We start from the raw sequence: 72,089 nt of genomic DNA on the forward strand, positions 1-72,089 counted from the left end.
CAAAACCATCTAAATCTCAGAACCTTGTGAACAGGCTAATTTGAATTTTTGCATTTCTCTTTAAATAACGAAAATCCAATACTATGCCCCCCCTCCTCCAAATGTTTGTTTGTAGCCGCCCCAGTTTCGATTTGGGATTTATAGGCGTGTAAATACAATTATATTTGGCTTTTTTTTTCCAACGGACGAATTTTACAATTTCGAGAGAGCTTCCATTGAAGTTACGGGCTTATATTGCCTTCGAAGAAATTAAGCCAGTAGTTGTTTTGCGTAATTTTTACAAAACCAATGCTAAAACGATTGGACTCCAAGTGCATATAAATAGATCAGATATATTTACATATGGATACTGTGATATCAATAAATATTTTTGTGCAATTCCAGAAAATTTAATTTCAGTTGCTGGTGCCTAGAATTAACCTGTTAGGGATATTCAAATTTAATTAAAAAAATATACGAATATATCTTTGTTATGGAAAATAGTCCCAAAATAATTTAGTTGTGTTCATGGTATGGTAATGGGCCAATTGCGCAGTTTCCATTAGCGCAGTTCCCATTTCCGCAAATGCAATTTCGCGGTTTTCCATTTGCGCAGTTTTCATTTGCGCAGTATCCCATTTCCGCAGTTTTCTATTAGCGCGTTTTTCATTTGCGCTTTTTCCGTAAGCGCAGTTTTCCACTTGCGCAGATATTTTCCATTTGCGCGGTTTATCATTTGCGCAGGTTTTTCATTTGCGCAGGTTTTTCATATAGAGGTAGTTATATCAAGGCTAGCGCGCGAAGCGCGCAACGGTTAGGTTAGCCGGGCGCGCCGCAGGCGCGTAGGCACCGTTTTCATATAGGTGTTCTACTACAGAGGACGTATATTGTCCTACGACAGAAGCCATTTTAAATCCGGACATAAAACAAACACTAGCAGCGCAGCTGGATGGTAAACAAGGTAATGGTAAAATTTACCTGCCAGAAATAACCCTTTTTCTAGGAAAAAGGATTAATAGTGAATATTTAAGTCATAAAAATCCCCGCAAATGGGAAAACCGTTCAAATAACAAATCTGCGCAATAGGAAAATCGCGCAAACGGGAAACTGCGCAAACGAGAAAAAGCGCGCAAATGGTAAATTGCGCAAATAGCAATTCCGCAAATGGGAAACGCGCAATTGGGAACGTGCGCAAACGAAAACTGCGGAAGTGGGAAGTGCGCAAATGGAAACTGCGCAAGTGGACCCAAACCGTAGAGAAAGGAATTACCGTTCCGCAAATGAGATAATGAATCTGATATCTTATCTCATTTGCGGAACGGTAATCGCCAAGATTTTATTTCTGCTTCCTTCCCCCTTTTTTCTCTCCCCATTTGCGGAACGGTAATCGCCAAGATTTTCTCTCTGCGTCCTTCCCCCTTTTTTCTCTCCCCATTTGCGGAACGGTAATCGCCAAGATTTTATTTCTGCTTCCTTCCCCCTTTTTTCTCTCCCCATTTGCGGAACGGTAATCGCCAAGATTTTCTCTCTGCTTCCTTCCCCCTTTTTTCTCTCCCCATTTGCGGAACGGTAATCGCCAAGATTTTATTTCTGCTTCCTTCCCCCTTTTTTCTCTCCCCATTTGCGGAACGGTAATCGCCAAGATTTTCTCTCTGCTTCCTTCCCCCTTTTTCCTCTCCCCATTCGCTGAACGGTAATCGCCAAGATTTTCTCTCTGCTTCCTTCCCCCTTTTTCCTCTCCCCATTCGCTGAACGGTAATCGCCAAGATTCTCTCTGCTTCCTCTCCCCATTCGCCGAAATATAATCGCCAAGATTTTTCCTCGCGCAGATTTCTGGATGATGGAATTTACCCCTCTCTACATATCTCATTTTCGGAACGGTAACAGCCAAGATTTTCTCTCTGCTTCCTTCCCCTTTTTTCCTCTCCCCATTCGCTGAACGGTAATCGCCAAGATTCTCTCTGCTTTTCCCCATTCCCCATTCTCCAGAATTTGTTTTAATCGCGCAGATTTCCGGAGGATGGAATTTACCCCTCTCTACTCTTACTCCTTCCCCTCCCTCCTTAACCATAATTTCCACTATAACTTCCGAACCCCTTAATTTCTAATCTCTAGGCAATAAGCAATAAAAACAAGTTATTTACATTTAATTATTTTATTTTATTTTAGAGCTTTGTTTACATGATTACGTAAAATTGGTTCTATGACTAATCCGATATTATATGTAATCCGTTTAAATCGTAATTTATCTATATAATTGTAATTAATTCGATCTTCGTAAGGGATATATACAATTTCATTTAAAGGGTTGAAACGAACTACCTTCTGCAAGTGCAGTTTGTATAAATAATTTAATTAAAAGTTCTACCTCACCACGTCTGACCGGAATAGATATGAAATCGTCCTCCTCCAGTGCCGCTGACTTTGGTGGTGCCGGGATCTCCCATTCTTGCGAGATGTACTTTTTTACCGATGCTGAATTATCCCTCGACGGACAGTGTGGAAAGAATCTGGCGTGTTCCCATTCTGGTACGTCTCCTGATTCCCAGTCTCCTAAGATTCCATGGCATTTGTAAATCGTACTTCATCGCCCCATTGAATATAGTAGAATCCGGCCTCCGCTAATTTCTCCTTATAGTGACGTGCGGATTTTTCCAGTGACGAAACGTTTCAAGTCGATACGCTTCGATGTCCATAACTGATCTAGACCAAATACTTTTCTATAGTTTCAAATGATACATTCTCTAAGCCTACATTTATCCCAAATCTACTAAACCTAATTTTATCAATATGGTTAAATTTCTACGCTAAAATTCTCAATATAAACGCTTTTTTCAATATGCAAATTGTTTTAAATATGTCTAAAAACTATAGTCTATTACAAAAAAAAATAGTTACTTACTTTACGGGTAGAAATCCTTTGTCGAGCTGTAAAAAAGTCGGAGCGATCCGTCAGCAGTCTTTACTCGTCAATGCGCCGAAGAGAAATGACGCGAGGGAGATTAATCAGTTCCTATCTTGTTGAGAATAATTCATCACGTGATCTAAACTTCAAATAACCCTCAAATTCTATTGGTTGTCTCTCTCTGAGAGTTTAAACTGCAGCCGGATTCTGCTGGTCCCTGGTTAACCACGGTTAAGCTTAACCGGCGGTTAAGAGTTATCATAGGGTGAGTGGCGATGACGTATGCCTGTTGTAATTGGCTCCTGAAATTTGAAAGGGGAAAGAGTCCCCCCGGCAATTTGGTGTTATCTCTGACTCTTTTCCGGGGGGAAAGAACTTTTAGCTTTGAGGCGCCTTCTGTCTTTCAGCGCGAAAACTAAAATCATAAAAATTCGAACGGAAGTGAGATTGTCAAAAGGTCACGGTCAACCGGAAAGAGTGCTAAAGGTCACTTCAAATTTCAAAATGGCGTGTGAAGCTGTGAAAAATGTCCCTCGAACAAGTATGCTAGTGTGGTGTATTAATTTGCAAAAATGTCGAGAAAAATTATATGTAAACCGTAATTTATACATTCTGGAAGTTGAAAAATGAGGTACGGAGTGCATATTTTTACGAAGAAAGTATATTTGAAGGTTTTAGGTTTCTGGAAGTCGTGCAGTAGTGTAGGCCTGTAACCCTTGCCTTATTGTAAACATGAAGATCTTCGTTTTCAAGCCGAGGACGTTTCATCTGCAAAAGTAAGATAAGTACACTTGTTATAAGGTATAATTCTTAGACTAATTAAGTACTTATAGATCTCGTTCATGTCAATGTCCTACGAGTAGACTCCAAACATTGGCACTATTTCCTTTAAATTAGGGGTGTGCGAGTCCTGTTTTTTGGGTTTCGAGTCGAGTCCCAAGTCTTGTAAAATTGGACTTGCGAGTCTTCGAGGCAAATACTAAAAAGCCAACTAGCCAACTTGGCCAACTTGGCCCACTAAATAGCTAAGGTATGTGGGAACTTGGCCAACTTTGGAAACTTTGTTTATACATGATTTTTACGCGACAATTAAATGTTTTTCATTAAAAATGAAATTTTATTTTAATTTCTTTTGAATTATCCATATTTCAATAAGTTTTTATCGTTTGAAAAACATTTTTGTAACTTTTGGGGGAAAGACTACCTTCCAGTTGGCCTTTTAGTAGAGAAATGGCCCACCCGATGTTTACGTCCCTTTCGGACGTTTTAGGAAAAAGCCAACCGCGCAATACCGAATTAATATCGCGAAAATAAGGTAATTAATTTATTACTAATTATATTTTATGCGGGTCGAATACGTTTCTAGTCCTTTTTCGACAATTGAACATATGGCCAACGCGGTGTTAACGAGTCTTTCCGACGTATTACGAAAAAGCCAACGACGTCCATTCGCCGAAATGGTTTACAACAGAGATATATCTGGCATACGGTAGAACTCGCGACGGAGGAAATAAATAAGTTTAAAGTGTTGGACAAGTCTATCCAATATTAAATAGTTATAAATTGCAATAACTTCACCATGAAAACGTATTTGACACAATGTTTTAGTAAAATTATATATTTAAATTATTATTAATATTGTAAATATTGTTGATTAACATTTAATTTTATATTATAAATGTTATTTATGAATATTGTTTTAGCCAACCGCGTTTTGACATTTCAAGAATTGGCCAACCCGGTGTTTACGTCCCTTTCGAACGCTTTCGGAAAAAGCCATCCGCGCCATACCGAGTTAATATCGCGAAATTAAGGTAATGTTTTATTACTAATTATATTTCGCGCCGGTCAAATACGTTTTTAATCCTTTTTGGACGTCTCAAGAAATGGCCAACCTGGTGTTAACGTCTCTTTCCGACGTTTTAGGAAAAAGCCAACCGCGCTATAACCGAGTTAATATTACTTGAAACACGTCTTAAGTTGTTTTTTTGACGTTTGAAGAAATGGCCAACCCGGTGTTTACGTCTCTTTCAGACGTTTTAGGAAAAAGCCAACCGCGCTATACCCAGTTAATAACTTCAAAAACTTGTTAAGTTGTTTTTTTGACGTTTGAATAAATGGCCAACCCGGTGTTTACGTCTCTTCCGGACGTTTTAGGAAAAAGCCAACCGCGCTATACCCAGTTAATAACTTCAAAAACTTGTTAAGTTGTTTTTTGACGTTTGAATAAATGGCCAACCCGGTGTTTACGTCTCTTCCGGACGTTTTAGGAAAAAGCCAACCGCGCTATACCCAGTTAATAACTTCAAAAACTTGTTAAGTTGTTTTTTGACGTTTGAATAAATGGCCAACCCGGTGTTTACGTCTCTTCCGGACGTTTTAGGAAAAAGCCAACCGCGCTATACCCAGTTAATAACTTCAAAAACTTGTTAAGTTGTTTTTTGACGTTTGAATAAATGGCCAACCCGGTGTTTACGTCTCTTCCGGACGTTTTAGGAAAAAGCCAACCGCGCTATACCCAGTTAATAACTTCAAAAACTTGTTAAGTTGTTTTTTGACGTTTGAATAAATGGCCAACCCGGTGTTTACGTCTCTTCCGGACGTTTTAGGAAAAAGCCAACCGCGCTATACCCAGTTAATAACTTCAAAAACTTGTTGTTTTTTTGACGTTTGAATAAATGGCCAACCCGGTGTTTACGTCTCTTCCGGACGTTTTAGGAAAAAGCCAACCGCGCTATACCCAGTTAATAACTTCAAAAACTTGTTAAGTTGTTTTTTGACGTTTGAATAAATGGCCAACCCGGTGTTTACGTCTCTTCCGGACGTTTTAGGAAAAAGCCAACCGCGCTATACCCAGTTAATAACTTCAAAAACTTGTTAAGTTGTTTTTTGACGTTTGAATAAATGGCCAACCCGGTGTTTACGTCTCTTTCGGACGTTTTTGGAAAAAGCCAACTACGCCATACCGAGTTAATGTTACTTGAAACACGTCTTAAGTTGGTTTTGGACGTTTGAAGAAATGGCCAACCCGGTGTTTACGTCCTTCTTGGACGTTTTAGAGATAAATTAGGTAAATGCACGTATTTACGTATTTCCGGGGCCCTTCGCTCTTAAATTACGCCGCTTGCAAGGGATCAGCTGGGTTTCCGATGTTTGAAACTGGGTAGAATCCATTTCTGGATCCGTGAGCATTTTTTAAAAGGTTTTGAGGTATTTAGAGTAATGGCAAACTGAAAAGATCCGCTTTTAAAAAAAAAATATTTCGGGCCCCGAAAACATTTGCACTTGATTTAAAAATGTTCATGGCGCTATTTATATGAGTACACCGATGTTTATAGAGGTACAAGGCGAAGCTAGGGGTTAGCTGGGTTTCCGAAATAGTTGTATACTAGGTCTAAAACATTCTACACAGTTTCCTATAGGAGTACTCGGAAGGTTTATGTTAAATTGCCTACTGGGTTTCTTATTGTGGGATACAGACTACGGCAGTGGCGTAGCCAGAAATTCGCATGGGCGTGATCTTAGTATGAATGTTAAGAGGGGGTCGAGAAGGGGGTAAAATTTAGTACAGTCAAAGGTAAGCCCACTGGACTACGTTCATTTTTATAGGGATGCAATGGGTTTTAATAGGTGTACGAGGTTTTACGAATTTTACGATCAATGCATCGAGCTGGGGCCCGGCCGAAGACCGTGCTTCCCAGCTAGTTATCGGAAAGTTGGACTTGAGTTTAGCACATCGATGTGGAACTAATATTACGGCCCTGGCCGCCTTGTTTGATGAACTTTTTAACATTTTTCGGGTTTTTTAAAAACTATTAAGTGCTATTTAAAACACAATCTGTTAGAGCTAAAACCATGTAAATCATTACTTAGAGCTAAAACCACGTAAATCATTACTTGGTGGTAAAACCATGGGGTTACTCACTGGTTTATATTTTGTACACCTGCTTATTGATTACTAAACATTTGCATTTATTATCTTTGATTTCTACTGATTCCAAAATGATTACTGTGGTTTCGGTGATTACGATTATTTCGACTTGAATACCAGTGAATTCCAATGATTACTTTCATTTCTTGTGATTTCTCTTGAATAGCGGTGAATACCACTGATTACCTTTGATTTCCTGATTTTTTTTTAATACCAGTGAATACCTTTGCTTCCCTGATTATTTTTGAATACCGGTGAACACCTGTGAAATCTCATGAATACCGTTTATTACTATTGTGTACCGTTGATTAGCATCGAATACCGTTGAATACCCGTGAATACCGTTAATTATCTGTGCCACAAAACAAAAAAAACATTTAAATATAATGGCGACTATTTAGCAGGGTTCGAATTAAAAAAAAACAAGCCCAAAAAAACCCATGGCTTTTTTTGGGTATTACCCACTTAAAAAAACCCACTTAAGAAACCCCATTCAAAGTTTTGAATTTTAAAAAACACGAGTGGAAAATTTTTAGATATTTATTATTTTAGAAATTTAAAAATATTCTTACAACTAGTTATTATTACTTTTATTCATTATCCAAACAACCTTATATCTAAATCTTTATAGAGTAATGGCACTTTGACGTCCTAGTACGTCACCCATGCTCTTTCCTATACACTCTTTTTAGAAACGGTTACTGGGCGCCGCCATTATCGTACAGACAACCAACGAGCAAGCCCTCTACCGAAGAAATTTCATCCCCCCAAAACCTTTTTTTTATCACCCTCCCCGTAGACTGTAAGGTAATGGCGGTCGATTGGGAAGGCGCGTTTAAGAGTCTATAGATAAAACATTTGCGACCAAAATGGCTACCATGGCCAAAGCTACAGAGTGTTACTACTCTATTAGACTATTAGCCTATTACCAGTGTTTTGGTTCAGCGCGGAAATATCTATAGACTTTCACAAGTTTCATTGCCTTTTCACATGTAAAATTGTAAAATTAAATTGTTATTATATTTAATAAACATAACATATTTAATAAACATAATATATTTAATAAACATAATATATTTAATAAACATAATATATTTAATAAACAATAATAATTTAATAAACATAATATATTTAATATTTTTAAAATAAAAACCCAATAAAACCCATAAATACCCAATAAAACCCGGAAAAACCCACTGGGCTGGGTATTTAAAAAAACCCGGAAGTTGAAAAATATTTAGTATGTTGTGGTTCTGAAAGAGTGGGGTGGTGTGTGCTAGTAGTGGTAGATTTTCGATTATACGCATGGCCCTTTTTTGTAGCAGGTGTAATCTAATTAAATTATTCTTAAAGGTGTTTCCCCATACTGTAGAACAAAACGTTAAGTGGGAGTGCACGAATGCGTAATATAATTGTTTACAATTTTTTTTACTAAATATGTGTCGATTGCGTCCGATTAGGTATACTCCATGTGCAATTTTTTTTGCAATTTTTTCTATATGGTTGGACCATTTGAGGTGAGGATCGTAGTGTAAACCTAGATATTTATATACCGAAACTTCTTTTAGTCGTGTGTTATTCATACTTATTAGACTTTCATGATTACGCTTTTTGTTTATGTTGGAGAAGATCATGTATTCCGTTTTTTCCTCGTTTAATTTTAGGAAGTTGTCTCGAAGCCACCTATCGATTTTATCCAGACTAACGTTAGTTTCGCCTATAAGATTTTCTAAATTAGGACCACCCTGTAGGTTTAGTGTATCGTCAGCGTATAATGTGAGTGCGTCTATGTCGTCTACAGCCGTAATATCGTTAATAAAATGGTTAAAAAATAATGGCGATAATATTGAGCCTTGAGGGACTCCTTACGCTATTAATTTTTCTGTTGACAAATTACCGTGTATTCTAGTTTGACAAATTCGATTTGTGAGATAAGACTTGATCCATTCGTACGGGACTCCTCTTACGCCCTTTATATGCAGTTTTGCTAAGAGTCTCTTGTGGTTTATCGTATCAAAAGCCTTTCTCAAGTCGAGAACCACTCCCAGAGCATAGTTATTGGTGTCGAGGTGGTCTATTATTTTCTTGTACACATTAATTTGGGCCAACTCAACATTAGAATTTTCTCTTAAACCGAACTGTTTAGCTGATATTAACTCGAATTTTTTTGGAAAATCTAAAAGACGGAGATAAAAGCATTTATCAAAAATTTTCGTAAATATCGAGAAAAGAGTAATCGGTCTATAGTTGTTCGGCGAATTTTTGTCGAGATTTTTAAAAATAGGTATAATTATTCCTCTTTTCAGGATATCAGGGTAGACTCCCGTATAAAAAGATAGGTTTATTAAAAACAGGAGAGGTCTTATGAGTTGAACTTCCGTTATTTTTATGATTTTGGGAGATATACCGTCAAAACCGGGGGAAGAATCGGGATCTAAATTTTTTATGACTGTTTTTAATTCGGATTGATCTATTTCTAATAATGCCATAGAATTTGGGTTTTTCTCTATCTTATCTAAATTTTTATCGTAGTCTGCACTGAAAAGTATATTTGTTGGGGTGGGATTAAAAAAATCATTAAAGGCGTTCGGGCTAATGTTTACTGAAGAGCTAATTTCGTTTTTTTTACTGTGGTTAAGAAGTTCGTTGATGAGCTTCCAAGATTTTTTGAACTTAGGTTATTAAGCTCCAGCGCTTCTTTATAATACGTAGTCCTTGCGTTTCGTATTAAATTATTAATATAGTTACTCTTAAACCATGTTTCTACTATTGCATATATTTGAATTTCGTCTTTAATTAAAGTTTCACAGGAACAGAGAAGATTAGCAAAATTGGCTTTAGCGCTCCGTACATTGCTGTAGATTAAATTTAACATATATAAAAATTAACGAACACACTTTAAATATGGATAGTATTAGGTTGAAGACCAAGTTATTTTAACAATTTTTTCGGTTGCATAATCGAATCTATAGATGTCTGGGCCTATGGAAATGGAGTTAATGTTCACCCATTTATATTTGAGTGGTAAATGAGTTTTGGAAAATTGTCTTAATTTGTATCTGGCTTGCTGCTGGTTCATTGTATAGTCGTGGTCAAGATAGATACGCGAACCTTTAAACATTGTATTTTTCGATAAGATGGCCATTTTTGCGTCGTAACTTTCAGCTCGATAAATTATATTTCTAGTCGAATTAGCTTTAAATGGACCCATGCGATATGTTTGACTTGGGGCTATGGTAGTTTCTATGTTCAATTTATCTTTAAATACGTTTTGGATATTTTTAGCGAGTTCTTGTCTATCTTCGGTTTCCTTATCTATAAAGCCCCTGATTACTAGATTGGTTCGCTTTATTGTAACCTCAATATTTTCAATGCGCATTCGGTTAGCTTCCGATCTGTTAATGGCATTTATGTCTACTGTTTTTAAGTCTGATTCGACATTCAATAATCTGACGTTCATATCTCCGATGTCTCTTATCGCTACCTGTAAGTCTTGTAGTGTGCTTTCCATAACAGTCTGCCTAGCCTCTATTGTCGTGACGACGTCTTTAGTATCATTTACGCTGACGGTTAATTCACTTAGCTTGCTGTTGATAGATTTAAGTTCTTTTAATAATTCCTGGTTGGCTTAATTCCGGGTCTTCCGAGTCATTCGATTTAGAGATGGTAAACAAGTACCTACAATTAATGCACTAGAAAGTATAAATAAACAACTGAAAGACGCCAGGGGGGATTACAAGTTGAAGGAAGATCAACTAGTCCTGGTTTTCGTAATATATCAAATATACCATTTAAATGAATTTAACAGGGGTTACCGAAATTTGGGTAATTACTAACAAGGAGACTACCCGAGGTGTTACACACCGATTTTGTTCAAACTCGGGGGATTGGTAGACCTTCATGTAACTTGAAAAATCTTAAAGGGATTTTATTCAATGGGCAACGGGTTTGCCATGGCAACGAAAAATGTTTTTGACAACGAAGCTCTCAATAAAGATCTATCATATTTTTAGGCCGTCTAGTGGCTCGGAGACGAGCAACAATACAAGGCGAGAAGGCATAGGAATCATTCCAAAAAGGCAAACTCGGTGGATAAAGGTATTAAGGTCCCAGGTTTCAAAAACGTTTTCTGGAAACTTTTTGGGTTATATGTCGCTTTTCAAGATAGTGAATTAAAACTTTCTTGTAATAACTTTAATTCGTTAGGCAACGGTATACTAGCCAATTTAAAAAACAACCGAAAATAACTTCAATAATGAATTTAAAGGTAAAGGCCTACCACTAGATATTAAATTATTTATGCTACCAAGGTAAGCCGGGTTGGATTTCTCGCAATACGTCCAAAGGCCTATACATTCGTAAACATGGCCATATCTTGAATCGTCGAAAAAGGACATGGAAGTAATATTAACTCGGTATGGCGCGGTTGGCTTTTTCCTAAAACGTCCGAAAGAGACGTAAACACCGGGTTGGCCATTTCTTCAAACGTCCAAAACCAACTTAAGACGTGTTTCAAGTAATATTAACCGGGTATAGCGCGGTTGGCTTTTTCCTAAAACGTCGGAAAGAAACGTTAACACCGGGTTGGCCATTTCTTGAGACGTCCAATAATGATTAAAAACGTATTTGACCGGCGCGAAATATAATTAGTAATAAAACATTACCTTAATTTCGCGATATTAACTCGGTATGGCGCGGATGACTTTTTCCGAAAGCGTTCGAAAGGGACGGTAACACCGGGTTGGCCATTTCTTGAAATGTCAAAACACGGTTGGCTAAAACAATATTCATAAATAACATTTATAATATAAAATTAAATGTTAATCAACAATATTTACAATATTAATAATAATTTAAATATATAATTTTACTAAAACATTGTGTCAAATACGTTTTCATGGTGAAGTTATTGCAATTTATAACTATTTAATATTGGATAGATTTGTCCAACACTTTAAACTTATTTATTTCCTCCGTCGCGAGTTCTACCGTATGCCAGATATATCTCTGTTGTAAACCATTTCGGCGAATGGACGTCGTTGGCTTTTTCGTAATACGTCGGAAAGACTCGTTAACACCGCGTTGGCCATATCTTCAATTGTTGAAAAAGGACTAGAAACGTATTCGACCCGCATAAAATATAATTAGTAATAAATTAATTACCTTATTTACGCGATATTAATTCGGTATTGCGCGGTTGGCTTTTTCCTAAAACGTCCGAAAGGGACGTAAACATCGGGTGGGCCATTTCTCTACTAAAAGGCCAACTGGAAGGTAGTCTTTCCCCCAAAAGGTACAAAAATGTTTTTCAAACGATAAAAACTTATTGAAATTATAATAAAATTTCATTTATAATGAAAAACATTTAATTGTCGCGTAAAAATCATGTATAAACAAAGTTTCCAAAGTTGGCCAAGTTCCCACATACCTTAGCTATTTAGTGGGCCAAGTTGGCTAGTTGGCTTTTTAGTATTTGCCGTCTTCGAGTCCAATTTTTCAATACTCGTTCGAGCCTTCGAGTCCATAAGAAGTTGATTTTAATTCTTTCGAGTCCAATGCGAGTCCAAATTTTCTGAGCGAGTCCAATTCGAGCCCTAAAATTTATACTAACCATTTGAAATCAGAAAAAAAATATTTTTTAAATGATTATTGTTTATGTCCTTCTCCTTCTGGTGGTAAAATTTCCTCTTGAAATGGCTTTTGTTTTTTAATTTTACTCATTTTTTGGAAATTATTTTTATTAAATAACCGAAAAAACTAATGACTAAAGTTAAAACTTTAAAGTAACTTAAATCTAAAATTAACCAATGGCCACCCCGCCTCAACTCTACTCTAGAAAATACTAAAAACTTTGAAAGTAAAAGTAAAACTAATCGGGTGGGATTTGACAACCAAACAATGAGTCAAGAATATTAAGGGAAACCACGGCCAACTACGATCGTGCGTAACTTTGATTGCGCATCGAAGTTGGCCGTGTGGAAGAAAACTATTGCCACGCCGTTTGCGTAATATTTGGAAGCAAAGCAAGCTACTAGAAATGAGGCTCGCCTTCATAGAAAAAGACTCGACGGGAAATAGAGGACTCGCCGGGTATTTATTAATATTCTCGAGTCCACTCGAGTAATTTTTGAGCTTTGGCGAAGGACTCGGGTACCCGATCGAGTACTGGAAATATGATTTTCGAGTCCCGAGTCCGAGTACCCGACTATTAGCTTTTAATCAATGAATAGCTAAACAGTCTTAAGTTCATTTATAAATGTATAAAAAATATGTATTTTTTAACTTGTAACCGATATAATATTGCTTTATCCTCGTGATCGGATAAATTGGGATATATTTATCACTCATTTATGCATGTAAATTTTCATAATATTTTTCACAGCTATAGGCTATTAACTTCATCACCTTTTCATAAATATGCTTTTATCTTCGGTGACACCTCTTATTCATATGCGAACAATTTACAAGATCTATGCTAAAAATACTTTTTCAATAATAATATACTTATGGTATTATGCAATTTGGAAAAAAGTTAGTTTAGTAAGCCTAATTGCAAAAAAACGTAAGAGGCTTTTGAAAAAGTTAGCAGATCAAAAAGTTCTAGCCCAACAGAAACAAATAATACCAACATCCATGTAAATTAGTTTAACAAAAATACCATAAAATATTTCGCCGCAACGTAGTATTAAATATGGTATACATTTAATTACCAACAATAATAATGTAGGCTGATAGCGTAATTTAACTTATGCTGAACAATATATAGCGAGTTTAGCGATATTAAGTCTAGTGGCGCCATCTGTCTAGTTTTTAGACGTTAAACGATTATCGGCAAAATTACGATATCGGTAACCGATACCGAAATTATATCGTTTAACGCCAATCACTAATAGAAAGGAAACACTTTTTTAATAAGTAATTACATGTAAAGTGTTAGAAGAATAAATCCATGTATCCCTTTTCCCTCATGCAGTTCGTGTCTAACATAAACTTCTTTTCAAATGTTTAAAAAATCTTACAATCATGGATCATAACGATTTTAGTGATTATGCAAGTAAATTATCTACTCTATACCCATCAAAATTATTTTTTTAGCCCATCTTTGCACAGATATTGCTAATTAAACGTATCTTCCACGCACTTCAATTTCTTAGTTTTTGAGAGTAATAACATATCTTTGGCTAAAATGCATACTTAGTGAATCTCAGCTTTAGAAGCTTGAGAAAGCCCATTACCGGTGATACAACTTTTGTAAAACAGTTGCTCTTGTAAAATATTTTTACATTAAATACTAATATCAAATATAACATTGTCAGATCACAGATATTCAACCTCAGCTGCTATAGTTTATTCATGGCCCCATTACTTTCGTCCAATACTGGGATCACTAAACTGAAACGAATATTATATTTTAATTATTTTTATTTAACTGTAAATAATAATTAAATAGTAAATTACTCATTTATAATGCAAACTTTACATAAAGAATGTAATATTTTGATTAATTACTTCGCACCACATCCCTTCAGAATTAATATCCTGATTTATCAGTATCCTTCGACATAAATATATGTGATAAAAGTAAACCTAATGCACCAAATAAATGAGTAGTGTTTCCAGCCTGTCAACTCCTAACGTTATAAACAATTGATTATTATTAATAATCTTACACTAAAGATCAAAAGTAAGCTTTTGTACCATTTTCACCCAAAGAAAAGGCTGATACCAATTGAATGATTATGAAATAGTCGCCTCTCTTATCCGTATTTGTTATTTCTTACTGCGGAGGAGTTAATAATGAAAAAGTCAATAGCTTCAGTTATTGTCTGTCAGTTTGTAACTCTGCAAGAAAAAAGTATGAACATTTTTAATTATTATTATTATTAGAAGATGAGCTTTTTTACCATTACTTCTAAAAAATCTTCCTCTTCCATAGAGAATGAGAGAAGGCCATTGTATGAAACCAAAACCATCAAGCTACCTTCTAAATTTTGGTACCATTATTACAAATGTTAAAATAAAATTACTTCTCAACATTAAAATGTTCATACCAATTCTTTGTTTATTGAGTAATTTCCATTCTTATCCATACCATCATTTTGTTTGCGCTTTGGAGGTTTCATCGCGCCGTATTTAAAGGAAATAGTGCCAATGTTTGGAGTCTAATCGTAGGACATTGACATGAACGAGATCTATAAGTACTTAATTAGTCTAAGAATTATACCTTATAACAAGTGTACTTATCTTACTTTTGCAGATGAAACGTCCTCGGCTTGAAAACGAAGATCTTCATGTTTACAATAAGGCAAGGGTTACAGGCCTACACTACTGCACGACTTCCAGAAACCTAAAACCTTCAAATATACTTTCTTCGTAAAAATATGCACTCCGCAAATCATTTTTCAACTTCCAGAATGTATAAATTACGGTTTACATATAATTTTTCTCGACATTTTTGCAAATTAATAACCCAAAATTGCATACTTGTTCGAGGGACATTTTTCCACAGCTTCACACGCCATTTTGAAATTTGAAGTGACCTTTAGCACTCTTTCCGGTTGACCGTGACCTTTTGACAATCTCACTTCCGTTCGAATTTTTATGATTTTAGTTTTCGCGCTGAAAGACAGAAGGCGCATCAAAGCTAAAAGTTCTTTCCCCCCGGAAAAGAGTCAGAGATAACACCAAATTGCCGGGGGGACTCTTTCCCCTTTCAAATTTCAGGAGCCAATTACAACAGGCATACGTCATCGCCACTTCAGCCTATGATAACTCTTAACCACCGGTTAAGCTTAACCGTGGTTAACCGGGGACCAGCAGAATCTAGCCCCTGCCTCTAATGATTGACGTCACATATTAACTCACTTGAGTATTTGGAAAAAACCCTTTGCTACTCGAACGAGAGTTTTGGAAATACCACGTTGACGATATCAAAATCGAGCTCTCACTTGAAAATGTTTACGGAAAACAATCCTCTTGGAAAATTGAGCGACGTAGAAGATTGCTAAAAAATGGGTAAGTGATATGTCTTTTTCAATAATGAGTCTTTTTTTTTTACATTTTAAAGTATTTATTAAGAGTGAAAAAAGTTACATAGGAAAAATTGTTTACAATTGTTTTTTCGCGTACATGAGTTTATATTATTAAATAAAATGGCCGAGTCTAATTTCAATCTTTTTTTATCATTACAAGGCCCAAAGCTAACTAAATCTCAGTTAAATTATCTAAGGCAATGTTTTTTCACCAATCTTATTTTGCGTGTACTAAAGATATTTTGTTAATGACGGGTAGAAAACATCTTTCAATGGTTCAAGACGGTAACAGATTTCAATGACTTTTAGAAAGAACTTTAAATAGAACGTGCGGGAATAATGCAATAATATATTTCTACGAATGTTTTGTCTTCATGCTAGATTGCGTAAGCCACCCCGTTGTTCTAACTATTATACCAATACTTTCTGATTCTATTTTAATTTTTTTTTGATGGTTTATTTTATTTGAAAGTAAATGGTTTGGCGCTCGTAGAAGCGCTCGCATGTTATTGAGAGAGGCCGGGTCATATCTCTAAAAGATACCAGATGGCGTGGGAATATATTGTTTTATCCTCTAGAACTGGATTTTTCCCAGTCAGTCACCATACCTCTCTCTCTAGCTAATGGATTCGCCAAATTCGATGTGATGATTTTTCTAGCATGAATTGCGAAAGATAAAAATATCTTGCGGTCGTTTTTTTCCCAATTTTTGGAAAACTTTTGGTAGTACGTTTTTGTACTCTGTCCTTCAGTTCTATTCAAAATATACATTACGCAATATTCACCGCAAACGTTACTAGTTAGTCCTTACAAACGTCTTTTACTAAATGTCCACGTCTTACACATTGAATTTAAATATTTTCTGATTGGTGGTTAAAACGGGGGAAGCCCCATTGAATCAAAGTAGAATCCTCGTTTTCGGCCATCGACGTAGACGCAAATCCAATGAGAACCTGTTTCGCCCCTTTTATCAAAATTAATGATAAGCGATTGTGGATATTTCGCGACGGGTTTTAAATTATCGGAAGAAAAAACGCCTAAAAAGTTCGGTGTTTTATACAGTGCCTGAGATAAGTCAAAGTTTGTCGTAGTCATTTTAATAGTCTCGAATAATGTTCCTATTTTTGTCTATCTGTAAACAAGATTGAAATTCGGCGTACACGATAACGACCGTAGAATCTTTTAAAGGGGTACCAAATCCTGAATCTAAACGTAGTTGCCCTCTCTTTACGGGGTTCCAAAACGTGACGTCACTGGCCGAATTGTCAGGGGTTAAATCAAAAGCATATAAAGCAAAGCCTAGAGGAAAGTGAGCCAACGCGATGTGGTTTCCCTCGTCTTTGTAGTGTATCCCAGTTCCCGAGAATAGCGAATGATAGGCTAGCGTAAATTGTTTACTATTAAAATTAGGGGTCAACGCTTTCGAAGGGATTTGTTCGTTATCGACGTATAGAGCCAAATAATTTAGGTCGAAATTTTCCAAATTATAAGGATTAGACTTAACAGAACCCTTATACGCTTTGTTGGTGGCTAAACCGATAATGACTCTGTTGGGCATTGGACCTAAGAATATATTGTCAAAACTATCGTTCTGAATCGAACTAGCCAATGTTTTAGCTTTAATTTCGGTACGTAAAGTTCAATTTCTTTCGAATCCGCGGCTAGGGCTTGACGCTTGGTGAATCCGACATTCGTCAGGAGGTCCATACTTCCGGCCGTGTCATTGTACCATCCAGATGTCGCTAGGTGAGTGTTTTTTGCATCGTTCCAAAAGTTGAGCAAGGTTTCGATATATGCCCGATAAGGGTAATTCGCGGCCGATGGTGAAACCGTCGTATCATTGAGTTTCACTTCGCATTGTTTGAATAGCGAATGCAGAGAATTGTTCACGAGCGAAACGTTAGACCCCGCATCCAAGTTGTCACCGTTGGTCTTCACGATTTTGACTTTACAATATATCATTGTCATGGCCAAATCTGTGTAAGAGTCTCCCGTACCAGGTACCACGAATTCGACGATAGAACTGCTGTCGATAGATGAAATTGGCTTACACCATACCGTTTGACCTTCACTTTATATATTAAAACGCTTCCATAAAAAATCAAAAGAAGTAGAAAGAAAAACTATTTTTTTTGCGGTCGCTCAATTGTGAATATTGCGTCGGTCGATTAGAAAAATACAAAACCCGCCTTTGGACTAATTTCATAAAAAACATTGGCGGAATTCGGTCGAATGGGATTCGGCGCAATGGGAAGTTACAAAAGTTACTGGACTTTATTGCAGTGCTTCAACATGCGGGGAATTTTTCCCTTTTCCGGGATTTTTCAACCTTCCAAAACGCTAAAAGGGAATAATGCAATTTAAGAGGGAAAACGGCCTTTCGCGGGTTGAAATGAGGGAAAAGGGTTCTTTGCACGGGAAAATAGAGAATTTTAAGCTTTTCTGATAACATTGCCTGTTATGAGTCACAGATGTAAAAAATATTTAATTACGTTCCTAAAATGCTGGTAATTTTGATAGTAATGAATGTCATGATCTAAAATCCATTTGCGACTTATATATTTGGGCAAAATTATTCAAATGTAAGTAATTTTGTTATAAATAAAACCTTGTATTTGGAATTATTTTCAGAATTAAACTGATTATTTATATAAATTAGTATTAAAATCTCCAAAATATAGCGAGGGATAAAAAGTTGGAATTTCCAAGTCAAAAAAGGGGGAAAAGGTATTTTTCGTTTAATTTAATTATCACAAACGGGAAATTTTAGATATCAAATGTGGAAGCCCTGTTTTATTGAGACTTAAGAGAAGGAGAATACTAGCCAACTGACCTTGAGGTGGATTCGAAGATACTAATTCTTCCTAATTATAAGCGTAAGTAACATAATAAACATAAATATGACAAGTTCTATTGTACCAACGTTTAATTACAGTCTGTTACGATAGGGTCAACATAAATCATCATAACTTGCTTAAGGACTGACAACTCTTCACGAATTGTTACTAGCCTTTCCAACTGCCAAAGACGATTGGAAATTGAAAGGTTAAAATAAAAAATAATCACTACTTTCGCAAGGCAGTTATTTTCCAATTTTATTTATATTTATTTCCTTCAAACAATAAAAGTAGGGAGCGTAAATTTTCCTCTTCCCAAAACTTCCAATTACGAAATTTCTTACGAAAATTTGTCCAGACTCTAAAACGGTGGTTCAAATGCCTGAAATGTGGTTTCAAATGTCCGAAAACTATTTATTTTTTAAACTTTTTTGTGAAAATTAGCATAACTATATTGAAACGTAAGCTAACCAAATCTAGCAGAGCATAGCCTAACTTAATCTAACTGAACCTAACTTAATCTGACCTAACCTAGCATAGCATAGCCTAACTTAACCTAACTTAATCTAACCTCACCTAGCCTAACCTATCCGAACTTAAAATAGCCCAATCTAACTTATTCTAACCAGACCTAGGCTAACCTAACCTAACCTGAGTTGAGTTGGTAGTTCGTTGAAAATATTTAATTCACTTTTAAGTAATTCCATTTTTAGAGAGCAAAAATATCGCGAACCGTACGCGTAAACTTGCGGCGTTTAACTGAACTCTTTTTCTTAGCGCTGGGCTTCTTCAATGCTTTCTTAGTAGTTTTTCTTCTCTTGCGACGACCCGAACCTTCTTGCGCAGCCATTTCGTCCACAGTTTCTGTCATTCGTTTATTGGCTGACCTTGAAAGACGTCTCCGAGTACTATCTTTCCTGTAGAAAGAGCCCTTTTTCCCACGTATTTGGCAGATTGTTTTAGGAATGGGAATACAAACCTAGCTAGCCCTGAAAAAAAGCTACCAATTCCGTGTCCTTTTTGTCCCGCAAACCCAGAGAAATAGGTAAATCTACTCCACCCCCCGCCTGCTTAAAATAATATTGCATGTAGGGACAATTTCTATCAACGTACTGATAAGCCATTCTTTTTTTTTTACTGAGCTCGTCGTAAATGTACTTTACACGTGACTGAACCAAACTGAAATGGCACGAATTCACCTAAACTAGTTCTTATATTAATGTCGATACAGTCAAAATAATTTCTACTCAGTTTAAGGTAATGCGGAGAATCGAAAGTTTTTGAAACGGTTGATCCATGGGGCGCGTTTTGGTCTATAACAATTGTTCGCAAAAGGGGGGCTAATGTATCCCCTACCATTTCATTTCCAACCAAATCGGAATACACGAACATAAGATCGGGGACGAATAAGTTTAATTGCATAGGGGTATCTGATCTGATTGCTTGCTTAGGTGAAATATTAGTAAAATTATCTCTAAATCCTAAAATTTTCCTCAACTCCGACGTTAACTCGAGTTTGCAATAATGTTTACTATAGTAAGTGTATTGTACACTCTGTTTGAAAAGTCTTCGACAGCTGACATTTTTGCCCTCTTTTTAATTCTGCTAGAAAACTATAATAGATAGCTCGATGAAACCAATTGCAACTTTTATTTATTTTTCAATATCTTTCGTTATTTATCGGTTTCGTCCGCCAAAAATTAATAGTTTGGCGGGAACCGTCAAAACTCATTTTTGACAACTTTTTAAATATTGGTTCTACGGCACTGACTCACGCGTTTTTGAATTCACAGTGGTCGGTTCATATTTAGAAAGTGGAAACATTATCCCTCTACAACCAACGGTTGAGAAGTTATCGCGTTTCCAAATTTTCGTCGAAGTTGCGTTATTTATGATAAAATACGCGAAAAAGTAGATAAGTCCATAATTAAAAGGGATAATATAGCTAAATCCTAAACAAATTTGAAGAACTTTAAAAACTTACTAATAACTCGTACCGATAGGTCTTCGAGCAACGCGAAACTCGGATCAAATATTTATAATCGCTTGATGCATTTTAGGTGTTTCCTAGTTTCGACGAAAGTTTGGAAACGCGATAACTTCTCAACCGTTGATTGTAGAGGGATAATGTTTCCACTTTCTAAATATGAACCGACCACTGTGAATTCAAAAACGCGCGAGTCAGTGCCGTAGAACCAATATTTAAAAAGGTGTCAAAAATGAGTTTTGACGGTTCCCGCCAAACTATTAATTTTTGGCGGACGAAACCGATAAATAACGAAAGATATTGAAAAATAAATAAAAGTTGCAATTGGTTTCATCGAGCTATTTATTATAGTTTTCTAGCAGAATTAAAAAGAGGGCAAAACTTTCAGCTGTCGAAGACTTTTCAAACAGTGTACGTGTCCACTTTCTAAACTATATTCAAATTTTCCTAATGAATCATTATCGAACCCTGAATTAGCGCTTTCCTTAAAATCAAGGTTCAAATTTTTAATACTTTCATTAAGTACAGCCAAAAGTTCATGAGGATTTTTGTAGTAGCCCTGAGGTATCTCGCGGAAGTCGTACGTATATTTGTAATCTACTATGTGGGTTGGAGGGTTCGATAGTAATTCCTTAATTTCTATTCCGCAGCCCATTGGTTCGCTTACGTTATAAAAAGATAAAGGATAAATAATTTCTACCAGGGCAATTTCCCTATCTCCGCGTAAACTAATGGGTTTGGCCAACGTTGTAGAATACGAGGCTAGAGTATTTTCTGGGTGGTTTTTAATCGTATCTCTAGTATTACTAGGAAGAGTTATGTAAATCCCAGACGTCATCTTGATTAACCCAACTATTAAACGATGGAGGATATCCTAGCCAACTAACGTACAATTGTTTTACTCCGTTTTTCATCCGCTGCCGTAAAACCTTGTTTAACTTGTATGAACGAGGCGCGCTGACCTTTTGAAGCTCTCGAAAATAGAACGTACCCTTTATATCGGTTCCCGCGAGATCTTTTATTTTATAAACGGGATGGATGTCTTTTAACTAAAGCTACGACTTTAAATATTTCTTCGGTATAATTAGCTTCGAATCCCTTTTGAAATATCATTTTAGTTGTATTTATTCTAACCAAATCCCCTACTTGGAATTGCGGTTTCATTTTCAGTTTCTCGGCAAAATATTTAGAGTAAATATTATTGTACACACGTAATACGTTATTTTCCGAAACGTCATTAGGGGCCATTTTAATTGAGCTATGGTAAGAGGAATTGTACGCTTCGACCAAGTCCTGTAAGACTTCCAAATATCTATTTGTGGAGTGATGGGTAAAATATCTATACATTTTTGTTTTTAACGTTCTATTAAACCTTTCTACGATAAAGGCTTTTATCTCGTCATTTTCGGTACTAAAAAATTTAAGTTTATTCTTTTTTAAATATCTTTGTACTTCTTTATTCCTAAATTCCGTGCCCTTATCCGATTGGAATTTATCCGGAATTCCGTCTTTAAAAACCATTTTTATATTTTCCAAAACCTCTTTCCTCGATTTAGTTTTAAGGGGTAACCCCCACGCTTTTCTACTAAAACAGTCTATAATTGTTAAAATATATTTTTATCCGTCATTATCAGCCTCTAACGGACGCATATCGTTAATATCCGCCTGGTATTGTTCCCTTATATTACTAATAACTATTTTATTTCGTTTAAACTTTTTATATTTCGGCCTATGCATCGTAAAAGCGTCGATTCCTCTTAACCATTTTTCTACAGTTTCCCTACTTAGACCGTGAGACTTTACAGACTGGAATAACCTTTCAGCGCCTCCGAAAGACGCCGGATGCTTCGAAACAAAATATATTATTTTTAAAATATCTTCTCCCTTACTTTCAACTTTCGAGCGCGACTCCTTGTTTGTTTATACGAGTGATGAGAAGAATCCCCGTCAGACCCGGAGTGACCTCGGTCGAGGCTACGAGTGAAGCGGGGCTTATCTGTCCTACGAGCGCGCCCTCTTTGAGGAACCGGATACTCGCGCTTCAAATTTGGCTTAACGGGAAAACGTCGTTGTGGTGCGCTCGGAGCTAGCGGGCCAGGAAAGCCGGGGATCGCCGGTGAAGAGTTAAATTGGGTTAAATTGGAAATAAACGCGAAATATCCGATAGGTTTTGGGTAGGTTTTAGGATTTAAATACGCTTTGGCAATTTCGCTAATATTGGAACCTTTAATTGGTCGATCGTTTATTACGAGCTCCCCGTTTTCATCCCACCGTATTCTATCGGGTACAGTTTACAACTGATCCACCATGTTTTGCGCTTTATGGTAATATATCAAAAGCAAATCGTCTATCCAGTCCCTACTTAACGAGTCGAGCGCGGGAGCAATTTCGATTTCTTTAGGAGCCAAGGCCTGTTTACGTAGATTTCCGTGTCTCATTAAAGCTTGTTCGTATAAAATCCATTTCGAGGCGTCGTCTAAATCTTTCATATTTAATATTTGGTCCATCTTAGCGTCTAATTCGGAGACGGTCAGAGCGAGGGGGTGCGGGAACGGGTCGGGCTTTAAAACGTCGCTAGGGACGAGAATCATTTTTCTGGCGTGTTTCATTGTTTACTTCCAAATATAGAACCAAGAAGGGCTGAAACGACGGGTAGAAGAAACGAGAAAAATCCGCCCCCAGACTGAACTAACAATTTCTTTTTACTTTTCCAAGCTACACGTTTACTGGCTAGATTTCTAAGGGTATTTTTATGACGAGCTAGCTTACTTTTCTGGGTTTTTGAGAGTTTTACGTTACCAATTAAAGTGTTATGAATACATTCACTGATGGCTTCTATTAGGGATTTGTCGGCTTTAGCTAAAATGGCTTTTCGTTGAACGGGTTTGCAACGACCGAGATATCGGAGAGCGTCTCTCTCGACACGTACTCTACGAGACATGATTCATAACTGATTGAAATTACGAAATGTTAGTTCTGTTTATTTGGGGAGATAGGCGTAGCACGTTTCTCCCGGTAAAATATTAGTTAAGATTCTTTGATCTTCGGGACAAGTTTGAGTTAAATTCAATACTAGATAACTGTGAGGTCTGGAAGTCGCGTCTTCGTAAGCGTCTACTACAAAACGCCATTTATCCGGGAACATTTGTCTAGCGAGATAAGCCACTTGTTGACGGTCTCGGGGACTTTTCAATAAAATAATATAATGCGAATTCAAGGAAACTGTTCTGCTATCTTTTGATTGATGGAATAAGTTATGTGTAATAAAAATAACGCTTAGAGAACGGTGATGCGTCCCTTTTACGAATAAATCGCCAATTTGACCTTTACTCTCACTCATCTGGTCGTCGATAACTAATAATATAGGGTCTTTTCCGTCATAGTCCGATAAAACAGGCAATCCTTCTTTAAAAACTACCCTATGCTTCATTTTATCGTATAGAGCTTGCCATTCTCCGTAATACCAATGTATTTCTTTGAAACCCGGAACACACATTTCCTCTTCGTGATTAATTATAGATTCAATTAAATAGCTTTTGCCACTCTGACTCGGGCCTGCCGTTACGCAATTAAACGGATGAATAAATTGCATGGTTATCTCCCTTGGAGTACTAGCGTACAAATGAAAATGTAAATTAAAATTCGGTTAAATTTATGGGACTCTTCAGCGGAGGAAAAATATAATCGAATAACCTATTTCGTCCCTTACCCCGTATAGGTTTTATATTCACTTTAGAGTCGTAAGACTGAAATCTATATTCACTTTAGAGTGGTGAGACTAGAAGCTTAATTTTTAGCGATTGGCAGCCGCTACGTCCTCTTCCTCAGGACCAATTAGATTCGCTTTATAGCCGTAGGGTACCGTAGTGAAGTCGTCCAGTAATCGTACCTTGTCTACGACGGGGTCTATAGATTTTAGTACGGTCGACGGAAACGACCGTATTGTTAGGTAGACGCAAAATCTGCCGTGGCTGGGGCACGATTACTGGCTCGTTCGTTTCTCCGTCGACGCCTATCAATCTTTTAAGCGTGTCCATATTAACCAAATCTTTAATGCCTTGATTTATACGGAACCCTTCGACCTTCATCTCGTAGGAGACTTTACCGGTCGTAGGCTTCAGTACTTTAAAGGCGTAATTTTTTGCTCCCCCAGTAGCGAATTCCTGGATGTACGAGCCTTTTCCGAACTTTTCCAACTCATCTGTCATTTCTCCGAGATAGTTGGCCGTCTCAATCTCTATCCCATTACGTAATTTAAGATAAATGCAGCTGTCCGTATCATAATAATACGAAAGCGGGCCTAATCTCCTTAAATAAGAGTATAACTTGATCCTAGCCATTGCCGTAGTATAGGCGGCAATTACTACGTTCGTGTGTGGGTAAACAAGATCGATATCTTTCAAAAACGCCCACTTGACCACGCAATGCGTTTGATTTAAGGGAATAACCGATTTAACTTCTATGTCGGGGTCTAAGAATAAATCGAAAAACTTTTTGGGTTCGCTAATAATAGCCGATTGGTCTTTGCGCGGTTTAAGACCGAACCGTCCCCAAAAAGAGTTAAGACAAAGCTTCGCGATGGTACGAAGTCCCCGGTTCTTTTTAATATTGGTAGGATCAAGTTTTACTCCTTCCTTATCGTAATATTCGTCAACGTATTTCTTAATCTCTTCATCGGTCTCTATTCCCGTGGGTAAGCCGCTGGATTCCTGTTTGAGTTTAAGAAAGGCGTTGACGTATTCCGAGAAAAGACCGCCCTCTTTCGATATCGGATCGTATTTTACTACCTCGTATTACCAAATTTCGTGAATAGAAATGACCTTGTAACCCATTTCGATTGCCAACTGTACCTCGTCAGAGACCCAAGTACCATTTATTTCTCGTTCAGAGTCATCGTGGGGACAATCCTGTTGGTTTCGAGACTCGCTACATTTTTGACAGTTGGCAAACACTAGTTTCCATCCTATTCTTTGAGGTAAAACGGGATGGTAGAGACATTGAGGCGGTAACATTGTGGCTTTTATTAAACCGTTTACGGTAGAAATGTCGGGGAAAGGAGCTTTAACGTGTATTTTAGGGTGTCCCACGGGTAACTTGCAATACTTGTTACACCACGGATAGAGTGAACAAATATCAATGTATTTGATTTCCTCCCCCTCTTTACACTTTTGATGTAATTTCAAGGCTGACGTACGTCCTCCGAAAAAGGCTTCGCGGGGGTGGATTGGCTCTTTTAATTTTTAATTTTTAATTTTGAGTAGAAAGATAGGCGTCGATGGCAGAGTTAGTACACCTTTCGGCTTTGAAGGTACATTCAAATTTTTCATGGACAGTGTATCCCAATTGTTTCAAGCGCTTTGTGGTAGCAACGGTTGACGCGTATCGTGAATTATGGGTCTGTGTGTGGTCGCCGTATAACGCTAAGTTTCTATTGATAGGAAAACACTTTTTACAGCCGTGATAATAACAGCCGTGATATTGAAACACTTCGTTAGCGAGAAGTCCGTCCACGTTAATGTTAAGAATTCTAGGTTCAAATCCATTAAAAGCGGACTGTATTTCCTTCCATCGTAAGTGAGACTCCCATTCAAGCCATTCGATTGCGCCAAAACTCTGGTTACAGTTCATACGATAGCCGAAAGGGGGTACTACACCAATCGTATCGGTCTTTAAAAAGTGTTTCCTAAAGATAAAACTGCATACTCCCGCAATCGTTATCGCAGTTAAGAAAGGGTCTATTTCGAATTTATCCATGAAAATAGAACGATAAGATAAACAGCCTTGCGAAAGAATGTTTACGTCCTGGCGGCAGTACCTGATTAAATCTCTTTTATAATCAAAATAATTAAAGTTGGGATCCGAATTACTGCAAGCTTCTGACAGGGAATCGTTATACCACTGGATAAATTCATCGTAGGCCTTACCGCTTAAACGATTAGGGTCGTACGCTTCCATCGGAGGCATGTCATTATGTAGTACGTAATTGGTTTCGTTCGACCGGGCTGGATCAAATTCATGGTCTACTGTATTAAACAATAAATGCGGGAAATGTCCCTTATTTAAATTATTATCTAAACCGAATGTGGAAACGAATTGAGAAAGTGCAAAGGGCATAAAATTTAGCGAATCTAAGAATTTTAATTTTTTATACTGTACAGAATCTTTGCGGTCAGTCTTTTCTTTTATAGGTTGCATATAACATAAATGACGTGCGGGGTTAAATTCACTACACGAAAGGCAATAGGTCTCTCTGCAAACGTGTACTGTCTCACGCTTAAACATATTGACATATTTCCCACAAAGATTACAAACGTAAATTTTATTACATAAGGACTCGGGTCCTGATAAATGGTAATCGTAACAATTTTGATTAGGGAATACTCTTAAACATGTTTGGCATGTTATTTTTTCTCCGACCACGCAGTCTTGCTGTCTATGACAACTACGACAGAAAAGAACGCATTTATGGTCAGTGAGATTATTATATCCTATCAAACATTTTTCGCAAAATCTATTAAACGCGAAAAGGGGCTTGGGATTAGTAATTACGTTGAAATGTGTGTCAATATTTAAAAGATAAAGACGTTTGCGGGGAGGCCCTTCTAGTTCCCTCTCTTCGTCTACGTCACCGAAAACAATTACGGGAGTCGGAAAACGATAATACTGTATTCGGGCAAGATTTCTTGGAACCGAGTTAACGCGTCAGGCCCTGCGCATTCGTTATCTGATAACGCTGCGTAAGCTAAAAGTTCCCTAGCCTTCTTGGTCTGTAACTGATTTTCAACATTTTTTCCTTTACATTGTCGTATAGTGTTATATTTTCTTTTTAGTTCAGAGTCGTTCTTATTATTTATATACTCTCGGTGAGCTATAGCGACTACAAGAGCGCGTGCTAAACAGATTTTATCTTGGTTATTGATTGTAATGGTACAATGTTTATAAAAAGAAAACGCTTTATCGAGGGAAATACCTAACCCCTCACGTCTAGTTCCTCCTTGGGGCAATCTGACTCGGTTAAAAGTAACCGTAACTATTCCTTCAAAAAAACTGCCGTTGTTCTCGGATCTGTAGCTTTTTTCATCAATATACGTCATCAACCACTGCAAATCTAATTGGTCTCTACGCCGGAAACTGACGTTAATTTGAAAACCGGGTTTAGGGACGTTGGCGAATGAAACCGACACCATATCGGAAGGCAAACAGTCTTCCAATAGGGTTTCCATCAATGTATAAATACCATTTTCGATATTATTTGCTAGTCTGACATTTAAAGTCCGTCCCAATTGTCCAAAATTTGGGAAATTTTGGACGTTATTATTTAATATTTTAACAGATCCTGGTAAATAAACCACCTCCGACTTGAGGAGGAGACGAAGCGGGGTCTGCCAAATTCGAGTTCTCGGGGTTCGCGTTTTTCTCCGCGTTACTAATTTCAGCGGCCTGAGACAAGGGCGGTGAATACTGAGGAGCTCGTGAGGGGTCTGCGACAGTTATAGGGTCATTATTACGCGGCGGGGTAATATTACGAGGAGGCCTACTACTACTAGCCGTACGGGCAGCTAACAACGCTCTAGCTTCCTCGAACATTTCGGATGCCCTAGCGGCTGCGGCGGCAAGTTCCTCCGCGTCCCGTCGGGTAACTTGTACGTTCTCAGCTAAGCGCTGAAGGCTGTCCGTACTGGGCGAGGACATGATGCTCCAATCGTCTACGAAAGAGTTAGGCAATTCTAGTAAGGGTGAGGGAGCATCCATAGGCGTATACGAGGGCGAATTACGTACTTCGTCGGGTGGGATTGAACTAGGTCTTAAAAGGGGTGAAGGTAAATTAACGATAGGGGCATGCTCGTTTGACGGGTCAGTTGATAATCAGATAAATAATCCATTGCCAATTCCATATATATTAACCGTTCAACCTGTGAATCTGTTACTACAGACTCCGGTGAGGGGGGTACCGACTCTGTTAAATCTATTACTTCCATTTCTGGAGAATCGGGTAAAGTAATTATGGGTACTTCCGGGGTCTCGTTATCAGTTATATCGATCAATTCAGGAGAGTCGATTAAAATCAATTCCGCAGTGTCAACTAAAATAATTTCAGGGTATTGTACACCTTTCATTTTAATGCCAATTTACTTAATCCTTATTCCAAAAATTATGAAAAAATATATAAAAAATAAACTTACGTAGAGAGAGCGTTTCAAAAATCCTGGTACTAGACGCACAAAGAACAACAATAGAGTAACGTTCCCCGGTTCTGACACCCCCTTATATAGGGCCGAGGGGAAGATAGTAAGCATATCTCTTATTCCCAAAGAACTTGTTCAGTTCTCGAGAATATATTAGGGTTAGGCTAAAATTTATACTTATTTACGCAAAATATTCCATTTAACTTAATTTCCGATATGGACACTGAAGTACAAACATCGGCCTAAACGCCGTCCTGAAACAACCTTCTAAAATTATAGCCGTAGTGATTATTTTAATTACAATTTTCTTATTTGAGTTCATTTTGTGGTATTTTGAAAACGTTTCTACCGTAAAATTGTATTGTTTTCTAGGATATGATTGCATCACACGCTCTCGAGAGGAATCTACAATGGGGTTTTTTCAAGTGGGTAAAATTATGACCTCAAACCATGGGAATCATTAGTTGCAGATCACGAGACAGCTTAATTAAGTACGTAGAGCTGTTATCTCAGAGAGAGAGAGAGAGAGAGAGAGAGAGAGAGAGAGAGAGAGAGAGCCAATAGAATTTGAGGGTTATTTGAAGTTTAGATCACGTGAAGAATTAATCTCAACAAGATAGGAACTGATTAATCTCCCACGCGTCATTTCTCTCCGAGACGCTGAACTGAAAAGAAGTGCATCCGCTTTTCTCCCTTCGTCTACCGTAACATGGAAAAACGTTCTATTGGTAAGCATTATTTTATTAATACTATTACTATTTCAATAGACAAAGGCTTAACATTTTCATTTTCTATAGCCGAGACGCATACCGTATCCAAACGCAGGGCCCAAGAAAGACGTATCAACATAAAAATCACGTTAGGGGGATCAGTCTACATTTCTTTTGGTTTCGACGGATCAAAATTACAAGTGCTTTTCTTCAAAAAATCGAACGAAAATATTCTGTTCCTGACTTCCGAAGCTTTCAACAATCTACTCTCTCTTTGGGGATAACTTTTCGCTGCTACGCAAACCGGAGCATCGTCGCTTACCCACAACATCATCGACTACCACGGCAACAACAACGTATCCGTCTTCGCCACGACCAACAACATCAAATTGAACTCAGCCTACGGCCATGTTCTGGATCTGGGAGCTCGCGAAATCGGAGAGTTCCAAAAAAAAATTAATTTTATTCGTTTTCAAATAGATCTTTTAAACGAGCATAAAAATGTTATCGAATGCATGTACTTAGCTATTGTTAAAAACCTTAAACAAATTCACGAATTATTATATGGTAAACCTTTCGTGGGTTTATTTTTGTACCCCGATCACCATCGGAAGTACTACAAGATTTTACTAATTTACTCGTAGATAATCAATTAACCTGTAAACTTAGCTACTTTAATTTGTATTCATTGTGTAATGTACAAGATAACCATCTAATGGAATATCTGATAGTACCTACTAACATGTAAACAAAGTTCTAAAATAAAAAAAAATAATTTAAAATAACTTGTTTTTATTGCCTAGAGATTAGAAATTAAGGGGTTCGGAAGCGATAGTGGAAATTATGGTTAACGAGGTGGGGGTAAGAGTAGAGAGGGGTAAATTCCATCCTCCAGAAATCTGCACGAGGAAAACTAATTCTGGAGAATGGGGAATGGGGAAAAGCAGAGAGAATCTTGGCGATTACCGTTCAGCGAATGGGGAGAGAAAAAGAGGGAAGGAAGCAGAGATAAAATCTTGGCGATTATATTCCGGCGACTGGGGAGGGGGAAAAAGGCCGAAAAATCTTGGCGATTATATTCCAGCGAATCGGTTGAGGAAAAGCAGAAAAATCTTGGCGATTATATTTCGGCGAATGGAGAGAGGAAGCAGAGAGAATCTTGGCGATTACCGTTCAGCGAATGAGATAAGATATCAGATTCATTATCTCAATTGCGGAACGGTAATTCCTTTCTCTAACCGTAAGATATAGTAAGTAAATAGTATAGTATATAGTAAGTAACTAGTATAGTATATAGTAAGTAACTAGTATAGTATATAGTAAGTAAATAGAATAGTATATAGTAAGTAAATAGAATAGTATATAGTAAGTAAATAGTATAGTATATAGTAAGTAAATAGTATAGTATATAGTAAGTAAATAGTATAGTATATAGTAAGTAAATAGTATAGTATATAGTAAGTAAATAGTATAGTATATAGTAAGTAAATAGTATAGTATATAGTAAGTAAATAGTATAGTATATAGTAAGTAAATAGTATAGTATATAGTAAGTAAATAGTATAGTATATAGTAAGTAAATAGTATAGTATATAGTAAGTAAATAGTATAGTATATAGTAAGTAAATAGTATAGTATATAGTAAGTAAATAGTATAGTATATAGTAAGTAAATAGTATAGTATATAGTAAGTAAATAGTATAGTATATAGTAAGTAAATAGTATAGTATATAGTAAGTAAATAGTATAGTATATAGTAAGTAAATAGTATAGTATATAGTAAGTAAATAGTATAGTATATAGTAAGTAAATAGTATAGTATATAGTAAGTAAATAGTATAGTATATAGTAAGTAAATAGTATAGTATATAGTAAGTAAATAGTATAGTATATAGTAAGTAAATAGTATAGTATATAGTAAGTAAATAGTATAGTATATAGTAAGTAAATAGTATAGTATATAGTAAGTAAATAGTATAGTATATAGTAAGTAAATAGTATAGTATATAGTAAGTAAATAGTATAGTATATAGTAAGTAAATAGTATAGTATATAGTAAGTAAATAGTATAGTATATAGTAAGTAAATAGTATAGTATATAGTAAGTAAATAGTATAGTATATAGTAAGTAAATAGTATAGTATATAGTAAGTAAATAGTATAGTATATAGTAAGTAAATAGTATAGTATATAGTAAGTAAATAGTATAGTATATAGTAAGTAAATAGTATAGTATACAGTAAGTAAATAGTATAGTATACAGTAAGTAAATAGTATAGTATACAGTAAGTAAATAGTATAGTATATAGTAAGTAAATAGTATAGTATATAGTAAGTAAATAGTATAGTATATAGTAAGTAAATAGTATAGTATATAGTAAGTAAATAGTATAGTATATAGTAAGTAAATAGTATAGTATATAGTAAGTAAATAGTATAGTATATAGTAAGTATAGTTTATTAACAGTAGTATAGTGAATATAAAATTAACAGTAGTATAGTGAATATAAAATTAACAGTAGTATAGTAAATATAAAATTAACAGTAGTATAGTAAATATAAAATTAACAGTAGTATAGTAAATATAAAATTAACAGAAGTATAGTAAGGTCATAAGGTAGAGACGAGCGGGTAGAGAATATAGAAAGTAGAATGGTCTACTTTTATTACAAGGGGTGGTAATGTACGCAACGGAATGAAACGGGCTTCCGTCGTTGTTTAAAGCTGATTTAGCGATTTTCAATGTTATTTTAAGCGTGATATCTGGCTTTTGGTAGCGATTTCGAGATTTTGCTATTAAAATTTCGATATTTTCAACGTGTTTTCGTGATTTTATGTTGATTTTCCCGAACATAAAATCATTTAGAAAAATTTTGAGATTTTGAAGATGATGTTGTCATTTTGAAGTTGATTTCAAAATTTATAAAATTAACTTCGTGAACCTTAACAATGACTTTTTTGATTGTGTGTTATAATAGTTTTGAAACGACATTTAAAATGATGTAAAGTTTTTCGCTATGACATGTTTTTTTATAAATAGGAATATATATATATATATATATATATATATATATATATATATATATATATAGAGGGGTACGTTTTTTTATTTAATAGCTAGGCAAGGATTTTTTCACGCCGCTGCACTAACAAAGCCATGTGGCCAAAAATGAAACTAAATGAGAATCAACCACGAGGGTCGAGAATCAACCACGAGGGTCGAGAATCAACCACGAGGGTTGAGAATCAACCACGAGGGTCGAGAATCAACCACGAGGGTCGAGAATCAACCACGAGGGTCGAGAACCAACCACGAGGGTCGAGAACCAACCACGAGGGTCGAGAACCAACCACGAGGGTCGAGAACCAACCACGAGGGTCGAGAACCAACCACGAGGGTCGAGAACCAACCACGAGGGTCGAGAACCAACCACGAGGGTCGAGAATCAACCACGAGGGTCGAGAATCAACCACGAGGGTCGAGAATCAACCACGAGGGTCGAGAACCAACCACGAGGGTCGAGAATCAACCACGAGGGTCGAGAACCAACCACGAGGGTCGAGAACCAACCACGAGGGTCGAGAACCAACCACGAGGGTCGAGAACCAACCACGAGGGTCGAGAACCAACCACGAGGGTCGAGAACCAACCACGAGGGTCGAGAACCAACCACGAGGGTCGAGAACCAACCACGAGGGTCGAGAATCAACCACGAGGGTCGAGAATCAACCACGAGGGTCGAGCATCAACCACGAGGGTCGAGAATCAACCACGAGGGTCGAGCATCAACCACGAGGGTCGAGCATCAACCACGAGGGTCGAGAACCAACCACGAGGGTCGAGAACCAACCACGAGGGTCGAGAACCAACCACGAGGGTCGAGAATCAACCACGAGGGTCGAGAATCAACCACGAGGGTCGAGAATCAACCACGAGGGTCGAGAATCAACCTCGAGGTTCGAGAATCAACCACGAGGGTCGAGAATCAACCACGAGGGTCGAGAATCAACCACGAGGGTCGAGAACCAACCACGAGGGTCGAGAATCAACCACGAGGGTCGAGAACCAACCACGAGGGTCGAGAACCAACCACGAGGGTCGAGAACCAACCACGAGGGTCGAGAACCAACCACGAGGGTCGAGAACCAACCACGAGGGTCGAGAACCAACCACGAGGGTCGAGAACCAACCACGAGGGTCGAGAACCAACCACGAGGGTCGAGAATCAACCACGAGGGTCGAGAATCAACCACGAGGGTCGAGAATCAACCACGAGGGTCGAGAATCAACCACGAGGGTCGAGAATCAACCACGAGGGTCGAGAATCAACCACGAGGGTCGAGAATCAACCACGAGGGTCGAGAACCAACCACGAGGGTCGAGAACCAACCACGAGGGTCGAGAACCAACCACGAGGGTCGAGAACCAACCACGAGGGTCGAGAATCAACCACGAGGGTCGAGAACCAACCACGAGGGTCGAGAACCAACCACGAGGGTCGAGAACCAACCACGAGGGTCGAGAACCAACCACGAGGGTCGAGAATCAACCACGAGGGTCGAGAATCAACCACGAGGGTCGAGAATCAACCACGAGGGTCGAGAATCAACCTCGAGGGTCGAGAATCAACCTCGAGGGTCGAGAATCAACCACGAGGGTCGAGAATCAACCACGAGGGTCGAGAACCAACCACGAGGGTCGAGAATCAACCACGAGGGTCGAGAACCAACCACGAGGGTCGAGAATCAACCTCGAGGGTCGAGAATCAACCACGAGAGTCGAGAACCAACCACGAGGGTCGAGAACCAACCACGAGGGTCGAGAACCAACCACGAGGGTCGAGAATCAACCACGAGGGTCGAGAATCAACCACGAGGGTCGAGAATCAACCACGAGGGTCGAGAATCAACCACGAGGGTCGAGAATCAACCACGAGGGTCGAGAATCAACCACGAGGGTCGAGAATCAACCACGAGGGTCGAGAATCAACCACGAGGGTCGAGAATCAACCACGAGGGTCGAGAATCAACCTCGAGGGTCGAGAATCAACCTCGAGGGTCGAGAATCAACCTCGAGGGTCGAGAATCAACCTCGAGGGTCGAGAATCAACCTCGAGGGTCGAGAATCAACCTCGAGGGTCGAGAATCAACCTCGAGGGTCGAGAATCAACCTCGAGGGTCGAGAATCAACCTCGAGGGTCGAGAATCAACCTCGAGGGTCGAGAATCAACCTCGAGGGTCGAGAATCAACCTCGAGGGTCGAGAATCAACCTCGAGGGTCGAGAATCAACCTCGAGGGTCGAGAATCAACCTCGAGGGTCGAGAATCAACCTCGAGGGTCGAGAATCAACCTCGAGGGTCGAGAATCAACCTCGAGGGTCGAGAATCAACCTCGAGGGTCGAGAATCAACCTCGAGGGTCGAGAATCAACCTCGAGGGTCGAGAATCAACCTCGAGGGTCGAGAATCAACCTCGAGGGTCGAGAATCAACCTCGAGGGTCGAGAATCAACCTCGAGGGTCGAGAATCAACCTCGAGGGTCGAGAATCAACCTCGAGGGTCGAGAATCAACCTCGAGGGTCGAGAATCAACCTCGAGGGTCGAGAATCAACCTCGAGGGTCGAGAATCAACCTCGAGGGTCGAGAATCAACCTCGAGGGTCGAGAATCAACCTCGAGGGTCGAGAATCAACCTCGAGGGTCGAGAATCAACCTCGAGGGTCGAGAATCAACCTCGAGGGTCGAGAATCAACCTCGAGGGTCGAGATAATAATCAGCGAGGCTAATACCCAAGGCACCACCTTAGGCCTAAGTCATCATGCGACTTTTGAAGCCCTTATTTCAGGTGGCCGGGTTACAATGCGTAGGAGGGTGGTGGCAAGCCCCGCATGCCACGAGATCGAGCCAACAGCTCCCTACACTAACTATTACCGTTAACCTAGACAAGTTTTTATGGAAGGGGAAACCGAAGAACTCGGGGGAAAACCCCTTAAACCAGTGGGGAGAGAACTTGCAAACTCAACGCTGAAGGAGTTGTTCAACCTCGAGGGTCGAGATTCATTCTCGAGGGTCGAGATTCAACCTCGAGGGTCGAGAATCAACCTCGAGGGTCGAGAATCAACCTCGAGGGTCGAGAATCAACCTCGAGGGTCGAGAATCAACCTCGAGGGTCGAGAATCAACCTCGAGGGTCGAGAATCAACCTCGAGGGTCGAGAATCAACCTCGAGGGTCGAGAATCAACCTCGAGGGTCGAGAATCAACCTCGAGGGTCGAGAATCAACCTCGAGGGTCGAGAATCAACCTCGAGGGTCGAGAATCAACCTCGAGGGTCGAGAATCAACCTCGAGGGTCGAGAATCAACCTCGAGGGTCGAGATAATAATCAGCGAGGCTAATACCCAAGGCACCACCTTAGGCCTAAGTCATCATGCGACTTTTGAAGCCCTTATTTCAGGTGGCCGGGTTACAATGCGTAGGAGGGTGGTGGCAAGCCCCGCATGCCACGAGATCGAGCCAACAGCTCCCTACACTAACTATTACCGTTAACCTAGACAAGTTTTTATGGAAGGGGAAACCGAAGAACTCGGGGGAAAACCCCTTAAACCAGTGGGGAGATAACTTGCAAACTCAACGCAGAAGGAGTTGTTCAACCTCGAGGGTCGAGATTCATTCTCGAGGGTCGAGATTCAACCTCGAGGGTCGAGAATCAACCTCGAGGGTCGAGAATCAACCTCGAGGGTCGAGAATCAACCTCGAGGGTCGAGAATCAACCTCGAGGGTCGAGAATCAACCTCGAGGGTCGAGAATCAACCTCGAGGGTCGAGAATCAACCTCGAGGGTCGAGAATCAACCTCGAGGGTCGAGAATCAACCTCGAGGGTCGAGATTCAACCTCGAGGGTCGAGAATCAACCTCGAGGGTCGAGAATCAACCTCGAGGGTCGAGAATCAACCTCGAGGGTCGAGAATCAACCTCGAGGGTCGAGAATCAACCTCGAGGGTCGAGAATCAACCTCGAGGGTCGAGAATCAACCTCGAGGGTCGAGAATCAACCTCGAGGGTCGAGAATCAACCTCGAGGGTCGAGAATCAACCTCGAGGGTCGAGAATCAACCTCGAGGGTCGAGAATCAACCTCGAGGGTCGAGAATCAACCTCGAGGGTCGAGAATCAACCTCGAGGGTCGAGAATCAACCTCGAGGGTCGAGAATCAACCTCGAGGGTCGAGAATCAACCTCGAGGGTCGAGAATCAACCTCGAGGGTCGAGAATCAACCTCGAGGGTCGAGAATCAACCTCGAGGGTCGAGAATCAACCTCGAGGGTCGAGAATCAACCTCGAGGGTCGAGAATCAACCTCGAGGGTCGAGAATCAACCTCGAGGGTCGAGAATCAACCTCGAGGGTCGAGAATCAACCTCGAGGGTCGAGATAATAATCAGCGAGGCTAATACCCAAGGCACCACCTTAGGCCTAAGTCATCATGCGACTTTTGAAGCCCTTATTTCAGGTGGCCGGGTTACAATGCGTAGGAGGGTGGTGGCAAGCCCCGCATGCCACGAGATCGAGCCAACAGCTCCCTACACTAACTATTACCGTTAACCTAGACAAGTTTTTATGGAAGGGGAAACCGAAGAACTCGGGGGAAAACCCCTTAAACCAGTGGGGAGAGAACTTGCAAACTCAACGCAGAAGGAGTTGTTCAACCTCGAGGGTCGAGATTCATTCTCGAGGGTCGAGATTCAACCTCGAGGGTCGAGAATCAACCTCGAGGGTCGAGAATCAACCTCGAGGGTCGAGAATCAACCTCGAGGGTCGAGAATCAACCTCGAGGGTCGAGAATCAACCTCGAGGGTCGAGAATCAACCTCGAGGGTCGAGAATCAACCTCGAGGGTCGAGAATCAACCTCGAGGGTCGAGAATCAACCTCGATGGTCGAGAATCAACCTCGAGGGTCGAGAATCAACCTCGAGGGTCGAGATTCAACCTCGAGGGTCGAGAATCAACCTCGAGGGTCGAGAATCAACCTCGACGGTCGAGAATCAACCTCGAGGGTCGAGAATCAACCTCGAGGGTCGAGAATCAACCTCGAGGGTCGAGAATCAACCTCGAGGGTCGAGAATCAACCTCGAGGGTCGACAATCAGCCGCGTGAGTCGAGAATCAACCTCGAGGGTCGAGAATCAACCTCGAGGGTCGAGAATCAACCGCGTGAGTCGAGAATCAACCTCGAGGGTCGAGAATCAACCTCGAGGGTCGAGAATCAACCTCGAGGGTCGAGATTCAACCTCGAGGGTCGAGATTCAACCTCGAGGGTCGAGATTCAACCTCGAGGGTCGAGATTCAACCTCGAGGGTCGAGATTCAACCTCGAGGGTCGAGATTCAACCTCGAGGGTCGAGATTCAACCTCGAGGGTCGAGATTCAACCTCGAGGGTCGAGATTCAACCTCGAGGGTCGAGATTCAACCTCGAGGGTCGAGATTCAACCTCGAGGGTCGAGAATCAACCTCGAGGGTCGAGATTCAACCTCGAGGGTCGAGATTCAACCTCGAGGGTCGAGATTCAACCTCGAGGGTCGAGAATCAACCTCGAGGGTCGAGAATCAACCTCGAGGGTCGAGATTCAACCTCGAGGGTCGAGAATCAACCTCGAGGGTCGAGAATCAACCTCGAGGGTCGAGAATCAACCTCGAGGGTCGAGAATCAACCTCGAGGGTCGAGAATCAACCTCGAGGGTCGAGAATCAACCTCGAGGGTCGAGAATCAACCTCGAGGGTCGAGAATCAACCTCGAGGGTCGAGATAATAATCAGCGAGGCTAATACCCAAGGCACCACCTTAGGCCTAAGTCATCATGCGACTTTTGAAGCCCTTATTTCAGGTGGCCGGGTTACAATGCGTAGGAGGGTGGTGGCAAGCCCCGCATGCCACGAGATCGAGCCAACAGCTCCCTACACTAACTATTACCGTTAACCTAGACAAGTTTTTATGGAAGGGGAAACCGAAGAACTCGGGGGAAAACCCCTTAAACCAGTGGGGAGAGAACTTGCAAACTCAACGCAGAAGGAGTTGTTCAACCTCGAGGGTCGAGATTCATTCTCGAGGGTCGAGATTCAACCTCGAGGGTCGAGAATCAACCTCGAGGGTCGAGAATCAACCTCGAGGGTCGAGAATCAACCTCGAGGGTCGAGAATCAACCTCGAGGGTCGAGAATCAACCTCGAGGGTCGAGAATCAACCTCGAGGGTCGAGAATCAACCTCGAGGGTCGAGAATCAACCTCGAGGGTCGAGATTCAACCTCGATGGTCGAGAATCAACCTCGAGGGTCGAGAATCAACCTCGAGGGTCGAGATTCAACCTCGAGGGTCGAGAATCAACCTCGAGGGTCGAGAATCAACCTCGAGGGTCGAGAATCAACCTCGAGGGTCGAGAATCAACCTCGAGGGTCGAGAATCAACCTCGAGGGTCGAGAATCAACCTCGAGGGTCGAGAATCAACCTCGAGGGTCGAGAATCAACCTCGAGGGTCGAGAATCAACCTCGAGGGTCGAGAATCAACCTCGAGGGTCGAGAATCAACCTCGAGGGTCGACAATCAGCCGCGTGAGTCGAGAATCAACCTCGAGGGTCGAGAATCAACCTCGAGGGTCGAGAATCAACCGCGTGAGTCGAGAATCAACCTCGAGGGTCGAGAATCAACCTCGAGGGTCGAGAATCAACCTCGAGGGTCGAGATTCAACCTCGAGGGTCGAGATTCAACCTCGAGGGTCGAGATTCAACCTCGAGGGTCGAGATTCAACCTCGAGGGTCGAGATTCAACCTCGAGGGTCGAGATTCAACCTCGAGGGTCGAGATTCAACCTCGAGGGTCGAGATTCAACCTCGAGGGTCGAGATTCAACCTCGAGGGTCGAGATTCAACCTCGAGGGTCGAGATTCAACCTCGAGGGTCGAGAATCAACCTCGAGGGTCGACAATCAGCCGCGTGAGTCGAGAATCAACCTCGAGGGTCGAGAATCAACCGCGTGAGTCGAGAATCAACCGCGTGAGTCGAAAATCAACCTCGAGGGTCGAGAATCAACCTCGAGGGTCGAGAATCAACCTCGAGGGTCGATAATCAACCTCGAGGGTCGAGATTCAACCTCGAGGGTCGAGATTCAACCTCGAGGGTCGAGATTCAACCTCGAGGGTCGAGATTCAACCTCGAGGGTCGAGATTCAACCTCGAGGGTCGAGATTCAACCTCGAGGGTCGAGATTCAACCTCGAGGGTCGAGATTCAACCTCGAGGGTCGAGATTCAACCTCGAGGGTCGAGATTCAACCTCGAGGGTCGAGATTCAACCTCGAGGGTCGAGATTCAACCTCGAGGGTCGAGATTCAACCTCGAGGGTCGAGATTCAACCTCGAGGGTCGAGAATCAACCGCGTGAGTCGAGAATCAACCGCGTGAGTCGAGAATCAACCGCGTGAGTCGAGAATCAACCTCGAGGGTCGAGAATCAACCTCGAGGGTCGAGATTCAACCTCGAGGGTCGAGATTCAACTTCGAGGGTCGAGAATCAACTTCGAGGGTCGAGAATCAACTTCGAGGGTCGAGAATCAACCTCGAGGGTCGAGAATCAACCTCGAGGGTCGAGAATCAACCTCGAGGGTCGAGAATCAACCTCGAGGGTCGAGATTCAACCTCGAGGGTCGAGATTCAACCTCGAGGGTCGAGATTCAACCTCGAGGGTCGAGATTCAACCTCGAGGGTCGAGATTCAACCTCGAGGGTCGAGATTCAACCTCGAGGGTCGAGATTCAACCTCGAGGGTCGAGATTCAACCTCGAGGGTCGAGATTCAACCTCGAGGGTCGAGATTCAACCTCGAGGGTCGAGATTCAACCTCGAGGGTCGAGATTCAACCTCGAGGGTCGAGATTCAACCTCGAGGGTCGAGATTCAACCTCGAGGGTCGAGATTCAACCTCGAGGGTCGAGATTCAACCTCGAGGGTCGAGAATCAACCTCGAGGGTCGAGAATCAACCTCGAGGGTCGAGAATCAACCTCGAGGGTCGAGATAATAATCAGCGAGGCTAATACCCAAGGCACCACCTTAGGCCTAAGTCATCATGCGACTTTTGAAGCCCTTATTTCAGGTGGCCGGGTTACAATGCGTAGGAGGGTGGTGGCAAACCCCGCATGCCACGAGATCGAGCCAACAGCTCCCTACACTAACTATTACCGTTAACCTAGACAAGTTTTTATGGAAGGGGAAACCGAAGAACTCGGGGGAAAACCCCTTAAAACAGTGGGGAGAGAACTTGCAAACTCAACGCAGAAGGAGTTGTTCAACCTCGAGGGTCGAGATTCATTCTCGAGGGTCGAGATTCAACCTCGAGGGTCGAGAATCAACCTCGAGGGTCGAGAATCAACCTCGAGGGACGAGAATCAACCTCGAGGGTCGAGAATCAACCTCGAGGGTCGAGAATCAACCTCGATGGTCGACAATCAACCTCGAGGGTCGAGAATCAACCTCGAGGGTCGAGAATCAACCTCGAGGGTCGACAATCAACCTCGAGGGTCGACAATCAACCTCGAGGGTCGAGAATCAACCTCGAGGGTAGAGATTCAACCTCGAGGGTCAAAAATCAACCTCGAGGGTCGAGATTCAACCTCGATGGTCGAGAATCAACCTCGAGGGTCGAGAATCAACCTCGAGGGTCGAGAATCAACCTCGAGGGTCGAGAATCAACCTCGAGGGTCGAGAATCAACCTCGAGGGTTGAGAATCAACCTCGAGGGTCGAGAATCAACCTCGAGGGTCGAGAATCAACCTCGAGGGTCGAGAATCAACCTCGAGGGTCGAGAATCAACCTCGAGGGTCGAGAATCAACCTCGAGGGTCGAGAATCAACCTCGAGGGTCGAGAATCAACCTCGAGGGTCGAGAATCAACCTCGAGGGTCGAGAATCAACCTCGAGGGTCGAGAATCAACCTCGAGGGTCGAGAATCAACCTCGAGGGTCGAGAATCAACCTCGAGGGTCGAGAATCAACCTCGAGGGTCGAGAATCAACCTCGAGGGTCGAGAATCAACCTCGAGGGTCGAGAATCAACCTCGAGGGTCGAGAATCAACCTCGAGGGTCGAGAATCAACCTCGAGGGTCGAGAATCAACCTCGAGGGTCGAGAATCAACCTCGAGGGTCGAGAATCAACCTCGAGGGTCGAGAATCAACCTCGAGGGTCGAGAATCAACCTCGAGGGTCGAGAATCAACCTCGAGGGTCGAGAATCAACCTCGAGGGTCGAGAATCAACCTCGAGGGTCGAGATAATAATCAGCGAGGCTAATACCCAAGGCACCACCTTAGGCCTAAGTCATCATGCGACTTTTGAAGCCCTTATTTCAGGTGGCCGGGTTACAATGCGTAGGAGGGTGGTGGCAAGCCCCGCATGCCACGAGATCGAGCCAACAGCTCCCTACACTAACTATTACCGTTAACCTAGACAAGTTTTTATGGAAGGGGAAACCGAAGAACTCGGGGGAAAACCCCTTAAACCAGTGGGGAGAGAACTTGCAAACTCAACGCTGAAGGAGTTGTTCAACCTCGAGGGTCGAGATTCATTCTCGAGGGTCGAGATTCAACCTCGAGGGTCGAGAATCAACCTCGAGGGTCGAGAATCAACCTCGAGGGTCGAGAATCAACCTCGAGGGTCGAGAATCAACCTCGAGGGTCGAGAATCAACCTCGAGGGTCGAGAATCAACCTCGAGGGTCGAGAATCAACCTCGAGGGTCGAGAATCAACCTCGAGGGTCGAGAATCAACCTCGAGGGTCGAGAATCAACCTCGAGGGTCGAGAATCAACCTCGAGGGTCGAGAATCAACCTCGAGGGTCGAGAATCAACCTCGAGGGTCGAGAATCAACCTCGAGGGTCGAGAATCAACCTCGAGGGTCGAGAATCAACCTCGAGGGTCGACAATCAGCCGCGTGAGTCGAGAATCAACCTCGAGGGTCGAGAATCAACCGCGTGAGTCGAGAATCAACCGCGTGAGTCGAAAATCAACCTCGAGGGTCGAGAATCAACCTCGAGGGTCGATAATCAACCTCGAGGGTCGAGATTCAACCTCGAGGGTCGAGATTCAACCTCGAGGGTCGAGATTCAACTTCGAGGGTCGAGAATCAACTTCGAGGGTCGAGAATCAACCTCGAGGGTCGAGAATCAACCTCGAGGGTCGAGAATCAACCTCGAGGGTCGAGAATCAACCTCGAGGGTCGAGATTCAACCTCGAGGGTCGAGATTCAACCTCGAGGGTCGAGATTCAACCTCGAGGGTCGAGATTCAACCTCGAGGGTCGAGATTCAACCTCGAGGGTCGAGATTCAACCTCGAGGGTCGAGATTCAACCTCGAGGGTCGAGATTCAACCTCGAGGGTCGAGATTCAACCTCGAGGGTCGAGATTCAACCTCGAGGGTCGAGATTCAACCGCGTGAGTCGAGAATCAACCGCGTGAGTCGAGAATCAACCTCGAGGGTCGAGAATCAACCTCGAGGGTCGAGAATCAACCTCGAGGGTCGAGATTCAACCTCGAGGGTCGAGATTCAACCTCGAGGGTCGAGATTCAACTTCGAGGGTCGAGAATCAACTTCGAGGGTCGAGAATCAACCTCGAGGGTCGAGAATCAACCTCGAGGGTCGAGAATCAACCTCGAGGGTCGAGAATCAACCTCGAGGGTCGAGATTCAACCTCGAGGGTCGAGATTCAACCTCGAGGGTCGAGATTCAACCTCGAGGGTCGAGATTCAACCTCGAGGGTCGAGATTCAACCTCGAGGGTCGAGATTCAACCTCGAGGGTCGAGATTCAACCTCGAGGGTCGAGATTCAACCTCGAGGGTCGAGATTCAACCTCGAGGGTCGAGATTCAACCTCGAGGGTCGAGATTCAACCTCGAGGGTCGAGATTCAACCTCGAGGGTCGAGATTCAACCTCGAGGGTCGAGATTCAACCTCGAGGGTCGAGATTCAACCTCGAGGGTCGAGATTCAACCTCGAGGGTCGAGATTCAACCTCGAGGGTCGAGATTCAACCTCGAGGGTCGAGATTCAACCTCGAGGGTCGAGAATCAACCTCGAGGGTCGAGATTCAACCTCGAGGGTCGAGATTCAACCTCGAGGGTCGAGAATCAACCTCGAGGGTCGAGAATCAACCTCGAGGGTCGAGAATCAACCTCGAGGGTCGAGAATCAACCTCGAGGGTCGAGAATCAACCTCGAGGGACGAGAATCAACCTCGAGGGTCGAGAATCAACCTCGAGGGTCGAGAATCAACCTCGATGGTCGACAATCAACCTCGAGGGTCGAGAATCAACCTCGAGGGTCGAGAATCAACCTCGAGGGTCGACAATCAACCTCGAGGGTCGACAATCAACCTCGAGGGTCGAGAATCAACCTCGAGGGTCAAAAATCAACCTCGAGGGTCGAGATTCAACCTCGATGGTCGAGAATCAACCTCGAGGGTCGAGAATCAACCTCGAGGGTCGAGAATCAACCTCGAGGGTCGAGAATCAACCTCGAGGGTCGAGAATCAACCTCGAGGGTTGAGAATCAACCTCGAGGGTCGAGAATCAACCTCGAGGGTCGAGAATCAACCTCGAGGGTCGAGAATCAACCTCGAGGGTCGAGATAATAATCAGCGAGGCTAATACTCAAGGCACCACCTTAGGCCTAAGTCATCATGCGACTTTTGAAGCCCTTATTTCAGGTGGCCGGGTTACAATGCGTAGGAGGGTGGTGGCAAACCCCGCATGCCACGAGATCGAGCCAACAGCTCCCTACACTAACTATTACCGTTAACCTAGACAAGTTTTTATGGAAGGGGAAACCGAAGAACTCGGGGGAAAACCCCTTAAACCAGTGGGGAGAGAACTTGCAAACTCAACGCAGAAGGAGTTGTTCAACCTCGAGGGTCGAGATTCATTCTCGAGGGTCGAGATTCATTCTCGAGGGTCGAGATTCAACCTCGAGGGTCGAGATTCAACCTCGAGGGACGAGATTCAACCTCGAGGGACGAGAATCAACCTCGAGGGTCGAGATACAACCTCGAGGGTCGAGATACAACCTCGAGGGTCGACAATCAGCCGCGTGAGTCGAGAATCAACCTCGAGGGTCGAGAATCAACCGCGTGAGTCGAGAATCAACCTCGAGGGTCGAGAATCAACCTCGAGGGTCGAGAATCAACCTCGAGGGTCGAGAATCAACCTCGAGGGTCGAGAATCAACCTCGAGGGTCGAGATTCAACCTCGAGGGTCGAGATTCAACCTCGAGGGTCGAGATTCATTCGCGAGGGTCGATATTCAACCTCGAGGGTCGAGATTCAACCTCGAGGGTCGAGATTCAACCTCGAGGGTCGAGATTCAACCTCGAGGGTCGAGATTCAACCTCGAGGGTCGAGATTCAACCTCGAGGGTCGAGAATCAACCTCGAGGGTCGAGATTCAACCTCGAGGGTCGAGATAATAATCAGCGAGGCTAATACCCAAGGCACCACCTTAGGCCTAAGTCATCATGCGACTTTTGAAGCCCTTATTTCAGGTGGCCGGGTTACAATGCGTAGGAGGGTGGTGGCAAACCCCGCATGCCACGAGATCGAGCCAACAGCTCCCTACACTAACTATTACCGTTAATCTAGACAAGTTTTTATGGAAGGGGAAACCGAAGAACTCGGGGGAAAACCCCTTAAACCAGTGGGGAGAGAACTTGCAAACTCAACGCAGAAGGAGTTGTTCAACCTCGAGGGTCGAGATTCATTCTCGAGGGTCGAGATTCAACCTCGAGGGTCGAGATTCAACCTCGAGGGTCGAGATTCAACCTCGAGGGACGAGATTCAACCTCGAGGGACGAGAATCAACCTCGAGGGTCGAGAATCAACCTCGAGGGTCGAGAATCAACCTCGAGGGTCGAGAATCAACCTCGAGGGTCGAGAATCAACCTCGAGGGTCGAGAATCAACCTCGAGGGTCGAGAATCAACCTCGAGGGTCGACAATCAGCCGCATGAGTCGAGAATCAACCTCGAGGGTCGAGAATCAACCGCGTGAGTCGAGAATCAACCTCGAGGGTCGAGAATCAACCTCGAGGGTCGAGAATCAACCTCGAGGGTCGAGATTCAACCTCGAGGGTCGAGATTCAACCTCGAGGGTCGAGATTCAACCTCGAGGGTCGAGATTCATTCTCGAGGGTCGAGATTCAACCTCGAGGGTCGAGATTCAACCTCGAGGGTCGAGAATCAACCTCGAGGGTCGACAATCAGCCGCGTGAGTCGAGAATCAACCTCGAGGGTCGAGAATCAACCGCGTGAGTCGAGAATCAACCGCGTGAGTCGAAAATCAACCTCGAGGGTCGAGAATCAACCTCGAGGGTCGATAATCAACCTCGAGGGTCGAGATTCAACCTCGAGGGTCGAGATTCAACCTCGAGGGTCGAGATTCAACCTCGAGGGTCGAGATTCAACCTCGATGGTCGAGAATCAACCTCGAGGGTCGAGAATCAACCTCGAGGGTCGAGAATCAACCTCGAGGGTCGAGAATCAACCTCGAGGGTCGAGAATCAACCTCGAGGGTTGAGAATCAACCTCGAGGGTCGAGAATCAACCTCGAGGGTCGAGAATCAACCTCGAGGGTCGAGAATCAACCTCGAGGGTCGAGATAATAATCAGCGAGGCTAATACTCAAGGCACCACCTTAGGCCTAAGTCATCATGCGACTTTTGAAGCCCTTATTTCAGGTGGCCGGGTTACAATGCGTAGGAGGGTGGTGGCAAACCCCGCATGCCACGAGATCGAGCCAACAGCTCCCTACACTAACTATTACCGTTAACCTAGACAAGTTTTTATGGAAGGGGAAACCGAAGAACTCGGGGGAAAACCCCTTAAACCAGTGGGGAGAGAACTTGCAAACTCAACGCAGAAGGAGTTGTTCAACCTCGAGGGTCGAGATTCATTCTCGAGGGTCGAGATTCATTCTCGAGGGTCGAGATTCAACCTCGAGGGTCGAGATTCAACCTCGAGGGACGAGATTCAACCTCGAGGGACGAGAATCAACCTCGAGGGTCGAGATACAACCTCGAGGGTCGAGATACAACCTCGAGGGTCGACAATCAGCCGCGTGAGTCGAGAATCAACCTCGAGGGTCGAGAATCAACCTCGAGGGTCGAGAATCAACCGCGTGAGTCGAGAATCAACCTCGAGGGTCGAGAATCAACCTCGAGGGTCGAGAATCAACCTCGAGGGTCGAGAATCAACCTCGAGGGTCGAGAATCAACCTCGAGGGTCGAGATTCAACCTCGAGGGTCGAGATTCAACCTCGAGGGTCGAGATTCAACCTCGAGGGTCGAGATTCATTCGCGAGGGTCGAGATTCAACCTCGAGGGTCGAGATTCAACCTCGAGGGTCGAGATTCAACCTCGAGGGTCGAGATTCAACCTCGAGGGTCGAGATTCAACTTCGAGGGTCGAGAATCAACCTCGAGGGTCGAGAATCAACCTCGAGGGTCGAGAATCAACCTCGAGGGTCGAGAATCAACCTCGAGGGTCGAGAATCAACCTCGAGGGTCGAGATAATAATCAGCGAGGCTAATACCCAAGGCACCACCTAAGGCCTAAGTCATCATGCGACTTTTGAAGCCCTTATTTCAGGTGGCCGGGTTACAATGCGTAGGAGGGTGGTGGCAAACCCCGCATGCCACGAGATCGAGCCAACAGCTCCCTACACTAACTATTACCGTTAATCTAGACAAGTTTTTATGGAAGGGGAAACCGAAGAACTCGGGGGAAAACCCCTTAAACCAGTGGGGAGAGAACTTGCAAACTCAACGCAGAAGGAGTTGTTCAACCTCGAGGGTCGAGATTCATTCTCGAGGGTCGAGATTCAACCTCGAGGGTCGAGATTCAACCTCGAGGGTCGAGATTCAACCTCGAGGGTCGAGATTCAACCTCGAGGGACGAGAATCAACCTCGAGGGACGAGAATCAACCTCGAGGGTCGAGAATCAACCTCGAGGGTCGAGAATCAACCTCGAGGGTCGAGAATCAACCTCGAGGGTCGACAATCAGCCGCGTGAGTCGAGAATCAACCTCGAGGGTCGAGAATCAACCTCGAGGGTCGAGAATCAACCGCGTGAGTCGAGAATCAACCGCGTGAGTCGAGAATCAACCGCGTGAGTCGAGAATCAACCTCGAGGGTCGAGAATCAACCTCGAGGGTCGAGATTCAACCTCGAGGGTCGAGATTCAACCTCGAGGGTCGAGATTCAACCTCGAGGGTCGAGATTCATTCTCGAGGGTCGAGAATCAACCTCGAGGGTCGAGAATCAACCTCGAGGGTCGAGATTCAACCTCGAGGGTCGAGATTCAACCTCGAGGGTCGAGATTCAACCTCGAGGGTCGAGATTCATTCGCGAGGGTCGAGATTCAACCTCGAGGGTCGAGATTCAACCTCGAGGGTCGAGATTCAACCTCGAGGGTCGAGATTCAACCTCGAGGGTCGAGATTCAACCTCGAGGGTCGAGATTCAACTTCGAGGGTCGAGAATCAACCTCGAGGGTCGAGAATCAACCTCGAGGGTCGAGAATCAACCTCGAGGGTCGAGAATCAACCTCGAGGGTCGAGAATCAACCTCGAGGGTCGAGATAATAATCAGCGAGGCTAATACCCAAGGCACCACCTAAGGCCTAAGTCATCATGCGACTTTTGAAGCCCTTATTTCAGGTGGCCGGGTTACAATGCGTAGGAGGGTGGTGGCAAACCCCGCATGCCACGAGATCGAGCCAACAGCTCCCTACACTAACTATTACCGTTAATCTAGACAAGTTTTTATGGAAGGGGAAACCGAAGAACTCGGGGGAAAACCCCTTAAACCAGTGGGGAGAGAACTTGCAAACTCAACGCAGAAGGAGTTGTTCAACCTCGAGGGTCGAGATTCATTCTCGAGGGTCGAGATTCAACCTCGAGGGTCGAGATTCAACCTCGAGGGTCGAGATTCAACCTCGAGGGTCGAGATTCAACCTCGAGGGACGAGAATCAACCTCGAGGGACGAGAATCAACCTCGAGGGTCGAGAATCAACCTCGAGGGTCGAGAATCAACCTCGAGGGTCGAGAATCAACCTCGAGGGTCGACAATCAGCCGCGTGAGTCGAGAATCAACCTCGAGGGTCGAGAATCAACCTCGAGGGTCGAGAATCAACCGCGTGAGTCGAGAATCAACCGCGTGAGTCGAGAATCAACCGCGTGAGTCGAGAATCAACCTCGAGGGTCGAGAATCAACCTCGAGGGTCGAGATTCAACCTCGAGGGTCGAGATTCAACCTCGAGGGTCGAGATTCAACCTCGAGGGTCGAGATTCATTCTCGAGGGTCGAGATTCAACCTCGAGGGTCGAGATTCATTCTCGAGGGTCGAGATTCAACCTCGAGGGTCGAGATTCAACCTCGAGGGTCGAGAATCAACCTCGAGGGTCGACAATCAGCCGCGTGAGTCGAGAATCAACCTCGAGGGTCGAGAATCAACCGCGTGAGTCGAGAATCAACCGCGTGAGTCGAGAATCAACCGCGTGAGTCGAAAATCAACCGCGTGAGTCGAAAATCAACCTCGAGGGTCGAGAATCAACCTCGAGGGTCGAGATTCAACCTCGAGGGTCGAGATTCAACCTCGAGGGTCGAGATTCAACCTCGAGGGTCGAGATTCAACCTCGAGGGTCGAGATTCAACCTCGAGGGTCGAGATTCAACCTCGAGGGTCGAGATTCAACCTCGAGGGTCGAGATTCAACCTCGAGGGTCGAGATTCAACTTCGAGGGTCGAGAATCAACTTCGAGGGTCGAGAATCAACCTCGAGGGTCGAGAATCAACCTCGAGGGTCGAGAATCAACCTCGAGGGTCGAGATAATAATCAGCGAGGCTAATACCCAAGGCACCACCTTAGGCCTAAGTCATCATGCGACTTTTGAAGCCCTTATTTCAGGTGGCCGGGTTACAATGCGTAGGAGGGTGGTGGCAAACCCCGCATGCCACGAGATCGAGCCAATAGCTCCCTACACTAACTATTACCGTTAATCTAGACAAGTTTTTATGGAAGGGGAAACCGAAGAACTCGGGGGAAAACCCCTTAAACCAGTGGGGAGAGAACTTGCAAACTCAACGCAGAAGGAGTTGTTCAACCTCGAGGGTCGAGATTCATTCTCGAGGGTCGAGATTCAACCTCGAGGGTCGAGAATCAACCTCGAGGGTCGAGAATCAACCTCGAGGGTCGAGAATCAACCTCGAGGGTCGAGATTCAACCTCGAGGGTCGAGATTCAACCTCGAGGGTCGAGATTCAACCTCGAGGGTCGAGAATCAACCTCGAGGGTCGACAATCAGCCGCGTGAGTCGAGAATCAACCTCGAGGGTCGAGAATCAACCGCGTGAGTCGAGAATCAACCTCGAGGGTCGAGAATCAACCTCGAGGGTCGATAATCAACCTCGAGGGTCGAGATTCAACCTCGAGGGTCGAGATTCAACCTCGAGGGTCGAGATTCAACCTCGAGGGTCGAGATTCAACCTCGAGGGTCGAGATTCAACCTCGAGGGTCGAGAATCAACTTCGAGGGTCGAGAATCAACTTCGAGGGTCGAGAATCAACCTCGAGGGTCGAGAATCAACCTCGAGGGTCGAGAATCAACCTCGAGGGTCGAGATAATAATCAGCGAGGCTAATACCCAAGGCACCACCTTAGGCCTAAGTCATCATGCGACTTTTGAAGCCCTTATTTCAGGTGGCCTGGTTACAATGCGTAGGAGGGTGGTGGCAAACCCCGCATGCCACGAGATCGAGCCAACAGCTCCCTACACTAACTATTACCGTTAATCTAGACAAGTTTTTATGGAAGGGGAAACCGAAGAACTCGGGGGAAAACCCCTTAAACCAGTGGGGAGAGAACTTGCAAACTCAACGCAGAAGGAGTTGTTCAACCTCGAGGGTCGAGATTCAACCTCGAGGGTCGAGATTCATTCTCGAGGGTCGAGATTCAACCTCGAGGGTCGAGATTCAACCTCGAGGGTCGAGATTCAACCTCGATGGACGAGAATCAACCTCGAGGGACGAGAATCAACCTCGAGGGTCGAGAATCAACCTCGAGGGTCGAGAATCAACCTCGAGGGTCGAGAATCAACCTCGAGGGTCGAGAATCAACCTCGAGGATCGACAATCAGCCGCGTGAGTCGAGAATCAACCTCGAGGGTCGAGAATCAACCGCGTGAGTCGAGAATCAACCTCGAGGGTCGAGAATCAACCTCGAGGGTCGAGAATCAACCTCGAGGGTCGAGAATCAACCTCGAGGGTCGAGATTCAACCTCGAGGGTCGAGATTCAACCTCGAGGGTCGAGATTCAACCTCGAGGGTCGAGATTCAACCTCGAGGGTCGAGATTCAACCTCGAGGGTCGAGATTCAACCTCGAGGGTCGAGATTCAACCTCGAGGGTCGAGATTCAACCTCGAGGGTCGAGATTCAACCTCGAGGGTCGAGATTCAACCTCGAGGGTCGAGATTCAACCTCGAGGGTCGAGATTCAACCTCGAGGGTCGAGATTCAACTTCGAGGGTCGAGAATCAACTTCGAGGGTCGAGAATCAACTTCGAGGGTCGAGAATCAACCTCGAGGGTCGAGAATCAACCTCGAGGGTCGAGATAATAATCAGCGAGGCTAATACCCAAGGCACCACCTTAGGCCTAAGTCATCATGCGACTTTTGAAGCCCTTATTTCAGGTGGCCGGGTTACAATGCGTAGGAGGGTGGTGGCAAACCCCGCATGCCACGAGATCGAGCCAACAGCTCCCTACACTAACTATTACCGTTAATCTAGACAAGTTTTTATGGAAGGGGAAACCGAAGAACTCGGGGGAAAACCCCTTAAACCAGTGGGGAGAGAACTTGCAAACTCAACGCAGAAGGAGTTGTTCAACCTCGAGGGTCGAGATTCATTCTCGAGGGTCGAGATTCAACCTCGAGGGTCGAGATTCAACCTCGAGGGTCGAGAATCAACCTCGAGGGTCGACAATCAGCCGCGTGAGTCGAGAATCAACCTCGAGGGTCGATAATCAACCGCGTGAGTCGAGAATCAACCTCGAGGGTCGAGAATCAACCTCGAGGGTCGATAATCAACCTCGAGGGTCGAGATTCAACCTCGAGGGTCGAGATTCAACCTCGAGGGTCGAGATTCAACCTCGAGGGTCGAGATTCAACCTCGAGGGTCGAGATTCAACCTCGAGGGTCGAGATTCAACCTCGAGGGTCGAGATTCAACCTCGAGGGTCGAGATTCAACCTCGAGGGTCGAGATTCAACTTCGAGGGTCGAGAATCAACTTCGAGGGTCGAGAATCAACCTCGAGGGTCGAGAATCAACCTCGAGGGTCGAGATAATAATCAGCGAGGCTAATACCCAAGGCACCACCTTAGGCCTAAGTCATCATGCGACTTTTGAAGCCCTTATTTCAGGTGGCCGGGTTACAATGCGTAGGAGGGTGGTGGCAAACCCCGCATGCCACGAGATCGAGCCAACAGCTCCCTACACTAACTATTACCGTTAATCTAGACAAGTTTTTATGGAAGGGGAAACCGAAGAACTCGGGGGAAAACCCCTTAAACCAGTGGGGAGAGAACTTGCAAACTCAACGCAGAAGGAGTTGTTCAACCTCGAGGGTCGAGATTCATTCTCGAGGGTCGAGATTCAACCTCGAGGGTCGAGATTCAACCTCGAGGGTCGAGAATCAACTTCGAGGGTCGAGAATCAACCTCGAGGGTCGAGAATCAACTTCGAGGGTCGAGAATCAACCTCGAGGGTCGAGAATCAACCTCGAGGGTCGAGATAATAATCAGCGAGGCTAATACCCAAGGCACCACCTTAGGCCTAAGTCATCATGCGACTTTTGAAGCCCTTATTTCAGGTGGCCGGGTTACAATGCGTAGGAGGGTGGTGGCAAACCCCGCATGCCACGAGATCGAGCCAACAGCTCCCTACACTAACTATTACCGTTAATCTAGACAAGTTTTTATGGAAGGGGAAACCGAAGAACTCGGGGGAAAACCCCTTAAACCAGTGGGGAGAGAACTTGCAAACTCAACGCAGAAGGAGTTGTTCAACCTCGAGGGTCGAGATTCATTCTCGAGGGACGAGAATCAACCTCGAGGGTCGAGAATCAACCTCGAGGGTCGAGAATCAACCGCGTGAGTCGAGATTCAACCTCGAGGGTCGAGATTCAACCTCGAGGGTCGAGATTCAACTTCGAGGGTCGAGAATCAACTTCGAGGGTCGAGAATCAACTTCGAGGGTCGAGAATCAACCTCGAGGGTCGAGAATCAACCTCGAGGGTCGAGATAATAATCAGCGAGGCTAATACCCAAGGCACCACCTTAGGCCTAAGTCATCATGCGACTTTTGAAGCCCTTATTTCAGGTGGCCGGGTTACAATGCGTAGGAGGGTGGTGGCAAACCCCGCATGCCACGAGATCGAGCCAACAGCTCCCTACACTAACTATTACCGTTAATCTAGACAAGTTTTTATGGAAGGGGAAACCGAAGAACTCGGGGGAAAACCCCTTAAACCAGTGGGGAGAGAACTTGCAAACTCAACGCAGAAGGAGTTGTTCAACCTCGAGGGTCGAGATTCATTCTCGAGGGTCGAGATTCAACCTCGAGGGTCGAGATTCAACCTCGAGGGTCGAGAATCAACCTCGAGGGTCGACAATCAGCCGCGTGAGTCGAGAATCAACCTCGAGGGTCGAGAATCAACCGCGTGAGTCGAGAATCAACCTCGAGGGTCGAGAATCAACCTCGAGGGTCGATAATCAACCTCGAGGGTCGAGATTCAACCTCGAGGGTCGAGATTCAACCTCGAGGGTCGAGATTCAACCTCGAGGGTCGAGATTCAACCTCGAGGGTCGAGATTCAACCTCGAGGGTCGAGATTCAACTTCGAGGGTCGAGAATCAACTTCGAGGGTCGAGAATCAACCTCGAGGGTCGAGAATCAACCTCGAGGGTCGAGATAATAATCAGCGAGGCTAATACCCAAGGCACCACCTTAGGCCTAAGTCATCATGCGACTTTTGAAGCCCTTATTTCAGGTGGCCGGGTTACAATGCGTAGGAGGGTGGTGGCAAACCCCGCAAGCCACGAGATCGAGCCAACAGCTCCCTACACTAACTATTACCGTTAATCTAGACAAGTTTTTATGGAAGGGGAAACCGAAGAACTCGGGGGAAAACCCCTTAAACCAGTGGGGAGAGAACTTGCAAACTCAACGCAGAAGGAGTTGTTCAACCTCGAGGGTCGAGATTCATTCTCGAGGGTCGAGATTCAACCTCGAGGGTCGAGATTCAACCTCGAGGGTCGAGATTCAACCTCGAGGGACGAGAATCAACCTCGAGGGACGAGAATCAACCTCGAGGGTCGAGAATCAACCTCGAGGGTCGAGAATCAACCTCGAGGGTCGAGAATCAACCTCGAGGGTCGAGAATCAACCTCGAGGGTCGAGAATCAACCTCGAGGGTCGAGAATCAACCTCGAGGATCGACAATCAGCCGCGTGAGTCGAGAATCAACCTCGAGGGTCGAGAATCAACCGCGTGAGTCGAGAATCAACCGCGTGAGTCGAGAATCAACCTCGAGGGTCGAGAATCAACCTCGAGGGTCGAGAATCAACCTCGAGGGTCGAGAATCAACCTCGAGCGTCGAGATTCAACCTCGAGGGTCGAGATTCAACCTCGAGGGTCGAGATTCAACCTCGAGGGTCGAGATTCAACCTCGAGGGTCGAGATTCAACCTCGAGGGTCGAGATTCAACCTCGAGGGTCGAGATTCAACCTCGAGGGTCGAGATTCAACCTCGAGGGTCGAGATTCAACCTCGAGGGTCGAGATTCAACCTCGAGGGTCGAGATTCAACCTCGAGGGTCGAGATTCAACTTCGAGGGTCGAGAATCAACCTCGAGGGTCGAGAATCAACCTCGAGGGTCGAGAATCAACCTCGAGGGTCGAGAATCAACCTCGAGGGTCGAGAATCAACCTCGAGGGTCGAGAATCAACCTCGAGGATCGACAATCAGCCGCGTGAGTCGAGAATCAACCTCGAGGGTCGAGAATCAACCGCGTGAGTCGAGAATCAACCTCGAGGGTCGAGATTCAACCTCGAGGGTCGAGATTCAACCTCGAGGGTCGAGATTCAACCTCGAGGGTCGAGATTCAACCTCGAGGGTCGAGATTCAACCTCGAGGGTCGAGATTCAACCTCGAGGGTCGAGAATCAACTTCGAGGGTCGAGAATCAACCTCGAGGGTCGAGAATCAACCTCGAGGGTCGAGAATCAACCTCGAGGGTCGAGAATCAACCTCGAGGGTCGAGAATCAACCTCGAGGATCGACAATCAGCCGCGTGAGTCGAGAATCAACCTCGAGGGTCGAGAATCAACCGCGTGAGTCGAGAATCAACCGCGTGAGTCGAGAATCAACCGCGTGAGTCGAGAATCAACCTCGAGGGTCGAGAATCAACCTCGAGGGTCGAGAATCAACCTCGAGGGTCGAGAATCAACCTCGAGGGTCGAGAATCAACCTCGAGGGTCGAGAATCAACCTCGAGGGTCGAGAATCAACCTCGAGGGTCGAGAATCAACTTCGAGGGTCGAGAATCAACCTCGAGGGTCGAGATTCAACCTCGAGGGTCGAGATTCAACCTCGAGGGTCGATATTCAACCTCGAGGGTCGAGATTCAACCTCGAGGGTCGAGATTCAACCTCGAGGGTCGAGATTCAACCTCGAGGGTCGAGATTCAACCTCGAGGGTCGAGATTCAACCTCGAGGGTCGAGATTCAACCTCGAGGGTCGAGATTCAACCTCGAGGGTCGAGATTCAACCTCGAGGGTCGAGATTCAACCTCGAGGGTCGAGATTCAACCTCGAGGGTCGAGATTCAACTTCGAGGGTCGAGAATCAACTTCGAGGGTCGAGAATCAACTTCGAGGGTCGAGAATCAACCTCGAGGGTCGAGAATCAACCTCGAGGGTCGAGATAATAATCAGCGAGGCTAATACCCAAGGCACCACCTTAGGCCTAAGTCATCATGCGACTTTTGAAGCCCTTATTTCAGGTGGCCGGGTTACAATGCGTAGGAGGGTGGTGGCAAACCCCGCATGCCACGAAATCGAACCAACAGCTCCCTACACTAACTATTACCGTTAATCTAGACAAGTTTTTATGGAAGGGGAAACCGAAGAACTCGGGGGAAAATCCCTTAAACCAGTGGGGAGAGAACTTGCAAACTCAACGCAGAAGGAGTTGTTCAACCTCGAGGGTCGAGATTCATTCTCGAGGGTCGAGATTCAACCTCGAGGGTCGAGATTCAACCTCGAGGGTCGAGATTCAACCTCGAGGGACGAGAATCAACCTCGAGGGACGAGAATCAACCTCGAGGGACGAGAATCAACCTCGAGGGTCGAGAATCAACCTCGAGGGTCGAGAATCAACCTCGAGGGTCGAGAATCAACCTCGAGGGTCGAGAATCAACCTCGAGGGTCGAGAATCAACCTCGAGGATCGACAATCAGCCGCGTGAGTCGAGAATCAACCTCGAGGGTCGAGAATCAACCGCGTGAGTCGAGAATCAACCGCGTGAGTCGAGAATCAACCTCGAGGGTCGAGAATCAACCTCGAGGGTCGAGAATCAACCTCGAGGGTCGAGAATCAACCTCGAGGGTCGAGAATCAACCTCGAGGGTCGAGAATCAACCTCGAGGGTCGAGATTCAACCTCGAGGGTCGAGATTCAACCTCGAGGGTCGATATTCAACCTCGAGGGTCGAGATTCAACCTCGAGGGTCGAGATTCAACCTCGAGGGTCGAGATTCAACCTCGAGGGTCGAGATTCAACCTCGAGGGTCGAGATTCAACCTCGAGGGTCGAGATTCAACCTCGAGGGTCGAGATTCAACCTCGAGGGTCGAGATTCAACCTCGAGGGTCGAGATTCAACCTTGAGGGTCGAGATTCAACCTTGAGGGTCGAGATTCAACTTCGAGGGTCGAGATTCAACTTCGAGGGTCGAGAATCAACTTCGAGGGTCGAGAATCAACCTCGAGGGTCGAGAATCAACCTCGAGGGTCGAGAATCAACCTCGAGGGTCGAGAATCAACCTCGAGGGTCGAGAATCAACCTCGAGGGTCGAGAATCAACCTCGAGGATCGACAATCAGCCGCGTGAGTCGAGAATCAACCTCGAGGGTCGAGAATCAACCTCGAGGATCGACAATCAGCCGCGTGAGTCGAGAATCAACCTCGAGGGTCGAGAATCAACCTCGAGGGTCGAGAATCAACCGCGTGAGTCGAGAATCAACCGCGTGAGTCGAGAATCAACCGCGTGAGTCGAGAATCAACCTCGAGGGTCGAGAATCAACCTCGAGGGTCGAGAATCAACCTCGAGGGTCGAGAATCAACCTCGAGGGTCGAGAATCAACCTCGAGGGTCGAGAATCAACCTCGAGGGTCGAGAATCAACCTCGAGGGTCGAGAATCAACCTCGAGGGTCGAGAATCAACCTCGAGGGTCGAGAATCAACCTCGAGGGTCGAGAATCAACCTCGAGGGTCGAGAATCAACCTCGAGGGTCGAGATTCAACCTCGAGGGTCGAGATTCAACCTCGAGGGTCGATATTCAACCTCGAGGGTCGAGATTCAACCTCGAGGGTCGAGATTCAACCTCGAGGGTCGAGATTCAACCTCGAGGGTCGAGATTCAACCTCGAGGGTCGAGATTCAACCTCGAGGGTCGAGATTCAACCTCGAGGGTCGAGATTCAACCTCGAGGGTCGAGATTCAACTTCGAGGGTCGAGATTCAACTTCGAGGGTCGAGAATCAACTTCGAGGGTCGAGAATCAACCTCGAGGGTCGAGAATCAACCTCGAGGGTCGAGATAATAATCAGCGAGGCTAATACCCAAGGCACCACCTTAGGCCTAAGTCATCATGCGACTTTTGAAGCCCTTATTTCAGGTGGCCGGGTTACAATGCGTAGGAGGGTGGTGGCAAACCCCGCATGCCACGAGATCGAGCCAACAGCTCCCTACACTAACTATTACCGTTAATCTAGACAAGTTTTTATGGAAGGGGAAACCGAAGAACTCGGGGGAAAACCCCTTAACCCAGTGGGGAGAGAACTTGCAAACTCAACGCAGAAGGAGTTGTTCAACCTCGAGGGTCGAGATTCAACCTCGAGGGTCGAGATTCAACCTCGAGGGTCGAGATTCAACCTCGAGGGTCGAGATTCAACCTCGAGGGCCGAGATTCAACCTCGAGGGCCGAGAATCAACCTCGAGGGCCGAGAATCAACCTCGAGGGCCGAGAATCAACCTCGAGGGCCGAGAATCAACCTCGAGGGTCGAGAATCAACCTCGAGGGTCGAGAATCAATCTCGAGGGTCGAGAATCAACCTCGAGGGTCGAGAATCAACCTCGAGGGTCGAGAATCAACCTCGAGGGTCGAGAATCAACCTCGAGGGTCGAGAATCAACCGCGTGAGTCGAGAATCAACAGGGTCGAGAACCAACAGCGACCGTAGTGAGAATTTTGTCCGGTTTGGCGTGCCATAGAACACCCCTATTTTTATATAAAATGAACTCTACCCCACAAATAAACATCTATATTGCCCGGGCGTGAGAAAGTCCGTTAGGAACGAAAGTTCGAGAACGTCTCGTTTGAGAGAACAAAGGCAGAAGTGAATCGGTCGCCGTCAAAAACGGTAACAAATTAAACAATAATTTGTATTTCAACTCCAGTTGAGTTTCTGTAATTCAGTAAATTTATTAAAAACTTTGTTAGCAAGATTTTTAAGTCGGTTTTGTTAACATATTAAAGTTAAGCTCTCGCATGATAAAAAATATATTACGTCGAACAAAGGACGTAACAAAGGTGGTTTTTCGGTTACCTTAAATAAAAATACCAATTTAATCACCAAAATAATATAAAATACGAGAATGACATATTCTATTAATTTCTGTTCTGCAAAATTACATTCATGGGTATTTTTTATGATTTTGCGAATTTACATGACTTTTGATGCCTAAACTACCCAAATATTTGATATTTTCCTAAAATAAACACATTCGAATCCCGGTTTAAGAATCTCTTTAAATCATATTTCCACTATTGACCACTAATTTCAATAATTTAAAAGATTTATGTTAGTCGTGTTTTGCTTACCTATTTCACCTTTGATACTTTCCGTCTATCAAACGATAGGCAGCTTTTGTATAGGGACTTGGCAGCATGACGTAGATAATACGTCACCCATGCATTTTCCAATTGAAAAAAAAAAAAGAATACCAGCATGGCGGCCATGGCCAAAGGTCTGGCGAGACGTCATGCTGCCAAGTCCCTATTGGTGGTCACTCTTTAACAAAGGATGTTATATTATACATCATACGATAGGAAATTTAATCACATGGGCACAACAGCCTTTGTATTGGTTTGCCCAACCCCGTATCCTGAGGGTGGGCGGTGCCCACTCTTTAACATTGGATGGTAACTTCTATATCAAACGATAGGAAATCACATGGCCTCATCAGCTTTTGTATTGCTTTGCCCACCCTGGTCTCCTGAGTGTGGGTGGTGCCCAAGTTTTAATCCTTCAACTTAGGATGGTATTTTATATATCTAACGATAGGAAATCACATGGCCTCCACAGCTTTTATATTAGTTTGCCCACCCGAGCCTCCTGATGGTGGGCGGCATCCATTCATTATCTTAGGGTGGCAATTTATATATCAAACGATAAGAAATCACGTAGCCTCAACATCTTTTGTATTAGTTCGCCTATCTGTATCTACTAAGGGTGTATGGGTTTGCCCACCCGAATACACCGATGTGGAACTAATATTACGGCCTAGGCCGTTTTGTTTACTTTGGTTTTCTTTTTTTTGCGCACAAGTCAGCTTCTTGGCTATGCAGATAGTTTTATTCAAATAAATAAATAGTGTTGGGAATGGCGGTAGTGTCATTAAAAATTTCGTCTGCTAAGAATTGAGTTATTAGAGGACCAACCTGAAGGAAAACAATTTAATTGTTTAAAAATTTTGCAATGAAAACAATTTATGAAAAAGATTAAGAAAACTAAATACATCTTAGAACCAATACACAAGATGAAAGATAAAAACAACGTCTTCCGTAACTTTCGTTCTAAATTGAGAGGTGTCGTTATAAATTGAGAGGTGTCGTTCTAAATTGAGAGGTGTCGTTCTAAATTGAGAGGTGTCGTTCTAAATTGAGAGGTGTCGTTCTAAATTGAGAGGTGTCGTTCTAAATTGAGAGGTGTCGTTCTAAATTGAGAGGTGTCGTTCTAAATTTTGAGGTTTAATACTTGGTTACCGCCTCCAAAATTTCGTCTTCTAGAACAGAAATTGATTGCTACGAGGACTGATCTTCGGGAAAACACTTGGATCAAAATGAAACTGAATGTTCTGGTAAGAAAAAACAAGCAGTCTCGTTCAATTAGTGAACGATGTCTGAAAAAGCCAACACGTCTAAATTAGTTGGGAACAAATATAAAGATGAGATTAAATTGACAAATGATCGTGGACTTAGAAGAATAATTTACTCAGTCAGCTTAACTTTTAAAAACAATTTATTATTTACATTACTGATACGAATACATGACTTGACCAGACCAGACTGCCCTACGATTAAATTTAAAATGCCTTACATATACAAACTAAAAAATACGATACAAATAAAATTACACAATGTTCTGGGTTTTTTTTACGTTTGCGTCATTTTTAAATGGGCTTAAAATATGCTAACAAAAACAAATTAAGTTTACGCTATTTTACACCCAACATTCCGCCCGTCTTGAAAATTTTGATTTTAAATACTCGATTCAAGTGGCAAAGGACATAATTTTACTATTGGTCGTTTGATTTGACTATCCATGGTTTTGATTGTGGCTACTCGAACACGGTCGTCTGCTCCCGGGTGCACCTCCAGAATTCGACCCATCTTCCATTTGGTTGGCATAATGTTCTCGTCTTTCAACAGGACCAGGTCCCCGATCTTGAGATTTGGATGAGGTGTTGCCCATTTCGGTCTCTGTTGCAAACGGGACAGGTATTCCTGGCTCCAACGCTTCCAGAATTGTTGCAACAGCCTTTGACTGAACTGCCATCGTGACAACTGATTGATCGGAGTGGCAGTTAGATCAGGCTCGGGAATGGCGGTTAACGGTCCTCCAACCAAAAAATGGCCAGGCGTCAAGGCAGAAAGGTCACTGGGATCCATGCTCGTAGACGTCAACGGTCTCGAATTAAGACACGCTTCAATTTGACATATCAGCGTCTGAAATTCTTCATACGTTAGTGTAGCGTTACCAGTAACCCTCCTTAAATGATACTTCATAGATTTGACTCCAGCTTCCCAAAGTCCTCCGAAATGGGGTGAAGCTGGGGGATTGAATCGCCACTGGATTTCTTCTTCCGTTGACCATCTGGCTATCTGAGATTGGGTTGACTTCGTAGACAGGAATTTCATGAAACTCTTCAACTCGCGATCTGCTCCGATGAAGTTCGATCCGCAGTCCGAATAGATATTTGCGCATTTTCCCCGACGAGAGACGAACCTCTTAAGGGCTGCTAAAAATGCTTCAGTCGTCATATCACTTACGAGTTCTAGGTGTAACGCTCTGGTAACAAAGCAAGCAAAGAGTACTACGTATGCTTTAAAAGACTTCTGACCACGCCCCTTTCGCATGGTCAACTGGAATGGTCCAGCGTAGTCGATTCCGCAGTTCAGGAAGGCTCGGGTTTGAAGGACTCGGGTCATCGGCAAGTTACCCATCAATTGTTTTGCTGTTTCGGCTTGTTGACGAGTGCAACGAACGCAGCGACGAATCTGAAATCTTACTGCATCCCGCATACCCAGAATCCAGTACTTTCGTTGTAGACAGGCCATTAATAGTTGGGGACCGCCATGTAGTTGTTTTACATGCTCGTAGTTGATAATGAGATCGGTCAAACAGCTTCGTCTTGGTAATATCATCGGGTGAATCTTGTCTGGCGACAATTGAGTATTTTGAAGACGGCCTCCGACCCTGATAATCCCATACGGATCGAGGAATGGATATAATGTCAAAAGTTTGCTTTTCCTGGACAAATCTTTCTTCTGCTTCAGTCGCTCGTTGTCTTCAGCAAATGTCTCCTGCTGCGTTCGTTGGATCCAAAACAGTAGTGCGTTTTTCCGTTCTTCTGTGGACAATGGTCCAGTATGCTTGGCTTCTCTGACGCCGTGACGAAGTCGTGCGTTATGAGCTACTCGTTTTAGGTACGCTGTGACGTTGATCAGCATACTTAGCGAGGAGTACTTCTGAAGGAGATCGTTGTTTACTCGACAATGAGTGACGATCGGTATAATCGTTTTCTCTTCTGTACCGCATTCTGTCGGCTCTGCAGTTGATACCCTAGCTTCTGTGGGTGTCCAACTCCGCAGCCATATTGGTCCGGTCCACCATAGTTCATGTCGTCGTAGCTCTATTGCTTGGAGACCTCTAGAGGCGCAATCGGCGGGATTGGAGTCGCCGGACACATGATGCCAGTGTGCGGTTGGGAGAAGCTCTTGAATTTCAGCCACGCGATTGGCCACGAATGTTTTCCAGCGTTGTGGCGCCGACAGAATCCATGCCAAAACAATCGTGGAGTCAGTCCAGCAATGAACGGTGGAGAATCTTTTTCTCATTGAGGTTTGAACGACTTGGATTAGTTTCGCCAACAAGAGAGCCCCGCATAACTCCAATCTTGGTAAGGTGGTCTTTTTTAGCGGGGCGACCCTCGTCTTCGCTACTATCAATTGGATTTTGACCTGACCTGTTCTTGAAGTAGTTTTTAGGAAGATTGCAGCCGCAAATGCCTTTTCTGAAGCATCGCTGAAACCGTGCAAACTTTGTTCTTGTATTTCTTCCTGCGATATATATCGTGCTGTCGTAATCTGTTCAATGTTAGTTAAGTCCTCTCTGAACAGTTGCCATTTTCGAATCATGGACATCGGTAACTCTTCGTCCCAATCTTTCTTTAACTGCCACATGTCTTGTAGCAATAACTTCGCTACGATCGTGACTGGAGCGAGCAGTCCCAGAGGGTCAAAGATTTTCGCCGTGTCTGATAGGATGGTGCGTTTCGTAATGATGGCTCTGGCTTCCGGAGACGTGACTGTGAACGTGAAATGATCTGGCGTCGGAGTCCATTGTAGGCCCAATGTTTTGAAGGTTTCATCGCCGTCCAGCCGCAACGACCCTTGACTTTCTCGGAGTTCCGGTGGGAGATTCTCCACTAGTACCGGATCATTAGATGTCCATTTCCTGAGTTCTAAACCCGCATCTCCTGTTGCTTGAAGGAGTTCTTTCTGAAGTTGTAGCCCTTCGGATCTTGTTTGGACACCCGTCATCAAATCGTCCATGTAGAAGTCACCGGACAACGATGCTGATGCTAGAGGTAACCCGTCTTTTACATCTCGTGACAATTGTTGAAGAACCTTGGTCGCTAAGTATGGCGCCGACGCTGTACCATATGTGACGGTTACGAGCTGCTGTTCTTCTAATGGCTTTGCTGGATCGTCTCTCCAAATGATACGCTGCCAGGTCATGTCATCGGGGTGAATCAGGATTTGTCGAAACATTTTGGCAATGTCGGCTGCCATCACGATTGGCCAAGAACGAAATCTAAGTAGAAGGTTGATGAGATCGTCTTGCAATCTCGGTCCAATCAGTAGCGTGTCATTGAGTGATTTTCCAGCCGTAGTTTTTGCGGAAGCATCAAAGACGACGCGGAGTTTAGTGGTCGTGCTTGAATTCTTGATGACCGCATGGTGAGGCAAGTAGTATGCCGTCTCGGTATCTTGCTTTGGTATTACTGACTTCATGTGCCCCATCGTTGCATATTCCTTCATGAAGGTGCGATACTGATTGTACAAGTCTGGATTGGTTTGTAGGCGAAATTCCAGACACAGGAATCTTTTGACTGCTGACTTCCGAGAATTACCGAGTTCCTTTGGATCTGTTTTAAACGGGAGACGAACGATAAATCTTCCTGTCTTGTTTCGAGTATAAGTGGCTTCAAAGATCTGCTCGCATCGTTTTTCGTCGATCGTCAGTAGCTGCGGGGACGTAACCTCCTCTATCTCCCAGAATTTCGCCAGTTGCTCATCCAGCGTACAGCCATGGATTTGGATGGACGTCGTCAGAACCGATATTTCTTCTTGGCATAATGAACCTCCGATCGCCCAGCCAAAAACAGTCTTGAAGGCTACTGGTAAGTGTCGTTTTCCTTGACGTTTCCCTTCTTCGATGACGTTGAAATAAACATCAGCGCCTAGAAGGACATCGACTGGACTTGATACGCAGAATGTTGAATCGGCGAGTTTCAGACCCTTTATGTGTGGTAGATGACTCGAGTGGAACGAATGACTGGGTAAGTTATGGGTAACCTTCATTAGGATTAAGGCTTCTACTTCCAAAATGTGGTTGGCCTTTGTCTTGATGTGTAGTTCACGCGTCCCTGTGAAGTTCCAATGCCGGAACCTCCTATGCCACCGATAGATAGATTACAGCGAGTACGTTTTAATTGCAATCTTCTGATTCCTGGTTCGCTGATAAAAGTGGCTTGAGATCCAGAATCCAATAATGCTCGTAGCGGTTGAAAATGACCAGTGTCATCCTCGAATTGAATAACCGCTGTTGGTAGGAGTACTTGGAAATCTCCAGACCTCTTAGTTGATAATGACGATAGTTCCCTGGATACATGTGCGAACACTCCTGGGCTGGAACTGTTTGATTCTTGATTTGGACGATGAAGTAAGCTGTTGTGTTTTAATTTGCACAGTTTACAAGTACCCCATCTGCAGTCGCTACTCTGATGATCGCCCCGTAGACAGTTGAAACATAATGAGTACTTTTTCACAAAGCCCCAACGCTCTTCGACGTTGGCCTTCAGGAATTCGGGACACTTGTAAATTGCTTGATCATCGCTGCCAATGATACATTTTCCCTTTACGGCTCCATGATGAGAGGTCATATACTTCCTTTGATGAGTAGATTATCTCGTTCTTGAAGCTACTGCGGACGATTGTGATGCAGCCAGCGCTCGGGCCCGCTGTTCTAGGAACGTAGATAGTTCTTCATACTTCGGACGTTTTGTTCCAGTCATCGACAATTCCCATTGACGCCTTGATTCGAAGTCCAATTTTTCCTTGACTGCGTAAATCAGTACTGCATCCCATTGATCTACTGGTTCTTGTAATACCTTCAATGATCGGATACATTCAGATGTCGTATCGATTAACCGCCGTAGAGCTGAGGACGATTCCTCCTTCACTGATGGCTCATTGAATAATCGTCGAACGTGTGCTTCTATGATTTCTCGTGAATTGTGGTACCGATTCTTGAGGATATCCCAAGCTTCATTATAATTGCCGTCTGTGAGCTGAAGCGACTGAATAAGGAGCGCAGCATCGCTGTACGTAGCATTCTTTAGATAGTGCAACTTCTGAGCCCCTGATAGTAGCGTGTTGTAATGTACTGTGGCGACGAATAAGTCGTGGAACGGGAACCACTCGATGTAATTACCACCGAATCTTGGAAGGTCGATTGGCGGGAGTCTAATGTCGGCGGTAGGCTTGGATGGTACAATAGCAGTTGCTAAAGCCGCCGCTGATCTCTTGGCATCGGCATCTAGAAGGAGTCGTTCCATCGTCTCTGATCTCGTCATGATGTTGTTATACTCTGTATCGTGACCATCTGATTCGTCTGGCTTGCAATTATGCATAATTAATTCTTGGACTCTGTCTAGCTCGGCGGTCAGCTTCTGTATCTTGTTAAGATAGAATGGCGCATCTGAGTCAGTCAGGGCTATCAGTTCACTCTTGGTCAATGGTTGTAAAATGTTGTTTTCCAGTCGGGTGACTTGACTTTTGATATTCTTACGTTTATTCAGGATTGCGTCCATGATGACTGGCAACGTTCTTGACTGATTGCTGAGTTGAAATTAAGGATTTCCAAGTATCTCACGAAATGATAGCTGGAACCAACGAGATTGAGGCGTAAATTCAATCGATGCGTTCGTATCCGGCTCGACGGACCAAAAATGATCGTGGACTTAGAAGAATAATTTACTCAGTCAGCTTAACTTTTAAAAACAATTTATTATTTACATTACTGATACGAATACATGACTTGACCAGACTGCCCTACGATTAAATTTAAAATGTCTTATATATACAAACTAAAAAATACGATACAAATAAAATTACACAATGTTCTGGTTTTTTTAACGTTTGCGTCATTTTTAAATGGGCTTAAAATATGCTAACAAAAACAAATTAAGTTTACGCTATTTTACACCCAACAGACAAATAACCTCGTGTTTAGTAGGTTTGGTTCTAAAATTCAGAAGTTTCGTTCTTCAGAAGTTCAGAACCGCATTCTATTTTGACCAGAGTTTTCGGGTTCATTGAGACACCCTGGTTGTTATCTCCAATTGGCCGATCTCCCAACTCTTCTAATTTGACGACCGACGGAACACCAACGAACACCATGTAGTCATCAAGGGGCTCTTTTTTGATGGCGCTGACATCGACTGACAGTCTTTCAGTGTCCAATACCACTTCCATCTTAACGGGAATTGTCGCGGTTGGGTTCACGTCAGAGTGGGGAATTTCGGGTTGTTCGACGTGGGCGTTGTCGGGGATTTCGGTGCAAGATTGAATTTGTTCCTTGGTCAAGTGTCGAAGCTGCACCGAGCAAGCACGAACTCCCCATTGACGACAAAGGCTCTCAGTCAGCCGTGGTCGTGACGGTGTTCGGTGTCTTGGATCTGATTCGTGACCGGTCGAAGCACCACTTTGGTTTCCGGGATGACCATCAAATCGTAGGAAAACATGGAGGTTTCTTTTCGTGGCGAAGTTATGGTCGCAAATAAGGCCTTTGTATGGCTTTGCCCTCTGAGCGTGACGAGCTTTTTCGTGGTGAGTTAAATTTATGTCGTATCTGGCCCAGTGTCCGCGCTTTGGACTACCAGATGGTTTCTCTCTCGTGTGAGTTCTTTTGTGAGAAATCAACCGGGTTTTTCGGGCACATTGAAATGGTTCTTCGCCCGTGTGAGTTCTTTTGTGGATGATCAAAAGTGTTTTGTGTGCAGACGCGTAATTACACTGGTCACATTGAAATGGTTTTTCGCCCGTGTGAGTTCTTTTGTGGATAATCAAATTGCATTTATGTGCAGATGCATAATTACACTGGTCACATTGAAATGGTTTTTCGCCCGTGTGAGTTCTTTTGTGGGTAATCAAATTGGTTCTTTGTGCAGACGCGTAACTACACTGATCACATCGAAATGGTTTTTCACCCGTGTGAGTTCTTTTGTGGATGATCAAAAGATTTTTGAGTGCAGACGCGTAATTACACTGGTCACATTGAAATGGTTTTTCGCCCGTGTGAGTTTTTTTGTGGATTATCAAATTGGTTCTTTGTGCAGACGCGTAACTACACTGATCACATCGAAATGGTTTTTCACCCGTGTGAGTTCTTTTGTGGATGATCAAAAGTTTTTTGAGTGCAGACCCGTAATTACACTGGTCACATTTAAATGGTTTTTCGCCCGTGTGAGTTTTTTTGTGGTTAATCAAATCGGTTCTTCGTGCAGACGCGTAACTACACTGGTCACATTGAAATGGTTTTTCGCCGGTGTGAGTTCTTTTGTGGTGAATCAAAACGGTTCTTTGTGCAGACGCGTAATTACATTGGTCACATTGAAATGGTTTTTCGCCTGTGTGAGTTTTTTTGTGGATAATCAAACCGGGTTTTCGTGCAGACGCGTAATTACACTGGTCACATTGAAATGGTTTTTCGCCCGAGTGAGTTCTTTTGTGGATAATCAAATTGCATTTTCGTGTAGACGCGTAATTACACTGGTCACATTGAAATGGTTTTTCGCCCGAGTGAGTTCTTTTGTGGATAATCAAATTGCATTTTTGTGCAGACGCATAATTACACTGGTCACATTGAAATGGTTTTTCGCCTGTGTGAGTTTTTTTGTGGATTATCAAATGGCTTTTTCGTACAGATGCGTAATTACACTGGTCACATTGAAAAGGTTTCTCGCCGGTATGTTTTCTTTTGTGAACAATAAAATATCCCTTATGGTTCGTGGAATAGACGCACTCAGTGCACTTGTGTTTCTTCCCTTCTCGGCTGCTCATTTTGCCAGTTTCATGCTTTTCGTTCTGCGCGTAATCTCTTTTGGGTTAGGAATCTGTCTCGCTGTTTCGACCGGCAGGATTTGAAACGTTGCTTTTAGGGCCTAAGCCAAATGAAATTCCAAGATTACCAATCACGAAATGGATTCGGCGGTCACCCCTTCTGAAAGTGATAAATGAAATTAAATATTGTTTACTAATATCAGTGAAAACAGCGAAAATACCTTGGAAATTTGGGGGCAAATAACGGAAACCAATTAGTTTAAATAAAGGAAAACATATGATTAATAATTAAGCTTTCGCGTTCAATTTCAAATTGTGAAAGCCACCAATCAGTACATTTTGATCAATTTAAATACATTTTAGAATGGCTGTTAACATTTTTGAAAAATTCGCTCTCGCTTTGTGTAATTTATGGTTAAAATAAAAAAGGGTTATGGTGTCAAACCGCGCACAAATATTAAAAAAAGATATTCCGCGCTGCCGCCAACTCGTATTAAAATACTTAATATGTTTATTTAAATTTAATTAGACATTTGTTATAATAATCCGGGTAACACTGCGGCACTTTATAGTACTGAAATATAAATCAACTTTCAATAAACTAACAAGTTAATAATAATTAAGTTTAAAAAAATTAAAAATAGACACGCACGCAGCGTACAATATGGAATTAAATGGTGATTTTAGAAGCAGATATTTTAAGAATACAAAATTTTAATACTGACATTGATCGAACAGTTAAATTTGAACAACCACTAACTAATAAAATAGCTTTGATAAAAACCTTTTTTAATATCAATTAAAAGTCGGTTTGTAAATGGTAGAAATCACACTGGAAAAGGTAAAAATTATTTATTACAACAACGTAACAAATTGTAGTTCAGCAAAAATCGGAGTTACATGTCCAAGTCATCTGTATAATAATTTCCACGCACTTTTTAAAATTTGTAAATCACTAAAACTCACATTCTGTTTTTCTAATTTTAGTAATATATATATGATTAGTTCTCAATTATTTACAATTACCACCATTCAAAATTATACAATGTGAATATTTGATTTTAATACAGTTTAAAATACATTAATGCATTATGTTTCGGTCGGCAAAACGTATTCGTGATATTTAAGTGGTGGAAATTTTAAATGAAATGGTCGTAGGATTAAGAATTTGGTGTTCTAAATAATTTTTTATTATTTAAGTATATGAACTTAATTAAAAAAATTACTTATAAAAACTATATTTCAAAAAACAGAAACTTAAATTTAATTGAATTTAGTTTAATTGAAACTGCGGAATTTTCAAATGTCAGTACTTCGAATGTGGTAGTATTACATCGCTTATATTTTCTCTGCTATAAACGCCCCCACTAAATTTATTTTATTATTCGATTGACCTTGTTTACGAGTGTAATTTAAAATTTAATTTGGAAAACGCAACAACTTTTTTCAAGGTTTTTTTTACTGGAACTATCGCGCCATCTGTTTTAGTTGTTTTAATTGGATGCAATTATTTATGTATTAGTGTTTTTTTATTCCTGCGCAGTTAATTATAAATATTTTTAAAAAGTGTTTGTTAATTGAAGATATTATTTCCTTTTTTTAAATTATTGTTTAAAAGCACATCAAAATATTTTATAATAAAGATAGGTCCATAGGTCAATGTTCTTTTGTCCCGTACCCTACTGTAACGTAAAATTAATATTTCGCAGCTTTCCCAATTGCGATGCAACGCTTGTGGTTTTTTCGTGTACAAGGCTTAGTTTAAAATATTCAAATGTAATAATGTTCATCCTCATAATTGAACAAATCTAAATTAAAGTATAATTCTTGCACCTACCTTTATTAATGTAATATGGCATACTTTGTCGTAGTAGAGGTATTTCTTTAAGGAATTACGTGTTATTTTCTTTGTGGAGTAGTTTGCATACTTTCGTCAATTCGCCCGAACGTTTTTTCACCCGTGGAATTTCATCGATACAAAAGAACTCGCGAAAAACCAAAGAAATGTAATAAAATGTTAAGCGTAACTAAACAACATTGTGTTTCGAATATTTTCACCTATTTTGTTCAATTGACCTTGTAGATTGCCTTAGAACAATTTGTAGATTTTTAACGTCTCTTTCAAATAGGGGCAGTTATCTTTCTTTCTTTCATTTGCTATTTTCAATGACAATTAACGAGTATATCGATATCTATTACATTTGTGAAGAGTGTACATGGCAATATTTAGCAAAATTATAAATGGAACACGATATTAAAAAAATATATTTTAAGGTATAAATACTTACGTATTTAAATTATTTATAACTCGGATATTACTTAAAATGAATAACCCTTGACTTAATAATCTTTTAATAAGGTAAAGCTAGGTAGCAATCATAAACGTCATTACGAAAATAAAACACATTAAAAAGCATGTCATCGATACATTTGGGAAAACAAAGAAAAATATGACAGAACTCATGAAAATTAACCAGGAGTGGGAGGAAAAACAAATTGCGGAACAACGGAAGTGGGAAGAAAAGCGAATGGAGAAACACAAATATGATCTGAATGACTTCTGCACGACAATGACACAGTCTTTCAGTGTTACTGTAAAAAATGTATTTGGTCAATTTACGGAATCAACTAGTTCAAGGGCTAGTATTATTTCACCCATTGATTCTTAATTTATAAGTAATTATCAGACACCACTCCCCCAAACATCGGCAACGCAATCGCCCCAAACTTGTCAATCACCTCAAATGCCTCAAACAACTACCTATGCTAGAAATAATATTAGTTCTATCTCTGCTAGAAATAATATTAGTTCTATCTCTGCTAGAAATAATATTAGTTCTATCTCTGCTAGAAATAATATTAGTTCTATCTCTGCTAGAAATAATATTAGTTCTATCTCTGCTAGAAATAATATTAGTTCTATCTCTGCTAGAAATAATATTAGTTCTATCTCTGCTAGAAATAATATTAGTTCTATCTCTGCTAGAAATAATATTAGTTCTATCTCTGCTAGAAATAATATTAGTTCTAACTCTGCTAGAAATAATATTAGTTCTATCTCTGCTAGAAATAATATTAGTTCTATCTCTGCTAGAAATAATATTAGTTCTATCTCTGCTAGAAATAATATTAGTTCTATCTCTGCTAGAAATAATATTAGTTCTATCTCTGCTAGAAATAATATTAGTTCTATCTCTGCTAGAAATAATATTAGTTCTATCTCTGCTAGAAATAATATTAGTTCTATCTCTGCTAGAAATAATATTAGTTCTATCTCTGCTAGAAATAATATTAGTTCTATCTCTGCTAGAAATAATATTAGTTCTATCTCTGCTAGAAATAATATTAGTTCTATCTCTGCTAGAAATAATATTAGTTCTATCTCTGCTAGAAATAATATTAGTTCTATCTCTGCTAGAAATAATATTAGTTCTATCTCTGCTAGAAATAATATTAGTTCTATCTCTGCTAGAAATAATATTAGTTCTAACTCTGCTAGAAATAATATTAGTTCTATCTCTGCTAGAAATAATATTAGTTCTATCTCTGCTAGAAATAGTATTAGTTCTAGCTCTGCTAGAAATAATATTAGTTCTATCTCTGCTAGAAATAATTTTAGTTATAATCCTCAATTGCCTTTAAATTTACCGTCACCCCAAAAACAATTATCTCAGTCGCCCCAAATTTTGCAATCACCTACGTCCTACGCAACTACTGAGAAAAATAACACTAGTTACGTCCCTGTTACTCAATTATCAAATATTTTCCAAAGTCCTCTGGCCCAATCACATTCACACACGAGATATCATTCAAGTCAAATATTTCTTACACTCCTAATTAGGGATGCAACGGTTCCACTTTTTTGGACTATCTCGGTTCCGGATCCGGTTCCGGTTCCTAAATTTTTGCTATATCGGTTCCGGTTACGGTTCCGGTTCTTAAAATTTTAATTTATCGGTTCCGGTTCTCAAAATTTAGAACCGATCGGCTACGGTTCCTATACGGTTCCAGTGTGTTTAGTATTAATTAAAGTTAAATACACAAGCAATTCAAATGAAGTTAAAGATAAATGAAATCCACCAAATTTACTTATTTAGAATATAAAATTGGTTTTTGATAAATTATATTTTAAAATAGTAGCTTTCTCAGTGACGTGGCTATGGGTTCGGGTTCCTCCCGCGAAACTGTTTTTGGGGTCCATTATAATCATTAAGGCCGAGTCGCTATTACCGACATCTAGAGTTGGGGCGGACATGTATCGCCTTCTACAATTAGATTTAACACGTACTTGCA

General features: G+C 43.0%; 2 protein-coding genes and 1 long non-coding RNA gene across 3 annotated transcripts; 1 reads left to right on the forward strand and 2 right to left on the reverse strand.

Moving 5' to 3' along the window:
• The first annotated feature begins 18,827 nt into the window (after positions 1 to 18,827).
• On the forward strand, positions 18,828 to 30,115 carry LOC149935065 (uncharacterized). The gene is made up of 4 exons (XR_016472288.1): positions 18,828 to 18,892; positions 29,230 to 29,348; positions 29,447 to 29,585; positions 29,655 to 30,115. It is a non-coding gene; the product is annotated as an uncharacterized LOC149935065 (long non-coding RNA).
• A 30,310-nt stretch (positions 30,116 to 60,425) lies between these two features.
• On the reverse strand, positions 60,426 to 64,034 carry LOC149935066 (uncharacterized). The gene has a single exon (XM_090153522.1). The coding sequence runs from the start codon at positions 64,032 to 64,034 to the stop codon at positions 60,426 to 60,428; it is 3,609 nt and encodes a 1,202-aa protein (XP_090009648.1).
• A 1,898-nt stretch (positions 64,035 to 65,932) lies between these two features.
• On the reverse strand, positions 65,933 to 69,806 carry LOC149935067 (uncharacterized). The gene is made up of 2 exons (XM_090153114.1): positions 69,634 to 69,806; positions 65,933 to 67,956 (listed from the first exon to the last, which is right to left on the reverse strand). The coding sequence occupies exon 2, from the start codon at positions 67,794 to 67,796 to the stop codon at positions 65,979 to 65,981; it is 1,818 nt and encodes a 605-aa protein (XP_090009240.1). The 5' UTR covers positions 67,797 to 67,956; positions 69,634 to 69,806; the 3' UTR covers positions 65,933 to 65,978.
• Positions 69,807 to 72,089: the final 2,283 nt, after the last annotated feature.

This window comes from Leiobunum rupestre, chromosome 7 (genome assembly GCF_980474605.1).
Source record: "Leiobunum rupestre chromosome 7, qqLeiRupe1.1.hap1, whole genome shotgun sequence".
Classification (NCBI taxonomy): Eukaryota; Metazoa; Arthropoda; class Arachnida; order Opiliones; family Sclerosomatidae; genus Leiobunum; species Leiobunum rupestre.

Bases quoted from the DNA above. Each gene is read 5' to 3' on its own strand.
- LOC149935066 (XM_090153522.1), bottom strand. From the start codon at position 64,034: ATGAAGGTTACCCATAACTTACCCAGTCATTCGTTCCACTCGAGTCAT.
- LOC149935067 (XM_090153114.1), bottom strand. From the start codon at position 67,796: ATGAGCAGCCGAGAAGGGAAGAAACACAAGTGCACTGAGTGCGTCTAT.